Here is a 72089-nt window from a genome sequence, read left to right on the forward strand (position 1 = left end):
TTTGACCCGCTACCCGAGTCCTTTGGTTAAAAACGTGATCTAGGTACCATTAATAGGTTAAGGTGAAAAACCAATAAAAAGGAAAGGGTACATTTTGTTAAGTAAATAAACTGCTCATGAGCCTTTTAAAATGTTTACAAGTAGTTCAAGTTACAAAAGAGTTGCTACAGTTTCAAATATACAAACTCCGCCGGCCTAAGCGGCAAAAATAGGGTAAACCCCTAGTCCCTCTGAGAACTCCTTGACCGTGGCGGTCAAGCGGCCCTGTATGTACATTACATCGCCCAAGCTCTCCACTCAAGGTTGGCAAAGCTTTTCCTTTCCTTCACCTGCACCACATAGCACCCATGAGCCGAGGCCCAGCAAGAAAACACAATATAGCATGATATAATATCAACAATAATCACAGTTATTCCTTCCGGACTATCAGTCCAACGAATAGGTGACAATAGCCAAAAGTCACAATAATGAGCATCACTCCCTCTAGCCACGTGACGATAGGGTCACCAGGGCTTAATCGATAAGTGTTTCATTTATAAGTTTGTTTAGGACAGGTGCAAGGTGATTAGTCACCAACATAACCTTCCTCACGACTCTAGAGTCGAAACTATGGACAACGTCCCTTAGCCTTGTGACAAACGGTCACCGGGGTCATATACCTTGGCTATAATCATCTGGTCGTAGACCAGGCAAGCGCTTATAAGTTTCTCGACCCTAGGGTCGGTCAGACATTAATGCTATAGAGCCATTCAATGCATGATTCTCGACTTTAGAGTCGGTCCCTGACTAGTCAGTGTCTTAAGCAGATAATCAGCGTTCACTAGCACTTAATATGCAATCCATGTCCACATATATCAACCAGCATGCCTCAAATATCAAACCATGCATGCCATATATCTATTCAGGGTGCAACTGTACTAAAACACCGTTTTCTTACCTCTGGTTCGAGTGAGTATTATAATATGAACGACCCCTGAGAACGATCAACCTTTAAATTCCTCGACGGTCACCTGGTCATAACCAAAATATAAGATTCATCAATAAAAATGATAACCAAGGGTTCCCAAACCAAATCCCAGCCCCCGAGACATCAAATACTACCCAACCGGGTACTAGGTCCAACCCCGAGGCCTATGGTTTGAATCCCCAAGCTAAAAACCTTATTTTAGCAAAATTGGCTCAAAGGGCCGCGGCCCTCCCTGCTTTTGCGCCGCGGCGCGCCTTCAGACAGAGAGGCTCCCTGCCTGCCAAACGCCAAGGGCCGCGGCGCACCCCTGCTGCGCCGCGGCGCCCAGCCCAGACCAGCAAGTCGGCCACACACGAACCAGAATTTAACCCTGCGTTTTTCCCTTCAAACCAGTCCCTTGAATCATCTTAAAACCTTCTCCAAACATGTAATTGAACCCCCAAACCTTACCTATAACACCTCCTCACCAAAACCCAATCATCTAACACCAAGAACTCCCTTTAATCCTCACTTCCCACATCAAAAACCATGAACTAAATACCAAAGATAAAACAGAGCACCAGCTGTGATATATAGTAAAAGCTCACCTTGGAACTAGCTTTAAACCTCCCACACCAGCTAAAACAAGTGCTCCAACCTTGCCTTTCAATTTCCTTAGCTTGATCCCACTCCTAGAGCTCAAAACCTCAAAGGAGTAATGAAGAGGGTGATGTACGGGAAAGGAGGAGGCAAAACTCTGTTTTTACACTGTTTTATTCCACAGCCTTCAGCCACTAAACCTTATATATATCCTCCTTAAAAAGACCAAAATGCCCCTCATGTCATCTTAAGCCTTTCAAACTACTCTAGGGGTAAAATTGGTACTTCTAGCTTAACCCGTTAATTATAATTAACGCTTCCCAATTCCCGCTAATCTCAATATCCTCAAACACCAATATTTCATAACCCGTTACCCTAAAATCCCCGGTAACGCTATAACCTTTAATATCACCCCGAGACTCACCCCGAGCCCCGAGCTCAAACCTGTTATGACCAAACCGATAATCACATTTAACGATCGTCTCATGTCGGAATACTCGAACCAATCCACATTATAATGTGGTCTCACAATATATCATTATCGCACATACAAATATACAATTATACCCTCAACGGGCCAAATTACCATAATACCCCTGTAAACAAATGTGGACTCACAAGCATGCATTTAACATCATATAATAATATAATTCTCATAAACATGCATAAACACATTTAATGGCGTAATTAAACAGTTATGGCCCTCCCGGCCTACTAAACCAGCCATTAACCATAATAGGGAATCCGGGGCATTACAGATAAAAATGGTAAGAATGGGAGTTTGGATTTTGGTAGAATATTTAAGAGAACCGGATAACATTGTCATATATTATTTGTAAAGGGTCAAAAAGCATTATTTTGGTAAATGATAGAAAACGGTAAACTTTCGTAAGAGGACAAAAAGTTGGTATTTGTCTAAATTTATGAGTGGAGTAAAACTCCTTTTCCTAAAACAAAAAAACAAGTTATCTGATAAGTGAGTTCTCTAGTTAAAGAATATTAATATGCGTGGCACGGAGAGCGTGTTGCAGTGAGGCCAATTTTCTCATGTTATTGTAAAGACTGAAATTAAATCCGACCTTATACACTGTAAGGTGTATAAGAGGCTATAGTATAGAGTCTCTAAGAGAACTTTATTGCGTTTAGCTATCGTAGAATATTAGCTATAAGAGTATTCCATAGTTTAATCCGAGTACACTGTATTAATTATAGTAACCGCGAAAGCAAAAACGAATAGCAATGTTAAAGATCCAGCTTGGAGCTAAGGACTCCAAGTAAGTTAGTCTTTCTCTTTCTTGGCTACAACATGAATATACTAGTGTGTGCTTGTAGTAGTAGATTACACTAGTTTTGTTTGGATCATTAAGACCAGGGTATGCTTAATACCTACTCTTGCAATGTTTTTGCATTATGCGGCTAAATGGTAAGTAGGTTCAGGTTGAAGCCAGAATTTTAGCATAATATAGTACGAGTTGGAGCTAGGGCACGGTAAGAATATATAGTTCGGATTGGAGCCAGGACATGGTGAATATATAGTCCAGGTTGGAGCTAGAACACATTAAGAATATATGGTCTGGGTAGAAGCCTGAACATGGTGAATTTATAGTCTGGGTTGGAGCTAGGACAATGGTAATAAAGTCTGGGTTGGAGCGAGGACATTAATGGTGGAACTGGGTTGAGGCTCGGATCCTTGGTTGATGATTTAATTACTTAGTCATGATGTGTGTTAAATATATCTTGAATATTTTGAGAATCTTCTGAGTCCAGGTTATTGTGTTATGTGTGAATTTAGTTGTTAGAAATAACTAAAGTTATTGTTCGGATATCGTTATCTATATTGAATGTTCTGAGAATTTTCTGAGTGCAGGTGGTTATGTTATGTATAAAAATTGGTTGTTGGGTGCAACCAACGTGCTTAATTTTTTGTTATGGCTATTATTAAGAATTGTATGATAGGATTGGAATTTCTCCTATGCCCTAGTGATCGGTAGTGATAACTACCTTAGATCAACCCATTACTGGAGTTAGTATTTTTGTGTGCAAGGCTATTCTTACTAAGGGTTTTCACCTACCTAGTTGTTTCATGTTGTAGGTAAGTGTAAAAGCAAAGTGGAGCAATGAGCACCGGAGTCTGCATGTGGATATGTACACGTGTCCCGACCTTGGGAGGTTTTGATGAAACACCATTTTGAAAAGAAACGCTGGGAGCTTGTTATTTCTTTTATGACATTTATATTGCTTTAACTCTGTAAAAGAGTAGTTGTAAGTCTGTTTGCTAAACTAAAAGTGTGCGCACACAATCTTTTAAAAAAAATTATATGGATTTTCGGTACAATGAGTTAAATGTAAAAAGTTTAAATTTCTGCATGATTTAGTTTTGTATATTTTGACGGTCGTTAGAGTTTGCACCTTGTGCATTGAAATTCAAATGCAAAATGTGGGGAAAATATAGCATTGACACATATTTTGGGCCAAATTTGGCACAAAATATACATCATCTATTGGAGATGGTCTTAGAGTTGACTATGGTTTAAGGTAAAAAAAAAATGAGTTTACAGTATATTAGTTTAATTATGTGATATATTTTTTTTTTTGCACTGTAACATGTTAGAGTTAGATTGGGTACCCCAATGTCTAAAACTACTATAAAAAAAAAAATTAAAATATAAACCAAAATTTTACAATAGCTTAAAGTGAAAAAAATATTTTTTTGGTAAATAAGTTTAGCAACATGGTATAGTTTGTTATAGCTTTGGGTGAAAAAGAGGAAAATTTATAGTATATAAGTTTAACTACATGGTATATCTATTTTTTGTACTATGTTATATCAGAGTTGGCTATAACTTAAGGTAAAAAGAAGAAATAAGTATTTATGGTATATAAGTTTAACAACATGGCATATATATTCTTTATACTATAGTATATGACAATTGACGATAATTTAGAGTGAAAAAATAATTAGTTTATGGTATGTAATTTAGTAACATCAGTAATTTGCTCTTTATACGATGGTATATAAAAGTTGGTTGTAGTTTAGGGTAAAATATAAAGGTATATAAGTTTGACAACATAATATTGACAACATGGTATAAGAGTTGAAAGCCTTGAATGTGTTTTTATAAAGCTATTTCAATATCGCTTCATAGCTTTTATTAATTTTTCTTTAGACCAAAACATGTACATCATAGACCAAAATAGATATACCAAAGGTATATACAAAGTAGAGTACCAAAAAAATATACCATATGACCTTGGATATATACTATACACTAAAATAGATATACCATAAATTAAATATATCATATATACTATACACTAATATAAAGACACTATATATATATACTAAAATAGACAAAAAGATGTATGTTATAAGTCAAAATCGATATACCGTAAAATAAACTAAAATATACATACTATATACTTATGATAAAGTACCAAAGAGATATACGTTATATTGAAATATATATATAAAAAAAACAAAATAGATATACCATAATCTATATATTTATATATATATAATGTATACAATGGTATATTACTTTGGGTTTATACTTTTTTTGACTCTGTGTTTTGTCCAATTACTTGTTTGGATCTTGTGTTTTGACAAATTATTTTTTGGACCCTATGTTTTGTAAAATTGTTCAAATAGAACCCTAAACTCAATTTTGGTCAAATTTTTCTCAACTGAAATCACAAATAATTCACCAAACTAACAATTCAGAACAAAAGTAAATTCATTATGCTTAAAAACTATATTGTTATATTCAATTTTTTTCTTCATCAAAATTGAGTTTAGGGGTCTATTTGAACCATTTTATAAAATATAGGGTCCAAAAATGAATATTTTTAAAACACAAGGTCCAAACAAGTAATCAGAAAAAATACACGGTCCAAAAAAGTATAAACCCTATTACTTTTTGATGTGGGTTAGTGTCTTTTAAAGAAAGAAAAACAATATTGTAGCAATATGGCATTGGTATATTTGTTCTTCGCACTATGGTATATTAGAGTTTATTATAGCTTAGGATGAAAAAAAATTACTATGGTATAGAAGTTTATCATTCGACTATTCTTTGAATCGTGGTATATAAGAATTAACAATAGCTTAGGGTGAAAAAAATTATATTTATGGTATGTATGTTGAAGTTGGCTATAGCTTAGAGTTAAAAGAAATATTTATGGTATATAAGTTTGACAACATGTGTTTACTGAGTTTTTCGGAAACTATAAATATATTGAGAAATAAAAGCAATAAAGAAAGGCAAAGAAATGAACAAGATCATAGTTTTTACGTGGTTGGGGCATTAATGAGCCTTAGTCCACAAGTCACTAGTATTGAGCTTTAGAGAGTATAACAATGGAGGTTTTCTGCAAGTTTAACAATGTTTTTCTTGCAAGAAAAAATCGGGGATCCTCGCTACAGTACACAAATGACCCTATTTATAGGCAGTCATGTGACTTGGGTCGGATTAATCCAAGCCCAATGAGGATATAATGAGAAATGCTCTCTAACGGAGCTATAATATAAGAATATAACATGATTACAAGCTATTAATCTAGGCCCATTGGGCCGACTCAAGTGTAGTAGAGCCTTATAGCTGCCCTTTGTACGTTGGCACAGACTGATCAGCGTGGGCTGCCAGGGGGATCCTAGGGACATGATCTGTCATAGTAGTTGCAGTATGGTTTCCTAGGAACATTGTATATTCCATGCGTACCCCCATTCTGCAGGTTAGATAAGGAGACTAACTGCCGCATTTCTCAGGGACACGTTAATTGTAGGAAGGACTGGGCTTGTTTTATCTGGACATATGGTCCGGGTTCGTTTATCGATGTCCAAGTTCATTTACCAAGGCCGATATCAGCTAGCAATGATAAATCAAAGGACATCCTGATGGCGAATTAGAATGTTGGGGATGGACCTGGAGACTTCATATGGATCCTACTCGATGGGATCTGCTTCATGGAATGGATTGTGCGCCACCATAATTTGAATCTCGGAGGATAGAGATTGGGTGCGCTTAGGAAGGTAGTTTAGGCCTACATCCCACTTCTGGCCCCTTACTATACTCGTACTACTCACTAATTATTGGGCTCGGCATGGTCCGGGCCGATAGGGTTTGGTTGCTTGTTGTTCGCTGGGCCCTGGTTGGGCCCGGGCCTTTCCTGAGAGCCCATAAAACCTGTTTGGCCATCCCAAGTGTCCAAGGTGAAAAATATGGATAACATTTACCCACTAAGTCTTCGTCCGCATTCGCGCGATGGAGACTTGCCTTCTTCATCTCTGATCGATCACCTATTTCCCAGTTTGTTTACCTAAATTTTGGTACATTTACCAAGACCCAGGTTCATTTACCTAAGTCTAGATTCATTTACTTGAGGGCCAACTGGTTAATCCTCAACCTTTCGAATTCCCACTGTCCTAGACACGTGTCTCTAGGTAAATGGTACGTCTGTGCCACTCGCACCCAAATAATTTGGGGAAAATCCTTTGATGTCCTAGGTGAATGGTGGATGTTAGCGCATTTCTTGAAGCATCATGTTTATACAAAAAAGGTGCTTTGAGCACTCGAGTGGGTTGTTTAATGCTTATGCAATGTCCGGAGCCGTCGGATGGGGATTATCTTGGGCTTACAAATGTGGCCCGTTGGATGAGAGAGGCGCAGATCATGGATTGATGAATCCATGATTTACCACTTGTTTGGGCTAGTTAATGCGCATGTGCCACCCAGAACCGTCGGATGAGGATTGTCTTGGGATTTTCACTATGGACCGTTGGATTGAACAAGAGTTTTTCTTCCTATAAATACCTCAGTAAGCTCCCTTCCACACTTTTACTGATCCCAAATTCTCAAACTAGAGAGCAAAGAGTAACAACAATGAATGTCTCAATCTCAGACGAGCTTTTCCTAGGGTTGTTGCATTTTCGAGCCCACCTATTTTCGGCGAAGCCTTCTTTCGTTTATCAAGAAGATAACTTCGTCCCGGCCAACCCTTCTGAGAACATCGATGAACTGTTGTACCGCCTTCTCAAGTTCAAAGCTACATTTCTGCCGGCGTTGTCGCTCGTACATCAACAAATCCCATATCTACATTTATTCAGTAAGTTTTCTGGTCAATTTGTTATTTTCCTTCACTATTTTTTATACCACGTTGTTTCTGCGACCATATAGTCGTTAGGTCCGCAACCATCGTGTAGGGTGGTTCTAGGTAGTGGTAGTGGTGAACCATAGGGAACTTTCTAGGTGACTTCAGTCCGTAGATAAATTGATCGATGGAACGGGCTGGACCGCTCTGAATCATCGAACTTGGATGCCTCAAAACCGCCTGGGTGAACTAGTTTCCATTTGCTATGATACTTAGCCTTTTTGTTCCCGACTCATGCTCTGGGGACCTTAATTGTTCCCGGATTTGTGTCTGGAGGGGACCTCTCCAAGTAGTTTAGAAGAATCCCCGGACCTTAACCAAATTTTCAATTTTGGTGCTGACTGCTTGGTTCTTGCTTTTCTTGTCGCTTCTAGGTCTTTGATCATGGGTCGTGGAGTCACTCTCTACCTGTAATATGTAGTAAATGTGGGCCCCGTCGTCTTGAAGGGGAAAAAGCTTCCCACTAGCAACACGTGGGAAATGGATGCAGAAGTAAACGAGTTCTAGAACTACCAGATGTTGAACGAACTGGAGAAGTCCTTCGGGATAGAATCAACTCCAGGGATTTTCTTCAACAAACTAGCCCAGAAGGAAGAGAAGGCCCACACTGGAGTGGGCGTATTTGGGGCCTAGAGCATAGACCATGTTAGTGCGGGAGCCATTCTCCCGCTTCATGACTATTTCGCGTGATTCCTTAAGTTTGTGGGGATCGCATTGTTCCAGCTCATACCCCAGGCATACAAGTTGTTGGTGGGGTGGCGTGTATTTGTCGCCTAGAAGGAGATCCTGAAGCCCACCCCCGTGGAGGTGTTGTATTACTACTAGTTGGAGCCGTAGTTGAACTCCAAGGATAAAATGTGGGATGGATTTTATCGGTTGAAGAGTCGTAGCATCAGTCCGGCTCCATATAGCTCCTAGAAACATCCCCCAGGTGTCATGCACTACTGGTTTATGACATCTGGGTTTCTTCTGGAGAAGAACCCCACTTTGGTGCTTGACTTTAAGTGCGTGGGTAAGTTATCATTCCCCATTCTTCGTCTCTTCTTTTGTTTTATTTATCAGATACTCAAGCTCCTATGAACAGGTCCTTATGTTAAAACCCAGCTAACGAAGTTCATCTTGGACCGGAAGAAGGTGTACGCCACCACCAGTGCTGAAGATCTTGATGTGAGGGGGTTCGTGACCACAGAGAATCTTCGACTGACCAGAATGATTGTTTCACATCAGTTGATAGATGCCCCCAACCTTCGGGGTTTGCAAGGCGAAAGGGACCCTACCGAGAGGGAAGAGCTGCCCTTATTCACATTGAGGTGGTGGAGGCCACGGTCAAGGAGAACACGGAGAGGTTGAAGAAGGAGCGTGCACGCCTTGCAAAGTGGGCTGAGTTTGAGGAGCTGGATGCATGGCTCGAGGGGAGGCAACCCGATAGTGGAGCTCTTGGGGCCAGCATATCGAGGCAAGGTAAAACGCCTCTGATTTTAACTTATGCCCCTCATACTGAAGGCTTTGTTAAGAATAGGCAATGGTACCAGGATTATTTGACCAGGACCGTTAGCAACGTGGGGCTTCCTTGCCCTATTGTCGTGGACACGCTGACCTTCATGCATTTACCCTGGTTCCTTCAACATGGTAGCTTTTTGGACTCAGATGACATGGGGGATCTAATTCATGCTTTTTCCCTAGGAGAGTTAAGTCAGGCCCATCCCATAGATAAGGGTCTGTCTTGGAGGACTTAGACTTGCATGTTTCTTATGTATTTGTTTGTCTTTTCCGTTTTGTTACTAATCCACATTTTATTCTTATTTCAGGTGAGTTGGACATGTATGATCCTGTGGCCAAAATGAAGGAAATGATCGAGGCCAAGGCATCAACAAAGAAGGTCGCCAATGGGCTGACCAAGATGAAGATCATTGATATGATACTCGGGGACTCATAACTAGCCACGGGGGCTTCAGAGGGAGTTCAACCTGCCGCCTCGGCCCCTATGGCGCCTGTTGAGCAGCATATATCCCATCCTACTCCTCTCCAAATAATAAACTTAGAGCAGGAGCCTTCAAAATGAGTTGGGGCACATAAAAGAAAGACAGACTCTGCTGCCACGGTGTCTGCACTTCACAATGACCGAGGAACATTCGTCTGGTGAAAGTCTTATCGTTACGTCAGAGCTCCCCGATGTTCCTGATCTTCCCATCAACCCGGCCCTTCCTAGGGAAGGGGAGTCAATCGTCCTGAAAGAGAGGATAAAGATGGTATCCCAGGCCCTGATCATTCGACGGAAAGTGGAATTCACAGGATGTCTAGAGGCTTTTAACGCCCCCAACAGATCGTGGATCGGTTGGGAGCCAAGATTAGATTTCGGCCTAAGTTAGGACAGGGCGCATCCCTGTTTGCTGCAGACTTATTGGCCCAGGTGGGGACGTCCATGTCCCCTATTCAGCTCAAACGCTACACCACATTGGCTAGCAATGATGCCCTCTTCATCTCCCAGGCCATCCATCATCAAGCCATAGCGGTAAGCCACTTGTTCATCTCGTTTCTTTACTACTGTTGTCTTTTATGCTGTTTGTAACTTTGTTTTGTTCTAGGATATCTTGCTGGCTCATATAAATGCGGACCTGGTGGTCGAGATGGCCATGAAGTTGGAGACAACTCAGATGGAGCTGGAGGGGGCCATCAACCAAAGAGAAGCTTCCAAGGAGGCCCTCGCTTAGGAGACTGCCCGAGTCCAAGCTCAACACGAGGAAGTTTTGTCCAGGAAGGACATTGACCACAAGAAAGTGGTGGACACCCTAGAGGCGGAACTGTCCTGTGCCCGTTGCTCAGAAGCCTCAACAAAGGCACTCTTTGAGGCAGCTGAGGCCCAACTCCGTCAAGCGTGGGAGAAGGTGGAATCTCTCAGGGCCCAAATCCAAGCTTTGGAGGTCCAGGCCTAGCTGAAGTCGAAACGAAGCGAGGAGGCTTGCAAGGAGAAGAAGCAGGCTAACGAGTTGCTGGCGGCCACTTTTGACGAAGCCATTTATATGGCCTGGCTCCAGGACAAGAATATGAATCTCTTCATCTACCTGGATCCCGCTGTAAAAAGGGTCGAGTTTGAGGCCAAGGAGAAAGAGGACGCAAAGCTCCTTGGTGAGGATCAATAGGATGAAAATGCTCCAGACGTCCCGGATCAGAACGAAGTCCAGGCCTAAGCCTTTGTACTTTTATAAGGGGCTTCCTCTCTTATTTTTTTTTTTTGTGAACATATTTTTTGTGGGTACATATGCGCTTAAGACAATTGTTTATCTTATCTTGTTATTATATTGGTTTTTATCCTTACACATCTTTGTTGCCCGCTTTATACTCATATATTTCTTTAAAAAATCACTAAGTGTTTATCACTATGCATGAATTTTTAGATGTGGAGTCCTAGTTCCAACCATTAGGGGAAATATTGTGGAAGTTGATTAACTTATCCTGAAAACAAAGTTAAGGTTTTAGCGCCCTCGACCGTTTTGGACTTACCAAATATAATTTAGCTAATTTGTCCTGAATTTATGGTTCAGGTTCCAACGGCCTGGACCGTTATGGAATTTTCAGATATGACTTAGTTTTAATGGCATAGACCATTAAAGATATGACAGGTCGAACCCAAGGTTCAAGTTCCAACGACCTGGACCGTTTACAAGACTAAATTTAATCAATTTAAACCTAAGATTGAAGCTCCAATGGTCCTGGACCGTTATGGGGAAACAAAAAATAAAGGTTAGACTATCCTAGACCATGTTAGGTCTGGGCCAATTTTTTGGGAGTTGGGTTTTGAACCCCTTAGACCATACTAATCCGGATTTGGACTGGGCTTTGCGCCTTGCATCTCTTTTTTATTTTAATCTCTAACTGTATAGATGGTCCTACCCCCCAAGTGACCAAAAAGTGTAGTCTTAGGTCACTTGTTCGTGTAAAAATTAAAGACGGACATGAACTTTTTCTTTCCTTAAAACATTCCTCGTGGTGTTTTGTTCACACCATTTTCATTAAATATGAAATGGTCGTGGGGTGTACATTACTTGAAAGTAAAAATGTTAAAAAGAGCAGGGCTAAATCCTCCCGACTACTGATAATACCGACGGAGGTGTTCAGCGTTCCATCTGGTCGTTTTAGGCAATATGTCCTGGACATACCTTGTTTTGGATCTCATATGGTCCTTCCCAGTTAGGTCCTAGAATCCCCACTCCCAGATCTTGAGATGCAGGGAAGACTCTCCTCGTGACTAGATTGTCGGTTCTGAACCTTCAGCTCTTAACTTTCGAGTTAAAGTGTCTTGCGATCTTTCCCTGATACATCTTCAGGTGCACTTGTGATTCTTCTTGGATCCCTTCGAAGAGATCCATGGATTCCTGGAGTAAGGCATGATTATAGATGGGATCATACGTGTCTCGTCTATGGGATGGGATCATAGTTTCTACTGGGTTGACTGCTTCGTATCCGTAAACCATTGAGGAGGGAGTATGTCCGGTCGAAGTTCTTTCCGTGGTCCGGTATGCCCATAGGATGCGGGGCAACTCTTTGGGCCACTTGCTCTTGCAAGCTTGTAGATTTTTCTTTAGTGTCCCCTTCAAAATCTTGTTCACGACCTCTATTTGCCTGTTTTCTTGAGGCCTTGCAACAATAAAGACGATTTTAATGATTCCATGTCTTTCATAGAAGTCAGTGAAGTGGATGCTATCAAATTACTTCCCGTTGTCGGACACGATTTTATGAGGAAGGCTGTAACGGCACACAATATTGTTAATGACGGAGTCCAGGACCTTTTTGGAGGTGATGGTGCTCATTGGTTCCACTTCGACCCACTTGGTGTAATAGTCGATGACTATAATGGCATATTTCAATCTGCCCTTCCCGGTCAGGACGGATCCTATCAAATCAATTCTCCAAACTGCAAAAGGCCAGGGACTAGTCATCATGGTTATCTCTGTGGGAGGAGCTCGCGGGATCTTCGCATACCTTTGGCATTTCTCACACTTGCGGATGTAATCCACATAGTCCTTGCCTTAGGATCTTCTTGGATAGGCTGAGTCCGACTGTGTGATCTCCGCAAAAGCCTTTGTGCACTTCGTGCATGATTACGCTCATTTCGGTCCCTGATACGCATTGAAGATACGACATGGATAACCCCCTACGATAGAGCTTTTCATCCATCATTACGTAACTGGGGGCCTGGTATTGAAGCTTCCTGGCTGCGACCCTGTATGTGGGAAATTCTCCAGTGGTTAGATATTGGATGAGAGACCCCATCCAGGACATTGTGTAATCGATGGCATTTATGAGTGCGAGGGCTTGATTACTGGGCACGGGTAGATGGTCAATTGGGACTACCCCGGAGAGTTCCGCTTCAATATATGTGGCCAACTTTGCTAGTGTGTCCGGGAACACATTCTATTCCCTGGGGATCTGGCTGATGACGTATCTTTTGAAAGATTGGAGTAACTCCCGGGTTCCCATTAGGCTCTGAACATCTTTGCGTTTCCATGGCGATGGCATGTCGATAAGTGCTCTGATCTTATCCGGGTTAGCTTCTATCCCTCTTGAGCTTACTATGAAGCCCAAAAACTTCCGGGAAGCCACGTCATAAGTGCACTTTTTGGGATTTAGCTTCATCCCATACTTTCAGATAATGACGAATGCTTCCACCAGGTCATCTGTGTGTTTGGCCAACATCTTGGACTTGACCAATATTTCATCTATGTAGACTTCCATGTTCTTCTCGAGTTGGTTTCAGAACATTCTGTTGACAAGTCTTTGATAGGTGGCTCCGACATTCTTGAGCCCAAAGAGCATGACAATGTAGCAGTATACACCCTTGTCCATCTAGAAGCTGGTGTGTTCCTGGCTGCTACATACATCAAAATCTGGTTGTAGCTGGAGTAAGCATCCATGAAGCTTAGCAACTCGTACCCAGACGTGGAATCCACCATCTGATCTTTCTGGGGTAGAGGGAAGCAGTCCTTTGAGCATGCCTTGTTAAGTTCCGTGAAGTTGATGCAAGTCCTCCACTTCCCGTTTGGTTGTGGCGCCAACACCGGGTTGGCCAACCAAACATGGTATAGTGCTCCCCAGATGAAGTTGATTGAGGATAACTTCTCAATTTCTAATTTGAGGGCCTCTGCCCGTTTCATGCCCAATGGTCTTCGCTTTTGCCAGACTGGAGTTGCATTCTCATCGATGTCCAGGGCATGACATATGATGTTGCGGTCAATCCTGGTCATATCCGAGTGGGACCAGGCCAGGACGTCCTAATTTTCTTTTACTCAGGCAATTATGGCAGCCCTGACCTCGGGATTCAAATTTCTTCATACCTGGATTACTCTGGTCAGATCGATGTGACTGATGCACACCTCCTCAATCTCTTCCATAGGCTATAATGCCCTGTCTACCTCTATTCGAGGATCCAACTCGTCGTCTTCCTGGATCACTCTCCGTGTTGGCTGTGGTGGTGGGATTGGATCGGTGTTCTCCTCTTCGAGAGGTTCTTCACGAACCATGAAGATTGGTTGGGCGGAGGCATGATAACACTTCTGAGCACTCTTTTGATCTCCCCGTACTGTCCCCACTCTGCCATTATCACACTAGAACTTCAAGCATAGATGGCAGATGGAGGTAATGGCACCAAATTCGACTAGAGCGGGGCACCCGAAAATCACATTATATGTAGTGGGACAATCCACCACTACGAATGTGCAGTATTTGAACGAGTTTTGAACACCGTTCCCCAACGTGACAGGGAGTTGTATCTTGCCCATCGTAAGCAATGAATCCCCATTGAAGTCATAGATCTATGTTGGACACAATGCTAGGTCTGCCTTTGTTAGGTCGGTCACTGTGAAGGCCGACTTAAACAGAACATTGACAGAACTCCCATTGTCCACCCACACTCGGGATACTCTTTTGCTGGCGATGTGGGAGTCAATGACCAAGGGATTGTGAAGTGGGAAGTGGACATTCCGGGCATCTTCCTCTATGAACGTTATTGGTAGATTCATCAGTTTTCGCCGCTGAGCCGAAGTCTGGACCAACTCACACACCTCATGGTCATGGTCGAGTTCACTAAGGTACCTCTTTTGGTCATTCTGGGATGGTCCTCCAAGGTGCGGGCCTCCTGAGGGGCCTGTGCTCTCGATCCTGGAGCGTACCCTCCCTGAGGAGTTCTATATGGTACTTATGCTCCCTGGGCCAAAGGTTGTCTGGGAATTGTGGATAATCCTGGAACTCCAGTTGGCATCTTGACCCATTGGTGGAGGTGCCCTAGCTTGATCAAATTCTCAATCTCATCCTTCAGCTGACGACATTCCTCAGTTGTATGGCCTATGTCCTTGTGGTAGGCACATCTTTTGCTCGCGTCCCTCGGGTTCTTTCCCCCTTTAAACATGGGGCTTGGTTTTCTGTAGTGGACTACGTTGCCCGTTGCAAGGTAGATATTTTCTCGGGTATCCACCAAGTTCGTGTATTTTGTGTACTGGGGCTCGTACCCCCCTTTCCCTTCTTTGTGGGCTTAGTCCGGCTCTGATTTTTTCTGGATCATTTTCCTCGGGAAAGGTTTATGCTTGCCACGACCGCTTCAGTCTGGGATGGTTGAACAACTTCAAGAACGACGATGTACCTGGTTGGTGCCACTCCGTACCCAGAGAAAGGGGTCGAATAAGTTGGAGCATAGCCTAAAGAAATGGGCGCATAGACGACCGGGGTCATGAACTGCATTCCGAGAGTTCCAACGGATCCGGACACCGCTGGAGGTGCCAGATAGAGAGTTGTCGGGTACTGCGCTCCGTACCCAGGAAGGGTTTGTGTTGTTGATTATGGTTTCGACTGCCATCCAAAAGCTTGGATTCGAGCCTCTTCCCAGTTAATGAAGCCTTGAGCCCTCCTTATAAATTATTCAAGGGCGAGCGCCTTGTTGTGTTGCATGTCATTCCAGAGAAGGGATCCAACTCTAATTCTAGACTGGAGGGATACTAGGCACTGTCCTTCATCCACCTTATTTTTTTAAGCTTCTTCCGTGAACCGTTGGATGTAAGCCATAAAGGTTTCAATGGGATGTTACTTAATTTTGGCCAGCGCACTGGCCTCCATGTCCAGTTTCTGGACAGCTACAAATTGCTTACTGAAAGCTGACTGCAATCCGGACCAGGATTGGATCGATCTTTTCTTAAGCCTTTTCCACCACTCTTCAGCGGGTCCGGCCAAGGTGATAAAAAACACACAGGCATTTTCCATTGTCGCAGACATGGGCTACAGTCACCAGGCGATTGTAGCGGGATAGATGGTCTCTAGGGTCGATGTTTTCGGTGTAGGCGGGTATATCCGACATCTTGAACCCCTTCGGTAACACGACATCCAGAATGTGTTTTGCACACAGTTCATTTTCTTCATCTTCAGAATCGAAACCTCCGCTTTCTTATTTCTAGACCAAGTGGTCCATGACCTTTTTGAGATTGGCCAGCTACTCCATGAACTTCCTGGCCATTCCATCATCAAGGGGAACTCTTTTGTTCCTCCTACCGTTGAGGTTATTCCTCAAATCGCCTCCTCGAGGGCGAATCTTTTCTTTTTGGGCTTGCTCCTTTCGAGCATTGAGGCCATCTCGCAAATCGACACGGGATGTGTCATCTCCCGAACTAACAGCTTCTGACTCCTCTCCGCGTCTATGCCCTCCGTGATTCTTGTTCACAGACGTGCTGGGATAAAAACGTCTTCCCTGGTCATCCTCTCTCGGGACATTCTGAGGCTTATTACCCTACGGGCGTTTCCCATGTGAATTGTTCGGGTGATTTCGTTCTGGGATGGGATTCACCCATTCTTTCCTAGGGAAATGCCCTGGGTCCACCCTAGTTTTTGGAGCGGGAGGAGTCTTCTTTTGGGGGTTTGCTTTTTCAATGGAATCAGCTGCTTTGGCTTTCTCTTTTTCTTGAGCTGGGTTTGAAGGATTGGCTTCGGGATTAGGGGATCGTCCCAAAGGAGGAGTAGGGGTTGTAGCGTTGTTGGGTGCGCCAGTCCCTGTAGGTGGGACAAGCAACTGAGTTTCTGGGGGAGGAACAACTGAGGGATTGACTGTAAATCCCTGAGCAGCAATAAAAGCTTGAAGATCCAGGAGAGACTCTTGCATCTGGCGAGTGGTCTCTTGTTGTTCTGCCATCCTTACTTCTTGGTCGAGGACCTGTTGTCTCAGACGGACCACTTCCAGGTCCTCCTGTTCAAGTTCCACCTCATTCTCGCTGGGATCGATAGGATTCTCGGCCTCATGGTCTTCATACCCCTCTCCGTCTTCCTCATAATAATCTTCATCGTATTCACCCCCTTCTCCAAAGTTCTGGGAGTCATCAGGCAGGGGCCCATGATAAGGCACATCCTCTGGTTGATCTTGAGGAATTTGCTGGTTTTGCAATGGTTCTCCATTGTCTTGTTGCTGCTGTTGTTGAGCGGGATCAAACATGGTATATCTGGTGTTCACCATCTTTGTAGATGACAAGGACTGGTTCAAGCTTTCTTCAGCTCTCAATGAAAGTACCAAAATGTTTATCGAGTTTTTCGACAACTATAAATATATTGAGAAATAAGAGCTAGAAAGAAAGGCAAAGTAATGAACAAGATCATAGTTTTTACGTGGTTGGGACGTTAATGAGCCTTAGTCCACGAGTCACTAGTATTGAGCTTTAGAGAGTTTAACAATGGAGGTTTTCTGCAAGTTCAGCAGCGTTTTGCTTACAAGAGAAAATTGGGGATCCTCGCTATAGTGCACAAATGACATTATTTATAGGTAGTCATGTGACTTGGGCCGGACTAATACGGGCCCAATAAGGATATAATGATAAATGCTCTCTAACGGAGCTATAATACAAGAATATAACATGATTACAAGTTGTTAATCTAGGCCCATTGAGCCGACTTAAGTGTAGTAGAGCCTTACAGTTGCCCTTTGTACGTTGGCACAGACTGATCTGCGTGGGCTGCCAGGGGGATCCTGGGGACAAGATCTGTCTGAGTAGTGGCAATACGATTTCCTAGGAACATTGTACGTTCCGTGCGTACCCCATTCTGCAGGTTAGTTAGGGAGACCAACTACTGCATTTCTTGGGGACACGTCAGATGTAGGAAGGACTGGGCTTGTTTTATCCGGACATATGGTCGAGTTCGTTTACTGATGTCCAGGTTCATTTACGAAGAACCCGGGTTCATTTACCAGGGCAGATATTAGCTAGCGATGATAGATCGAAGGACATCTTGATGGCGAATTAGAATGCTGGGGATGGACCCGGAGACTTCATATGGATCCTACTCGATGGGATCTGCTTCCTGGAATGGATTGTCTGTCACCATAATCTGAATCCCGGAGGATAGAGATTGGGTTCACCTGGGGGAGGTAGTTCGGGCCTACATCCCATTTCCGGCCCTTACTATGCTCGTGCTACTCACTAGTTATTGGGCTCGGCATGGTCTGGGCCGATAGGGTTTGGTTGCTCGTTGTTTGCTGGGCCCTGGTTGGGCCCAGACCTCTCCCGAGAGCCCATAAAACCCGTTTGGTCGTGGCACATGTCCAAGGTGGAAAATATGGATAGCAACATGGTATATTCATTTTTTGTACTATATTATATTAGAGTTCGCTATAACTTACGGTGAAAGAATTTTTTTTATGGTGTATTAGTTTAACGACGTGGTATATCCGTTAATAGTACTATGGTATATATGAATTGACTGTAACTTAGGGTGAAAGAATATGATATATATGTTTAACATCAATGTATACATATCTACACGTTTTTGTACTATGGTATAAAAAAGTTGGCAATAGCTTAAGATGGAAAAAAATTAATAAGTTTATGGAATTAAAGTTTAACAAGATAGTATATCCATTCTTTATACTTTGGCATATCATGGTTGGCCAAAATTTTTTTATGTATATAAGTTTATCAATAAGGTACATCTGTTCTTTGGACATGACATACAAAATATCAAAATAGATATTTTAAAGACCATAAAAGATATACCAAATTCAAAAAATAAATATACTAAGAGGTACTATGGTATAACATCAATGTCTACATATCTACACGTTTTTGTACTATGGTATAAAAAAGTTGGCAATAGCTTAAGATGGAAAAAAATAATAAGTTTATGGAATTAAAGTTTAACAACATAGTATATCCATTCTTTATACTTTGGTATATCATGGTTGGCAAAAAAAATTTATGTATATAAGTTTAACAATAAGGTACATCTGTTCTTTGTACATGATATACAAAATATCAAAATAGATATTTTAAAGACCATAAAAGATATACCAAATTCAAAAAATAAATATATTAAGAGGTACAGTGATATTTATATAATAAAATTGTACTTAATTTCAAATATATATACTAAATTCCATTGAAGATATATCAATTTCAAAAATAGATATACAACAAGCAAAAATAATAGAAAATTTTACTTCGCTAAAAAATTACATTTTTAAGGTTTGACAATTTTTTTTTCAATTTTATGATTTTAAGAAATTTTTTTACATTTTTACGGTTTTGTCTATTTTTCATCTTTTGTGTTATTTTTTTAGTTGTTTTTGTGTTGTTTAGGTTTATGTATAGTTATTTTCATGTTATTTTTTAGTTGTTTTAGTTTATATATAGCTGTTCTGTTGTTGTGTTAATGTCTAATTATTGTTTAGTTATTTTCAGATATATTATGATTTTTTTTTCTAAAATAACGTATTAATATGCAATCTGTTGACTTCTAGTTAATGTCTAATTGTTGTTTTTTAATGTGCTAGTATGCAGTATGCTAATGTTTAGTTGTTGTTCAATTATTGTTTTTTAGTTGTTTTTTTTGACACCGTATTTTTGTAAATAAAAAACTTTAAAAATTGTATTTTTGAAAACTTAAGATAGTATTTTTGAAAAAAAATAAAGGACTGTTAAAAAGTAAAATAATTTTTATATTTTTGAAAAAACTCCAAAATAATATATCATATTCTAAAAAAAAAATCAAAGTATATATAAATATTTTAAATAAAATATATATGGAATAACATAAAAAGATATCTTAAATTTAACATATATAAAATAGAATAAAATATATTATAACTAGGGCAATTCTTTAGTCCCCCACTTGCTTTGGAGGGACTAAATCCATCATAGATTTTTAACCATTATATTTAACTATAAAGATTGTCAGCCATCAAATCAATTTATTTTGTAAAAATTTGTTAAAATACCACACTACCTTTAAAAACCTGTAACTGGTTAGAATTTTTTTTTGGTGGGGTCTATTACTCTTTATCAATCAATTGCTTAAAAAAAAAAAACAATCCTTCGTCTTTCTTCTTCCCTCACGTCCATCATCTGTGCATGCATTTCCTTCTCACTTCAAAAGACCATATTTGTCTTCCCATCTCAATCCTTGTCGGCATGGCTGCTGTAACCTCAAGAATGCAACTCTAACTTAGTGGACCCAGTCGATTTTCTACTCCACCCAACTGCCAAGTCGACTCTAACTCCGAATCTCCCTTTCCTATTATATCTATTATTTGTTTGTGTATTTTTGGTTGGGCATTAGATATATGTTGATTCTTCTTTTGGATATACTCCATGAATCAGTCATTTCTACTGGTTGTAAAATATCTCCATCTCTTTCATTCTTCTGGGTTGGCGGCGACAAGGCGTAGAGCACAGGCACGAGGCTAGAAACAGTGGCTCAACTTCTCCATTATGGTGGGTCGAGTTCTTCGCTAACGGTGGCTAACAGAGCTCTTCGCACGTGATGGTGGCCTTGGGTTAGTTCAAAATAAGGTTTTGTGTGTATTTTTTTAATTTGTTTTTATGAATGATGTTTAAATTTTTCGCTATGTTGTTGAAAATGATATATGTATATATATATATTTATGATTGATGGGGGGAGAGTTAGGATTGTTGGGGAATAAATGAAACATCTCCAGGAAAAATCTTATAAAACAGCTACAAAATATATATCAGTTTTACTTACGTGGTTATTGTTGCGTCTTACTCAACATAACATATAAATCACTTGGCGGAAGCACAATGCTTACGTTACCAAAATCGTAAATATCTCTCAAATTCATATTAAGTTTACGATCAAGTCCTCAACTAAACATATTTTTGGACAGGGAATTACTTTTTTGCCCCTACTTTTTATACTCACATCACCAGCAACTTTCCAACCGGTTCACACAACCGGTCATTGCAAGTCAAAAGAAAATATGAAAAAAAGACAAACTCCTATAAAAATTTGGCACTCGGCAAAAAAATGGACCCCAAACTGAAGGACTCAGTCCTGTGAGGGACTAAACAATTCGCCTTATAACTATATATAATATGTTTGTAAAAAAAAATCCAAATATAATAGAGTTTATATTTTTTTTTTACCTGTATTTTGACAAATGATTTTTTGGACTATGTGTTTTATAAAATGGTTCAAATAGAACTCTAAACTCGATTTTGATTAAAATTTTCTAAGCTAAAATTACAAATAATTCACTAAACTAAAAATTTAAAACAAAATCAAAATCATTTTGCCTAACAACTGTATTGTTATATTCAATTTTTTCTTTATCAAAATTGAGTTTAAAAACCTATTTGAACTATTTTACAAAATCCTCTCAATCCACATAATACAAATAAGTAAAGAGATCAAATACATAGTAAAAAAAATATATAAACCCTGTATAATATGACAAGACGTTGAAAAAAAGTAAACTGCAAAATAAATAATTTATTGTACTAAGTCCAATGCAGAAAGCTTAATAAGGGAAGGGTAATCTTATATATTTATTATATTAAAAATAATGATAGGCCATTTGGCTTCAATTTAAAAACACAGACATTCTGTTATTTCAAAAGAGAATTTGGGCATTCTCCTCCAAACCCCAATATTCAAAGTTAGGGATATAGGATTATGTTTCTTATATAGTTTTGATGGGACTTTATTTCTAAATTTTGAAATGTTTTTTTAAATTCAATTTATTAATCATATGGGCTTTAATTTATTAATAGTATTTTTTTCCTAAAAAATATTAGGAGTCGAGAATTTCAACTTCTATATGTTGTTGTTTGATACGTCTAACATACATACAGGGTCGGATCTAAAATATACATTGACCGATCCAAGATTATGATGTTACAATTATACTTCGCCAGTGACAATAATACTAGATATTATATAAATTAATTCAAAATAATTCAAAAACAAATTTTAAATTATTCTCTAAAACAAATAACTTAATATATGCAATATTGTTAGATATTATATTTAGGGTAAATAATAAAATAAAGATAATCTCTAATTATCTGTTTATTTAATTAAACAATATCCCAATCACAGTCTAAATTCATACTGATCACCTAAGCGGGTCAGGGCGATATCCATTGGTCATTATGATGTACCCAAAAATGAACAGTGTTTTTGGGAGGCGAAAGGAAAACGATCTGCGCATGATGCTGAATGCTCCGAAGAAAAATTCAACAAATACACAGAGCAAAGATGTAACTGTTGTTAGCCCTGATAAACAAGCGCAAATGACAACCCCTAAACGAAAATCACCTACTCAGGGATCAGTTTCTCGAAAGGTAAATTGCATGAATTGTAGTTGAGTGGATTGATTCCATGTCTTCGTCTTCTTCTTCTTCTTCTTCAGAATGATGCAAAGGGACATGTGAATTGGAACTTTCAGTTATTTTTTTTAATTGCATTTTTGGCAGGCGAGAAGAAGAGGATCCGCAAATAGTACTCCAAAGATAAATTCAACAAATACACAGACGGAAGATGTAGCTGTTGTTATGCCTGATTTGCGGTTAGAGGCAAGGTTGACAGCCCAGGTTAGTCAATGTGATCTCTTGCCTTAAGGAATGTTCACTGTGTAACAAGTCTCTTTTCAATTGCTTCTTTTGTAACCTCCAACAAAATAAAGTTGTTCTGAACTCAATCAATTATAGGCATTATAGTCCCTCAGCGTTCTTTTTTTCTTTAGTGTTGTTCCTTAATCTAGCTTCTCAAAATCTAGTCAATTACAGTGATGTTGGTTTGATGATGGCAAGATTTTAACTCGAGTTATTAGCTTTGATTTTCACATTACCTATTGATGTGGTGCTAAGTTTCCTTCGTTCACTTTCAACAGGAAAATTCACGGATGCTTGCAGGAAAAAAACTTCATCCCTTTTTTTCATCTTGGAAGGAAGACAAGAAAAATCGAGGGGTAATTGATGCAGAGGGTAAAAAGTTAGCAGTTGGTAGGCAAAATAAAGAGAAGACTTGTGCCCCAATTCATGTATTTGAAAGAAGCCAGGTAAGCTTATCTCAGGCTAGCTCTTACTGCTATTATGGTAATTTTCGGGTTGCAGAAACTGAGACTGCAGTTATTGTTCTGAGTTCTGTTTAAACTTTCTGCTACAGGACACTGACATGCCCCTTGACTGGGGCACCTGGAAATTTTCTGAGGAGATCTTTAGGAGAAATATTTGTGACCTAGAAAGCACATGCCAATCTATTGTTGAAGGCTCCATTGAGTGCTTAAGTTTTCAAAAGTTTCCCCTCATTTTACACCCCGACAATGCATCAAGTTTTCAGGATAATGTTTTTTCAGAATGTGTTATTCAAGAAGATTGTATTTATGAAACATTTCCAACTGATGATGAAACAGAGGTATGTTAGGATGCAGGTGCTTCAGTAAAAATTTGTTTCTTTTTTGTAATTGTCATCCTGTGATTCTCATTACAAATTAATTATTGTGCAGGATAGTGAGATAAATAAAGTTGATTCCTTTGATGGACCTACGAGTGTGGTAAGAAAGCCAAACACTAGGAAGGGAAGTAGATCGCTTGAGGACAGTTCAAATGATCAGGCATGTGGAAGATTTCCGGAGGACAGCTCAAATAGTCAGGCATGTGGTTTGCTCCCACAAGGTTTGAGGTTCGAGTCCCTCCTGAATACCTACATAACAATTATTATAGTTTCTTGTTAAAAATAATAAAATTTTCTGTAGCTGTTAATTTTTACATTGGCTTTTTTAGTAGAGTCAATATTAAATATGTTTCATTTAATTGCTTTCACCCATTTGTTTCTTTAATCATATGATCTCTTATGTGTGTACTTTTTATCTTATTAGCTCCAATAGTGTTGAATTGATTATCATAACGTGTTTGAATAGTTAAGCATTATTCTTAGTTTTAATTGTTTAGTCTATCTAGAGATTTTATTAAGCTTATAGCTGCATTTTATTGCAGAATGAAGTCATACTATTTTGGTTGTGGTAATCAACCAAGGAATAGCTTATGGACTTACAGTTACAAGCCAAAAACTGCCATGGAGGTTAGATTTCTTGGACTATTTCTTCTTTGACTAGTACATTTAGAAGTTTCTTCAGTCTCTTAAACTGGAGAAAAAAAACATTTTCCTGCAGGTCTGTGGTAATGGTGAATCTGTGAAGTTTTTGAGTGGGTGGCTACAACAATGGCGTGGAAGAAAGTTTCAAATATGCAAGGATCTTATTGATTGCGATACAAGTGATAGGGAAAAAGATGATTATATCTATTCTGAAAGTGACTCTGATTCAGGAAGCCAATATGAGGAGGATAGGCTGAAAAACGTCCTCTTAGTTACAGGACCAGTTGGGGTAACTACAAAGACTGCATTATCTTGTTACAACTATGATGAGTGATGGTACTTGGTTTGGAGGGAATTTGCTTTACATAAACTTCTATGTATGCGTGTTCAAGGTTCTGAAATGAAAAAATATTTAGAATTTTTCAAAATAGATTTATTGGAGATGCTGATAGTGAGAATGAAAACTATACATGTTACATGTCGTTTACTTGTTTTTATCTTGACTTAAGTGGGGTACTGGAAATATCAAGTGCCTAGAACTTGGGAAAAATAAAGCTTACAGTTAGAGGTGGCTCTTTTACAGCCTTATGTTGAGAAGGTTTTTGTCTCTTTTTATGCATTTATATTGCTGAAAAAAGTTTAAGCTTAATTGTATGTATGCTGAAATAATGTTTCTATTATATTTGAAGTTTTTTCTTATTTTACATACTAAAAAATGCACGCTTATGTGTATATATAACTATACTATATGTAATTATTTGAGTACACTTATATTTTAAGTTCTTTTTTGTTTTACACACGTATATATGTGTGTATGTATATTCATTTGCTTTTACTATCATACAATTTACAAACCTATTAAAGTGGAAGTATCTGAGTGTCATCAATTTACATAGCTCTAACTTTCTTATAAATCTTTATATTTAGTGGATGGGGAAGTTTTTCAGTGGTTTGCAATGTCAATAGTTTTCCATGAAAATACAAGACTCTTAGATGGTTTGCAATTTTTTAGATGGTTTACAATTTCCTATATTAAGATCTATTACTCACAGTCTCACGCATCTTGCAGAGTGGAAAATCTGCTGCTATTTATGCTTGTGCACAAGAGCAAGGATTTGAGGTTTTGGAGGTACTAAAATAATGATATTAATGTTGGCATCTTCAAAGTTAAATTTAAATTTTATTGTCTGAATCTAAATAAATGTGTATGAGATTGATCTTAGATATATCTGGCTGACTTGAAAATGGAATGTAGGTATGTAAGTAAATCAAAAGAACATTCAACACCAGTTAAATTTGTACTGTGGTGTGCCTGTGTGTATCTGGGTACTATTTCTACATGTATATAAAATAATGAGGACTAGATCGGATTGACTTTTCAAGATTTTGTTTCAATAAATTGAAAATAGAAGTTTGTTTTGGCTCTCAGTTTTCATAAATGGAAAGCATTCTTGGCAAAACTTTTTTCATTATTTATCTATATTTTTTAGATTATGTGTTTTATAAAAATGTGTATACACATGGACACACACGTATAGTAAGATATATATATATATATATATATTTTGTTTTTCAGAATGAGAAAAAGAAAACAAAAGATATTAGAAATTTTTGGATACTACTTTTCTTGAACGTTTTGGTAACAATTTCTAAAAACAAAAACAAACTTCCAATTATTTGTTTTTTTTTAATAAAAAAAACAGAACAAAAGTGAATTGCGGATACAGTGGTGTAGGGAAGGGGGCCTGTGGCCACCCTAAGAAGTTTTTTTTAATTTATTTTTATTTGACATAAAATTGTTGTTATTTTCTCTTCAGTCCTCACAAAAAGATTATTTTTCAACAACCATTTTATTATTATTCTCATTTTTACCCTCTAAAAGTTTTACTCACGTCCCCACTACAAATTTTTGCTAGCTCCAGTACTACTGAATCCAAGCAACGCATGAATTTTTTATAGACTGATGTTAACAAAAGTCATTGACATGTTTGCTACAAGTAATGGCCAGACACATCTTTTATAAATAACTGAAAGTTGATACTTGGTTAAATCATCCTTTCGTTTACCTTATGGCTACTTAATTTTACTGACTTTTTTGCTTTGGATTTAAATAGAAAATGCTTAGAAGTGACGTTATATTTTTTTGGTTTACAATTGAATGTCTTTTCAGGTCAATGCATCCGAATGTCGAAATGGAGCTCTTGTGAGGCAGAAGTTTGGTGAGGCTCTTCAATCGCGCCGAGTTATAAGGTTCTTTTCATTTATATATATTTTAGAAATGGTGGTTCATTGTAATTCTTGTACATTTTTAAGCTGTGTGATCTTGTGGCTTTTCATACTTGATAGTTACTAAGTGCACTCTTTTCTTACATAATAACTTTCTGAAATACATTTCTTATTTCCTCCAAATTTCAATGTCTTAACTTTCAAGGAAGTTTGTCTCTTAGCAGAGTAAACATGGGGGACATAAAGAGAAAATTACACTAGATGATAATCATCATTTGTTTGCGTAAAGAAAGAAAACTAGACAAAATTATGGCCGATTCCAGTCACTTAACTTAGTAAGTTGGTGAAAGGAAGGTTTGTAAAGTCGTTGGTTTTGTAAATCCATAAAGATATCTAATACAGATTTCTTCTCTATCGAAAACAAATTTCTATAGTAAAATTGACGACTCTCTTTATTTCTGTGAACATACACAAAATACAATAAGGTTCCATGCTTTCGGCTCTCCCAAATTTACAAAACAATTAGATAACCACTTAAGGCCTTAGGAAGTCTATATATTCTCTATTGTTACAGCTGTACATGCTAACTAACAGCCCCAAAATTACCCTTCTTCCTAGAGTAAGTACCACAAAGGCTCCGTCTTTCATTCGCTGTCCTGAAAGATGCAGCTGTTCCTTTTCTTTCCTAGTTTCCAACATATAGCTAGGATAGCAACATTCCAAACCTTATTCAACTGAGATGAGTCCTCTTCCTTCCTCGCCCAACATAATCTTTTTGTGACAGTGACGTGGCCACACCCACATCACTCCAATTGATGTTTTACAAGTACTTACAGCTGAAGGAAAGGCTAAATTAATTACTTTGTTATTTGATGAAATAATCGACAAGACTATCTCCAATGCAAGTGCCAATGCCAAATTTGGAACAAAAAGTCAATAAAATGTTAAGTTTATTACACTATTTAGCATTATGTTCTAATGCACAAATGCTATATGTAATGTTATTTGGAAGTAAAAGTTTTACAAGTTATTCAATAAATGCATCATAAATTTGATTGCTCAAATTGAATAAATATTTATTAAGTGTATAGCATTTATTGTAATGTCAATTTTGGCACAACTTTAAGCATTGTATTGGATGATTTTTTCTTATGTGTTGAAATATAGTATTGTCACAAAGATTCGGCATTTCAATTGGAGAAGCTTTACAGTAAAGTATAGGTGTATGCTTCTATGTCGTGGTTTCAATTCAGGCAAGAAACAGTAATGGTTCTAGAAAAAAAATGGTGAACTTTTAAAAGTTCATGTAACATACTTGGTTTTGCATTATCTGGTAGAGGCGCTAATTGTAAAGAATGTCAAATGTTTTTATCCTTTCCTCCCACTATTTATGATTATGTCATAGAGCTTAATCTTACATTAGAAATCGACTAGTTGCATCTTAGTAATTTAAGTTAAATGAAATAGAAAATACCATTTATACTGATCTACTTTACGGAGATCATATTAATTAGCACATTTGTACAAAATCTTGTTAGTTTACATGACCTTCCACATATCCAAACTAAATATTTTGATTTGGCACAAAAGGTATCTTTTGTTTTTAAAATTAAAATTATGTGATTGATAAATGGTAAATTTTTAGAAAAGGCAATAACATTCTTTTATACCTTTATGTATTTGATGGAGTTCACAGAGGATCTAATGGTTGATAATTTCTTTTATCATTTTATAATTTTTTTATTTGATCAATTATATAGTCTTGGCAATAGTAGTATCTAAATATGGGGCAAAGTCATGTATCAAACCTTGTTAAGCTTCGGTCAAAATGTACTGTCGTTGAAAATATGGTTATAGCCCTATTGGCGAATAATTAGAGGGACACTTTTGACTTGAATATTATTCTGATTTGATCTATATGACTTGAGGGAATATGTGACAAATTGTGGGTAACTGTAGTAATAAAACTGTGATGGGCAATGGTGGCAATTTGTTTGTTCCAATCGCTTCTTCTGTCTGCTCCTTATGTTAATATATGTAACCATTGCAATTATATCAATGCATTCTTTGCAACAACAGAAATAAATATATTTTCCACTCCCATCATGTGATCCTTTTAATATTTGTACAGGTCACTAAAAAATGCTGCTGATTCTTCAAATAAGCATGTTCTGAAATCCTCTGCAGCTCTGGCCAATGGTTTTGCAAGTCAAGAATATGATGTTGGCATTGCTGAAGTGATAGCATTATCAGATGAAGATTGTCATAATGAAACTGGAGTATCTGGAATTTTTTATCACGAGGAGGCTGAAAGTTGCTCTGATAAGAGTGAAGTTAAACCTTTAATTCTTTTTGAGGATGTGGATATCACTTTTTCTGAAGATCGAGGTTTTATTGCTGCAGTGCAACAGATTGCTGATACTGCCAAAGGACCCATAATATTGACTAGCAATAGTAAGAAAATTTCATTTATAAGTTGTTTTGCTCTTTCTTGAAATTTTGGGTCAGTAGTTTCTTTGAATTAATTATCATGTGTGGAAACTTCTAGGTCACAAACCTCTCCTGCCAGATAATTTAAACAGATTAGAGATCTGTTTTACACCACCATCACCAGAGATGCTGCTTTGCCATGCATATAGCGTATGTGTTTGCGGTTCTTTTTCCCTGTTCAAATTGTCATTTTAGTGTAGGTAATTGAATATCTTTTTCAAATTCAACCTACTACTGCATTGCAGGTTTGTGCTGCGGAGAGAGCCAACGTCCAACCTCATGTCATAGAGCAAGTAGTTGATTTTTGTCAAGGAGATATACGTAAAATGATTATGCATCTGCAGTTCTGGTGCCAGGGTAATAGCTCTAAGAAAGGTTAGTAGCATTTTGTGTACTCTGATTGCTATTGGATTAACAAGTTTCAATTTTTTTAAGAGACAGTTATATGGATTCAATGGACAGACATGCAACTTCTGTTAAACTATAATCATTGACCTGTGCAAATGCATTTGCTAGGTTCTTTTTCTAATATTCTGAAATTAATGCTTGTAGAGCACATAGCTTGAACATAATTGAGGTTACATTGTTTAATTTGTTATAGATGGAAACAGGAGATAATGATTTAGAAGTTCAGATTTCTACCAAAAATGAAAATGCTATGCCAATAAAAGCTACTCTTACAATCTATGCTTTTTAATCAAGATCTGGATGTTTAGGGGTACTCTGCAGGGGCCAATTTATTATATGCAATTACTCAGGGATTTCTTCTAATTTAATGTCTCATGATGAGTCTATATAAACTATATAAATATATATATGTATATATATATAGTACACATATTGATCATGTTGGAGAATGTCTTTTTTTTTTTTCATTCTTCATAATTTGTTGTATTGCAGGAAGAGTGTTTGATGACTTTATTAAAGGATTTTCTTTATTTTTCACCTTTAAATTGGCAAGAGTGTCATTTTACTCTAAACTTTAAAGCAGTAGCAATATTTTAGTTTCTGATATTGATAAAAAGTTCATTAAGTCATTAGCAATCTATTCCCTACATTTATGGGAATTTTCTACAAGTCAGTTACTGTACTTCTTTCCGTTAACTTTAACTTTGACTGAAGTCTCGTTTTCTTAATTTTTTGTTATAGATTTAATGTGAAATGTTAAAGAGGCTGCATGGGATTCTTTTATCAAATTAAGAGACTACTGCTCATAATTTTAAAGTTTAGGATTATAGCAAAACATTTGTATTAATTTAGTGACCAGTTATACAGAACTAATCCTTCCATTGATAACATAAATTTAGTAATTTTGGTGACTTCACCTAAACCTTTATTTCGTTCTGGGGTTTTAGGATATGCAGAACTGAGTAAAAGGGTTTTGTTTACAGTATTCGAACCACTGCCAGAGCGTATTAATTTGCTTGCTTGGTCCATAACATTTCCCAAGAGCATTTACTGAATATAGCTGGCTTGCATGTGCTCTTTCATCAGTTTACTACCACTCTACTGGAGAATTTTTTTTTTAAATTTCTGTTTATTTGACTATACAGGTAAGAAAAATCGAAGGGCATATAGATCACTGCTATTTAACCTGGAGGCTGGCCATCAGATACTTCCAAAATTAATACCCTGGGACTTGTGCTCTGAGTTATCAGAGCTAGTTGAGAAAGAGATTGCCGGGTCATTTTCCATGGAAGAAAATTCTAAATTAATGTATATAATTGAGGACAAGCAGGGAATACCATTCAGTTTTGTGAATAATAATATTGAAACAGAAACTATAGAGGCAAAGAAGGAAGCAATGTTTAACCGCAATTGCTCCTATGGTGAGTTTAGAGCTCAGCTTGATACTCATGAGATTTCTGATAGTTTAGACACCCCATTTTCATGTGTGCGGCAGAATGTTCGAAAAAAGCATGACATAGTGTCTTCTGATTCTGAAGATGAATTAGTGGATAATAGATGTCCTGTGTTTTTGGATGAAGACACTTGCAATGAACCACTATTTGGAAGGAGCCCATTGTTTAAGGAGCAACCTGGTCCAATTGCAGCAGATATAGATGAAAGACTTAATCGCCATGCAGACTCTGCTGGCTGTATCCCCTTAAATGATGAATGCAAGTCAGTTGATGTGTCATGCGTGCCAGAGTCATCATTTGTTCCAGAAACTGAAATTAAGGATGACAGTGAGCAAGATGTTACAGTATCCTGTGGTTTTGTTGGGGATACGTTGGAAGTTTCAATGAGCAACAGGTTACCAGTTGAAGATGAACATGTTGATATAACAAAACCAGAAATAAAAAGAGAATCAGATACCTTGTTAAGTAATCACAATGTAATTGCCAAACTTTTCCAACAAGAGGAGGTGGAAGATTCTCAAAATGAGCATGCAGAGGCTGCTGCAATAGGGTATCAGAACAATCATATTTTGGATGAGTGTAGCCAAGTGGACTGTGGCAGAACTTTAAAATGTGTAGAGAAGCCTAAATCCTTGTTGGTGCCTGATTTAGTACAACATTCATGGAACGAACTTCGTAGGCGCCATGCAGATTTATCACAGTATGTGAGCTCAGAAGAGCAACATGCTCTCCAAGTTGTACAGCTCACTCATAAAATGACTAATCTAATCTCAGACACAGATGTTTTGCTACCCGACCATCAACCACTAACAAGTGTAAGTGTCATTGAACTTTAAAGCTGAAAATTAAAAGGACTCCTTTCTATTCAAATTATACAGTGTAATTGATGATGAAATTTTATACCACTTCAGGATTCTTTGGAACCATCACTGATAACATCTGAGGAGTCAGATGCATACAGATTTTTTAATAAAAGTCGGTTCGCTTCCTCAACTGCACAGCATGGATTTTGCTTGTTTGCAAAAGACATTGCTGCTGTTGGATCAAGGATGGGTTCTGTCTGCACTGTTGATTTCTCCTCCATGTTGGGTTGTGCAACTGGTCCGCTGGCTTTGGCTACACTAGCTGAACAGGGTACGTCATCAAGAAGAACTACATGGACTGGAAGAAATTCAGAATTGAACCTCCCAGATACTGATGTTTCTTTTGAAAGGTATCAAACTGACCTTCCTTCTTGGCACATTAATTATCTAGTTACCTGTAGACTTGCACAATCTTTTTCCAAGTCTTCTAAAACTCTACATTTACGCTTACTAACCAGTATATAATAAGCATTATTAATAGAAAATAAATTAAAAAACATTAAATATGTGTGACCTACTAAAATATTTGATTGATTTATTATTTTTAAGAGTAATAAAAAAAATATCATTAAAATTAAAAGTGATTCATTATTATTTTTTTTTCTTTTAAAGAACAACTAACCAGTTAAAATTTTAAAAACACGTCAATTTAGTTTTGTAAATATAAAATTGAGAACTAATATTTAAAAGTTATTGTTTTCAGAATAAAAACCAATCAACTCCTACTAAGAGAAGCGTTTTTTTCCCCCTCCCATCCATTCATATATCTATTTATGACTTAGAGAAGTATTATTGTTGGCTCCACATACATAGTGAAATTAGTAAAGGAAAACAGTATCCTTGACTTTTTTTAATCCTAATCATTTTCAAAACATTTCATAGTATGTCTTTTTTTCCATTGCGAATTATTAATTGTGCCTTTTTAAGTCTGGTGTGTAATGAATGTCTCATTTGTTTTTTTGCAAACTGTGAAAAATTAGACAAATATGTTATTCATTTACAAGGATAGCTATCAAACTTCTACCTGCTGTTGGACTTTTTCAAATATGATATGCATAAAACCTAGCTGTTTTATTTGTTTTTTTATTATGAAAGAACAGAAATCCTCTTTAAGTTATCGAGAATATTTACATGTTTATAATCTGACAACTGTTAACACTGGATATCTGCAATGCACAGTGAAAACAAATCACGTCTTGTTGATGTAGTTCAATCCATTGTTCCTTCGAAATCTCTAATGACACTGAAAGGTGCAGCATGTTATGAGTATCTTTCTTCACTGCGTTGCATTTCGAAATCAGAAGCTTCTCGTTTATCAAAAGACACCGTGAAACCAAGGAAACGCAGGTGTGTACTTGTGATGTGACATTGTTTTTGTTTTTCCTCTAGTCTTTCTAATAAATATACCGGAACTAAAACCCTGTGCAATAGTTGATGTCATTGCATGATGTGTTAAAACAGGAGGTGGGTTGATCGACACTACTTGAGTACTGGTAAGCTGATGTTGAGTCCTGAAAAAATATCGGCACTTGGTCAAATTAACATGCCTAAAGAAAATTCTTCTCAATGCTCGGATGTTGTTTAGAATTTTGATTTCAAAGCAAGGAAAACTAACAAAGCCACTGCGGTAACTCTGCCTCAGTGATTGGCTCTGCACAGGGGGGGCAGAGAATTGCTTATTTAATTTAAATTGATTACTTAGTGATTTGGTCTGTGTCACTGGCCGATTAAAGGTTCCTTAGATAGGACAATAAGAGGCTATGAATGTGATTAGCAAGTTGAGATATGGTTAGTTTAGCAAGTTGAGATATGGTTAGTTCCCATTTCTCCCAAGTGTACACTTTATAGTGCTTTTAGTTTTAGCGAAAGTGATTATTTGTACTACTAACTAGTAGTCGTAAATGCGAGCGTAGATAACAATTAACAATAAAAATTATATAACATAGGTGGTTTTTTCTGGCATTCTTGAGTGGAGCTTGTAAAGTTAGCATAGAGGCGTGCCCGACCAGGAAAAAAATATATATAAAAAAAACCCTGAAATAATTGGACTAATCTTGTCTCATTAAATGTAATAAAGAAAAATATTATTATGGAAAAAAAAAGTTGTGATCTTTGATGTAATGAAAAAAGAAATTAAGGTAAGCACCACGTAAAATAAAATTATATTTTAAAAAATTAGTCATAAAATACTATATATATATCCGAAGTTGGTGTTTGCCTTCTTAACTAAAAAATTATTTTTTATTTTTAAAATTTAAAAATTATTTTTTGAAAACAAATATATGGTGTTTGGCATTGCTTTTAGAAAACAATTTTTAAAAACAATGTTACAAAAAGTTGAAAATTTTAAAACCATAAAAAATAATTTTTAGTTATTCTCAGATAATATTTTTAATTATTATTATCTCACATTATTTTCAATCTCATTAATTTATCTTTCCCCACTTTCTCTCTCCTCACTTTTGATCTCTTCATTTTCTCTCTCATTACTTATTATCTCATTATTTTCTCTCTCATCACTTCTTATATCCTTATTTTTTATCTCGTCATTTTCTCTCTCATTACTTTCTCTCATTTTTTTTCTCTTGCATCAATTACTCTATTTTCAATTTTTCTTCCTCAAAATTTCTCTCCTTACTTTATCTCTCCTTATTTTTCATCTTTTTTTCTTTCACATTACTTTATATCATTATTTATTACAAACTTTTAAAAAAAATTCTTTTTGTAAATATATTTATTAATTTTTTATTTAAGATTTAAAAAAAATTAAAACTAAAAAATTATTTTTAGAAAACATTAAACAAACACCTGTTGTTTTTTGAAAATTACACAAATGATTTTCTATTCTCATGTCTAAAAACACAATTTTGAAAATAAAAAAAATAGAAAACAATGCCAAACAAGCCTAGCAATGCCAAAATTTTCTGTTTTCTGTCATGTTTAAGAATGCCTTCTTATCATTATCAATATATATATATATATATATATATATACACATATGCCTTCTTATCTAAGTATCTCTTCTATATAAAAACTATAAAATATAGTCACGCTTTGCGCAGTTTTTTGTAATGATTAAAAAAAAAATATTTTTAAATATTTCTTTGGAGATAGTGTGTAAGGGATTCTTTTTCATCATACTCGTACAACATGCTCCTTATATGGATACATAAGGGCGTCTTGACTGTAATTTTTTTTCATGATAATATTCATTATATAGCAAGCCTCCTGCAAGTTTTCGAGAAATTTTGAATAACTAAAGTGCCAAAAATAAAATTCAAACTATTGTTGTACATGTGCTTTTATTTAATATTATTATTATTTTATACGCTTTGCGTTGTTTTTTTGTTTATTATATAAATTTTTTAAGATTTTTATATTTTTAAAGTAGAAAATTTATAAATTATGACCTTTTGCACAATCATTCATTTTTTAAAAATAAATATTTTTATTAAATTAATTAATAATGTTCTTAATCAAATTAATGTCACGATTATACATGATATTTTTAATTGTTAAGATATTTTGGTTTTAAATTTGAAATATCAAAACAATAAATCTTGAAGATAAATGTCAATTTATATACGATTAATTTATTATTATAATTATTAAAAAATTAGTTATTCCTAAATATTTTATTTAAATATAAATAAAAATATTTTTATTTTAAATTTGATATGTTAAAACAATAAAAAGATAAATACAGATGGAAATTTTAAAATAAATGTCAATTATAAATGATTATTTATTATTATAATTATTAAAAAAAATAGTTATTTATAAATAAATTAAGATATTTTGAATTTTGAATTTGAAATGTGAAACAATAAAAAGATTATCATGAATTGGAAAATCTTCGAGATAAATGTGAATTTATATATGGTTAATTTATTATAATAATGATTAGAAAATTAGTTATTAATAAATATTAAAAAAAAGGAGTTACGGAAGACGTATTGCTGTTATAGATGATTTTAGATATTTTTTAAATGATTTAATAATCATAAATTAAATAAAATAGAATAAAAAATGTAGAAAAATTAGAAATAGATTAGAGATTTTGACTTGAATTCTCTTTTTGTTTAAAAAAACGTGTGACATTTTCCGATTTTGACATTATCATTTAAAATATATCTGACGACGAATTTTATAGATATTATTTATGTTTTTGCCAAATAAAATTTCTTCAATTGACTTATCACATTACTATCAAGGCAATGACAGTATCCCAGATTTTGATTTCTTGATTATTTGAGCTTAAGAACAAATGGATCTTGAGTAGCTTAATTCAATAAAGCCAAGTTTTTAGGATTTTTTGCTTCCTCTTATTAACTTCATTTATGCATAGAGACCGTTTACTTCATTTAGATTTGATGAATTAGATTTTTGGACATGATTATTGTTTACCTTGTATGGTAACGTCCTAAATGTGCGAATATATTATTGATCAGTGGCATTATTCATACATGTTAGTTTTAGAAGTTGGCATGTGTGATAAGGAGAAGGATCCAGAGTTGGGATGGTAAACTTCTATCACGTGCAGGGAAGGAGGTTCTATTCAAAACAGTGGTACAATCACTACTGAATTATGCTATGAATGAGTTTCTTCTTCCATTATCATTGTGCAATGATGTGGAACGAATGACGAGTTGATTTTGGTGGAATACTTCTGAAAATAGGAGGAAAGGCATTAATTGGATGAGTTGGGATCTGTTAAGCACTCACAAGTCATGTGGTGGGATGGGATTCAGAAACTTGAGGGATTTCAATCTTGCTTTATTGGGGAAACAGGGTTGGTGGTTGCTAGCTAATAAGGGTGGGTTGGTTGGTAAGGTTTTCAAGGCACATTATTACCCCCGTGGGACATTCTTGACGGGTACGTTGGGTAATAATCCTAGTTTCATATGGCGTAGTATTTGGGAGGCACAAGATTTAGTTAAAAAAAGGGTTAGATGGTGTATTGGGTCGGGTTTGGAGGTGAATATTCATAATGATCCTTGGATGCAAAATGATGAGAATCCTTATGTTGTTTCGACTCACCAAGGATTGGAGAATCAGAAGATTGCTAGTCTTTTTGTCCTAGGTACACGAGAATGGGATTTTGATGTGGTTAATGATCTTTTTGAAGACAAGGATAAGATGTTGATTTTGGGCATTCCTCTGAGTGATTCAACTTCAACAAATCAATGGCAATGGATAAAGGAGAGCTTAGGTAACTACATAGTTAAGAGTGCCTATAAACTTTTACAGGAAATCAATGGGCGGTGGAGTGTGAATGTTAATGCCACTTTCTGGCATAAACTTTGGCAGTTGAAGGTTCCTCCTAAGGTGCGCAATCTTCTCTGGTGAGCGTCTACCACGTGTGTTCAACTAAGAACAAAGAGGATTGAGCTAGATGAGTTGTGCCCGGTGTGTCATGGTTTCCATGAGACGATATTACATGTCCTGGCTGAGTGTTCCTTTGCAAGAAGTTGTTGGGACAGTTTGGGGGTCAGGAATCTTTATGGTGGCAGTGTTGAGTTTGTAAACTGGCTTCAGAAGATCTTTGAAGTTAATTCAAAAGAGATGTGGAGTATAGTTGGTATGGTTTGTTAGTCGATTTGGAAGGGTCGAAATGATTTGGTGTGGAATCAGAAGTCTCTGTCTATCAACGAAAATGGGTCGCAGCTCAAGAGAAGTGTTTACAGCCAACCCCTGCAACCCTAGGATGGTCTGGAGCATTGGACCAAACAACCTAGAAACAAGATCAAGATCAATGTTGATGCAACTTTGTTTGAGTCAGATGGGCATTATGGCTTCAGTTGTGTGGCTAGGAATGATGAGGGCAGTGACAGTCAAAATCCCATGATCCGCAGGGGGAAAGACCAAGTAAAAAGCTGTGCAACCCCACATCGTCTGGGGAAGGTCAAGTGTGATGATTCTAAGATTGTGTAGGTATGAGTCTACACAGTTGAATAGGGCTTAAATGGATTGATGGGCACTACCTATGCCAACAAGATGCATCTTCTTTTCGGTAACCCATCACTTGAGAATTTTAAAGTTAAGCGTGCTTGACTTGGAGTAGTCTCATGATGGGTGACCTCCTGGGAAGTTTTTCCAGGAAGTGTGCGAGTGAGGACAAAGCATGCTGGAAAGACTCGTGTTGGTTTGCAGGGCTAGTCGTCATTCCAGGAAGCAACCATAGTGATATGGGGCGTTACACATGGTATCAGAGCCTTGACCTAGCCAGAAGTGTGGCCGACTGGGACGTCGGACCCCTAAAGGGGGTGATTGTGACAGTCAAAATCCCGTGATCTGCAGGGGGAAAGTCTGGGTAAAAAGCTGTGCAATCCCACATCGCTTGGAGAAGGTCAAGTGTGATGATTCTAAGACTGTGTAGGTATGGGACTACACAGTTGAAGATGGCTTAAATGGATTGATGGGTACTACCAATGCCAACAAGATGCATCTTCTTTTTGGTACCTCATCACTTGAGAACACCAAAGTTAAGTGTGCTTGACCTGGAGTAGTCTCATGATGGGAGACCTCCTGGGAAGTTTTTCCAAGAAGCGTGCGAGTGAGGACAAAGCACGTTGGAAAGACTCGTGTTGGTTTGCAGGACCAGTCGTCATTCCTGGAAGCAACCATAATGATGTGGAGCGTTACAAGGGCCTTCTGATTGAGGCTAGAGTGTTTGGCAAGCAAGGTAAGGTGAAGCCAGAGATAGCCGAGGCTTTAGGGATTAAGGAGGCGCTTAGTTGGATCAAGCAACAAGCTTGGGCTAATGTCATTATAGAATCCGATTGCCTGGTTGTGGTTCAAGCCATTAGAAGTAACACTTGTATGTTTTCTACTTTTGGTTTGTTAATCCAAGATTGTAAGGATCTATTGTCTAGTTGCTCAAAAGTTTCTTTGGTGTTTGTAAAGCAGTCTGCAAACAAGGTTGTTCACTATCTAGCGAGAAATTATTGTTTCCAAGTTGATCATGTTATTAGTGGGTTAGATGTGCCCACTGAAATTTTCTCCACGTTGTTGGAGATGATTTATCTTAATGAAGTTTGCATTTTTATTAAAAAAAAAAGATATTACAATACATATACATATATTACATTTTCTATGTAGCAACATATTTTGATGGAATGGTAAATTTAACAATTTTCATTCTATTTACTCGTATCTCTTTCAAAAAAAGGGAAGGATTATTGAGAGATATTATAGGCTTTTTGTTGACGACGTTTTTCGTCAACTTAATTACGAAGAACACTAAATAATATTTCATAAAAAATAGAAGAACACGAGCTTTTTACGTGGTTCAGCAGTTAAAATCTGCCTAATCCACAAGTCAATATTATTGATCTTGATACTCTCTCAAAGCTTTTTTAGAAAGCAATTTGGCAGAGTATTCTCAGTACAATTTTGTGCGTCCATACAAATGAAATACTCCAGGCTATTTATAGACCTGGTTGTGAGAATATCTTCCTCTGATTCAGGGAAGTTACAATCAATCAAATAAATTTGAAATAAATATTATAAATGCGTTAATTACATAATATCCCACGAAAATAGGGATTTAATATATGATAATAATGAATCCCTATTAAATAGGGATTTCCTAACAGTATTTCCGCGTGCCAAACGCATCACTGAGCTCGATCGTTATGTTGATGCGCTTTCGAGATTGTCCAATCTTCGAGCTCATTGTTCTAGTTATAACCTCCTCATCCAATAATGTTGGTCGAGTATGTTCCTTGGAGAAGGTTGGTGTCTTCGAGCCTACAACTCAGGCTTGAACAATGCGACTCATGCTCGAGTGCTAATAACAAATCTGGAACCACTTTACAATTCATATAAGTGTACTGCTAACATTTGTAGATACGAGTTTAACTTCTTCGAGCCTACATTTTGAGGCTATTTATTTTATTCTCGAAATTTGGGTGTAACATTTTCCCCCTCAAAAGTGTTGGTTCGAATCCTCTAAGAAAGAAACTTTTGAACTCCACTTTTGGAAAGCGTGCCTACCCATCACACTCGAGTGCGGACAAGTGTCATTGGGGGATTGCCTATCGAGAGTACTCGAGTACCCAGCTACCTGTGCACGTCCTTTCACATGACCTTGCCGCCAATTTTTTGAGAATCAAACCTGGTCCATCGAATTTTCTTTTAACTCAAACCAAAGGCCCAGATATTTTCGACCCTTGACATCCCCATTGGGGTATATATATATGCATCCATCCTTCTCCGTTCCCTTCACCTTCATTTTGGCTTTCAGAAAATCACGCACCAGAGAAAACCAGAGCATAAATTTATTTTCCTTTGCATGTTCTCTAAACCGAAGAAGCAACGCAATCTCACTACATTCGGCCCCGTGGGATCATTTCTACTTCTCCTTCTTCAGTCGATTTCAACTTTCCCAAGATCATCTTTGTGTAAGTCTCTTGATCTCTGCTTCATTATTTATCATTTTCTTATACTTTTCTTCTGTTTATAACAATGTTTTTTCTGGTTTCTACTATATTTTTAAGGCTTCTTTTCGCATTAGGCCAATTTTTTATTTGGGTAGATTTGGAATGATCATAAACACGGTTTAGGCCAAATTGTTTTGGTAAAAACATGTAAAAATGGAGCTTTTTCAAAAAATGGGGTATTTAGGTTACGCGTTTCGTGTAGCTTAAGGAATAGGGTTTTGGATTAGGGTTTTAGTGCATACATCCCGAAAATATCACCTTTTTGGGTAATTGCCCACTCTTTCCCTAGAAATTTAGAATTATTTTAAACTGGTAATAACCGCCCCACTCTCGCGTGGGTGCACTCTCGATGCCCCAAACTTTAGAATAGTTCGGGATAGGCATCCGAGTTAACCTCGCCTTTTCAAGCCTTCAGGCTCGATTAGGGCAATCTCGTTACCTCGAGCTTATGAGCTCGAGTTATCAAGATCTTAACCCCTTCCTATTCTCCTTATCTTTTTTTTTTTTATATAATGAGCCCTCATCTTTTTCTTTCTTGTTAGATGTCGCAGTCTTCTGAGAATCGGTGGGGCTCCAAGCTTGCCATCCCTTACCATCAATCAACTCCCGGATTTGAATCGCCTTTTACACTAAATCAGCGATTGATTTGCGAGCACAAGGAACAGTGTGAGCAAGAAGATATACGAGACTATTTCCAATGTCAGATCGACGAGGTCGAAGAGAGGAAAAGAGAGAAGCTCTAAGTTGCGACCTATCCTGACCCGGATCCTGAGACTCGACCTATTCCGTTAGACCCCAAACTCAAAGTCACCATAGCCTATTCTCCTGGTGAACTCGCATTCAGCCTCATGGAGGGTCCATCCAACCAGCTATCCAAAGCTCCCAAGTCCCTTTCCATCTCGGTCTCGGAGAGTTCTTTCTTCGAGACTGAACACTACCAAAGCTTCATAACCTCGACCCGATAGATTTCTGAGCTCTTCTCGTGTCATAGGTTAAAGCTCTCTGACTAGTTAGTTTGCTGCCCCACAAGCTATGACGAGAGGAGCTGTTTTGCTCCTGGTGATTGCGATCTAGATAGAAAGGTTAAGCTCGCAGCCTGGAGTCGTGAGCACTTGCAAGCCGGGGCTATACTGCCGCTGAAGATTACTTCCGGAGCTATCTTGACTATGCCGTTATAGCCCCATTCCAACTTCAGACGAACTCGTACAGGGTCCTGTCCGTGCTAAGATCATTGTACAAGGAGATAAAGTGGGAGGAGCCCACGACACATGAGATCCTATACCTCTTTTTCCTCAAAAGCAACCCCTCCCGAGCTCACGGCGGGATGGGTTCTATTACCTTTTGAGCTATCCAAAGGAGAAATGACTATTCAAGGATATCCCCAACCATCCTCCTAATTTAATGACCGCCTTCTTCTGGACGGATGGTCTCGCTCCCTCTCGCTTCTACTCCTTCTAGCGAATTTGTAAGTATCTTGCTATAGTCTTTTCTGATTAGATTTTCTTTTTCATTTGCGAGCTCGATTAAATCACTCAAATCTTCTATAGATTCAACTATCATCGCCCCTAGCCCACATACGCCTTGAGGGAACATAGGGAAGCTATCCTCAAGCTTCCCTACGGTCGGCGATCCTTCTCATATCTTCTCCACGAGGACAAGCTTCGGCTTTGCAACCTTCTGGAAGAGGGTGAGACTACTGACGACTTGGGAGATCGCAAATATGTGAGATGGGAATATGTTCCCGTGCCCACCACCAAGCTCCCCGTGAGAGGCAAATACGCGGGCCTGAGCTCTCATTTCCATAGATCTCGCCCTTTCGAACCCTCGGGCTTGGGAAATGAGGCATAGGACGAGGCCTTAGCGAGCTCGTCAAGAGGAGGTAAAGTTGTGCTCGACCCATCTATGTGGTCTCTCTCTTTACTTAAGTATGAACCCGATGTAATGGTTCTTTTTAAGAACCCGATGTAATGGTTCTTTTTAAGAACCCTAGGAATAACTTCCTAGCATGGTCAAGGGTAGACCTTAGAGTCCATAGGTTTGATAGTTGGCTAGGGAAATACCACACCATGTATAGTTTAAATGAGGTCTAGGATGGGGTAGCCATGCAATATGGCACAAACGATTATAGGGAACTTTCGAGGATGTCCCCCACCTTCAGGGAGGGGACTCCAGTGGCCTCGTCAGAAGACAGGGGAATTTTCTGGTCCCCGATTCCGAGCTCTAATGAGTCCTCCAGTTAGGTTCCTGATACTTAGTCTTTTTTAATATTGAAATGTGTATGATTTTTCCTTTCTCAGCTTAACTGATCTTTCTTTGTTCTTTTCAAGTGACATGGAGTCAGATTTGGAAAACCTCCTGGGGAAACCTCCTAAGGCCTGGGGGACCAAGCGAGGACGCGCCACCTTGAAAAAGGGTGCTCCTTCGAAGTCAGCGAAGGTTGCAGAGGGTTCCTCTCCCTCAAAGCCTACCTCCAACGAGCCCAAGCTCCAGACTTCGGACTCTACCAACGTGGTCGGTGGTCCTACAACTTCGATGGCCATCACCACCAAGCCCCCAGTTACCATGCCACCTCCTGGTGTGAAGTTTCCTCCTCCTCCTTGCCTGGTCCCTACTGAAGAAAAAGGCAAAAAGGTTGCGTCTCCTTCGGCTCCTCAACCTGTGGGAACCTCGACCATAACTCAGTAGTTTGTGGCCTTGTCTCACATGCGAGAATACCCTTTGGAAAGTGTGGCTAGGACCCTAGGGGTTGATCTCTGCTCATAATTTTTGTCTCGAGCCAGCCAATCGTGTAGAACTCTCGATGCCGAGGTGTGGCGGTTCCTGAGGGGGGACAATCCCACTCGCCTCGCTGACTAGACCATGGAGCTCGGGGTTTCGGTAAGCCTATTTCACGTGATCTTTACTTTCCTGGTCACTTTGTTAATTTTCTAACCATGGTAATCTTGTGTTTTTAGACCCTCCTTGGTATCCTTCGCCAAATCTCGCTCTTCTCCTCAAGAATGGCCACGGCCAAGACCCTGGTTTATGACACAAACCAGACTCGAATCTGTGTCGAGGATTATCTAAAGGAGGCCAAGCTTGAGGACGCTCTCAAAATCTCTCAGGTCAAACTCCCCTCTTCCAAGACTGTCGTCGACAACCTAAAGGCGGAGCTTGACACCAAGACGGTTGATTTCAACGCTGCTAAGGCCGAGATCAATCTCCTGAAGGCGAAGACTAGTGCTGCCAAGGCGGAGGTCGAACGTCTGAGGGAGGAGGAGAACTCTGCTTTTGAGATTCTCGAGGATGAAAAGAAACGCATGCTCGAGGAATTCAAGGCCAAGAAGGACTGGGAAATCGATCGTGCCATGTACCTGATGTGGTCCCTGAACCCCGAGATGGACACCTTGTTTCTTGAGGATAAAGAAGAAGAATTCATATCCAAGTGGAAGGCTCGGTTGGCCGAGAAGGAGGTTGCGGCTACCACACTGGATGGTGGAGCTGAAGAGGAGACGGGGGAGGAGGTCGAGTCCACACCTGCTGGTCAAGACTAAATTTTACTAAGAAGGGCTGCGTCCCTTATCATTTTTTTTGTAATTATTTTTATGCCCTTCAGGAAAAGACAATTCGAAACATTTACTTATATTTCTTACTTATATGTTAATGGTAGTTTTTATTTTTATGCTTATGTTCCTTGCTCGCAACATTTACGCATATTGTCTACGTTGGATGCTTTTTACTTCATCATATGCTTATATTTCTTGCTCAAAACATTTATGCATATTGTGCCTAAAGTGTTATATTTTTTTATCTATACAAATACTTGTTGGGTTTAAGCTCGAATTTCGACACATTCATGCATAGTTTACTCGAAATGCCCACATTCTACTTCGTTATTGTCAAGGTTGAATTTTACTTTTACCATGTATTTTTATAAAAAAAATACTTAGTGGCGTGTAACATCGTTAATCTAGTTATATTTTGTTTTTCCATAGTAACTTTTCCTTGTCCTTAAGTATGATCTCAAGGTTGGGAGGTCGAAACTTATTTGCAAAAATTTCCAGCCCTTGTCTCGACTTATGATTTTTGTTGGTTTATCTAGAATTCCAACTTTTGATTGTGTCGATTAGGTTTTGCTGGTTTGTTTCAGACTTGTTTAGTTCGTGTTGGTTAATGGTCCATACACTGTTATTGTTTACTTCATGTTAGGTCAACAATCCATACACTACAATTAGAGTTTATTTTTATTGATGTTATATTGTTTCGAGCTCATGGTATGATTGTATATCACACATGCCCCATTAATATTCTATGATTGTGATCTTAGGTTATTGAATTTTGAGGGCTTGCAAAAAAGTATAACAATAAAAATACAAAATTTGAATGAAATTCAGTGCTTTATTGATGAAAAGCAAAAATTAAATACAAGCTGGGTTAAAATGAATAAACATCATTCCTATATTACTGATAATAAGGTCGTAGATGTTCACCATTCCAAGCTCGCGGGACCAAACCTCCATTCAACCTCGCTAGTTTATAAACTCCAAGTCGGATGATGGACTCGATTTGGTAAGGTCCTTCCCAATTAGGCCTGAGCACCCCAGCAGATGGGTCTCGTGTGGCTAGAAACACGTGTCTGAGCACCCACTCTCCCAATCCAAATTTCTTATCTCGGACCCTTTTGTTGAAATATCTTGTAGCCCTCTACTGGTATGCACCATTTCTTAGCTAGGCTTCGCCTCATCTTTCTTCAATCAGGTCTAGACTCTCTTCGAGTTGGGATTGGTTCGAGGTTTGGTCGTATGCCTCACGCCTTATAGTTAGGATTTCGACTTCAATAGGCAACATAGCCTCACATCCATAAGCCAGCAAGAAAGGGCTATGCCCTGTTGAGGTCCGTGCTGTCGTTCTGTATGCCCATAGGACTTGTGGTAGTTCCTTTGGCCATCTTCCTTTAGTCTCTTCTAGCCTTTTCTTCATAGAAATCTTTAGGGTCTTATTTACTGCTTCGACCTAGCCATTTGACTGTGAATGGGCCACAGAGGAGAAGTTTTCAATTATCCCATTCTTTTCACATAAATGTGTGAACATGTCGCTGTCAAATTGGGTCCCATTATCCGATACGATCTTCTTGGGCATCCTGTACCTACAGATTATACTCTTCACCAAAAAATCCAGAACTTTTTTCGAGGTGACAATAGCTAGAGGTTCAGCTTCGGTCCACTTTGTGAAATAATCAATAGCGACTACCGCATATTTTACTCCTCCTTTCCCTATTGGCAAGGAGCCTATGAGGTCGATTCCCCATACCGCGAATGACCACGGAGAGCTCAGCATGGTAAGATCGACGTGTGGGGCTCGCGGTATTGAAGCGAACCGCTGACACTTGTCACGCCGCTTAACATATTCAAATGAGTTTGCTTTAACTGTAGGCCATAAGTATATTTGCCTAATCACCTTTTTTGACATACTATGCCCCCCAGTGTGGTCTCCACAAAATCCCTCATGGATTTCTTCTAAAATCTTCCTTGCCTCAGGCGGAGTTACACACCTAAGTAGTGGCATGGAATACCCTCTTTTATAAAATCTTCCCTCCAAGATGTGTATCTTGGTATTTTGTACATAAGTTTCCTAGCCTCGTTCCGGTCTGCTGGGAGACTTCTAGTTTTGAGGTAGTCAATTATGGGGGTCATCCACGTAGGTTGCAAGTCAATCATGTCGACATCTTCTTCTTCAGACTTGGTTATACTTGGGACCAGTAAGAATTCGACTGACACCACATTAAGTGTGTCAGCTTCTTTGGTCCTGGAGAGCCTTGCCAAGGCGTCCACATTTGAGTTTTTTTCTCGCGAAACTTGTTCTATGGCGTAGAACTCAAACTCCCCGAATGCTACCTTAACTTTCTCTAGATAGGCTTCCATTTTAATGCCACGAGCCTGATATTCATCTAGGACCTGGTTAATGACTAATTGGGAATTACTATAGTAGTGGATGGCCTTTGCCTTGAGCTCGGAGGCTATCCGGAGGCCTGCTAATAGTGCTTTGCACTCAGCCTCGTTATTTGACGCTTCAAAGAAAATCGTAACGCTGAATGAAAGTGATTTCCCGTCGGGGTGATCAAAATGACTCCTACCTCGACCCGTTCTCCTTGGAAGACCCATCGACGTAAAGTCTCCACAGCTCGCGGGCTGGGGTTACGACTTCCTCGTTGGAGATTCCCGTACATTCAACAATGAAATCTGCTAAGGCCTGCCCTTTGATCGTCGTTCTTGGATGATAGGTGTGTTAGATTAGCTTACACAAGATCTTTATTTATTTTCATGTATATCTAATATTAAACAAATTAATATGAGATAGCCTAAAACATGTTTCTAAAATTGAATTCAAAGAGAAACAAAGAATAGAATACTTATAATATACGCAGCGGAATGAAACAGTCCTTCCTTCAGTTTCTCTAACTCTTGTATTCTCTCTGTCGCAGAGTATTATCAAGAAACTGAACCGATCTTCTATTTTCTTCACAATCTTCCAATGTATCCTCCTATCCACTTGCACCCAATGGCCCTAAAGTCACTAGGTGCTTCCACAAGATCCCATACTGAATTTGAGTACATGGACTCCATTTCCTGTTTCATGGCTTCGAGTCATAGTTCCTTTTCAGGGCTAGCCATTGCCTGTTTGAAAGACAATGGATCATCATCACTAGTGTCACCAACAACTATATTGGTTTCACCATCCAAACCATAGCAAACTGGGTTCCTAGAAACCCTCCCACTACGACGAGGCTCCGTGACTGTTTGCTCAAGAACAGTGGTACTTTCTTCATTTAAATCGACTTGCGTCGGTTGGATGTGAAGAGTGGGAATTTCATCATCAACTCGCATTGATGAAGATGGAACATTGGTTGGAGTCAATTCTTTAACCATCTCCTCTAAAACTACTTTGCTGCGAGGTTTAAAGTTTTGGACATAGACATTTTCCAGAAAAGTAGCATTTGTAGAAGTAAACACTTTCTTTTCTGAATGACAATAGAAAATTCCACCCCGAGTACCTTTAGGATAGCCAACAAACATGCAAACTTCAGTTCGTGGTTCTAGCTTTCCCTCCTTTTTCCTCAGGACGTGAGCGATACACCCCTAGATTCTATAATGGCGTTAACTAGGTTCACGACCATTCCAGTGTTCTAAAGGTGTTTTGGGGATTGATTTAGACGGCAAGACATTGAGAATGTCATTCGCGGTTTCAATTTCATGTCCCCAGAACGAAGTTGGTAGAGTTGAGTAACTAAGCATGCATCTAATCATTTCCAATAAAGTTCTGTTTCGGCGTCCCGCTATACCATTTTGTTGCGGAGTACTTGGGGCAGTAAGTTGTGATAAAATCCCAAGTTTAGTTAAATGATCTTGGAACTGCATATCCAAATATTCTCCACCCCTATCAGATCGCAAGATCTTTAATGTTTTACCTAATTGGTTCTGAGCCATTGCTAGGAATTCCTGAAACTTTGAAAATGTTTCTGATTTCCTATGCATTAGGTAAAGACATGAGTATCTAGAGTAATCGTCAATGAAAGTGACAAAATACTCAAAACCACCCCTGGCTTGTACATTCAAAGGTCCACAAACATCTGAATGCACAAGACCAAGTGGTTCTTTGGCCCTATCTCCCTTTGCAAAGAATGGACGCTTGGTCAGTTTGCCTTCTAGACAAGATTCACAGACAGGTAATTCACCTAAGGTGAGTTCCCTCAAAGGTCCGTCCTTTGTAAGTCTTTGAATCCTATCATAGCCAATGTGACCTAGTCTCAAGTGCCATAAATACATCATATTATTGTTATCGGTCTTTTGACGTTTATTGGTCCTAGGTTTAGCTACGTTGAATAAATCATTATTAAGAGCAAGGGGTTCGTTAGGTCGCAGAATATAAAGCCCGTTTTCCAAACATGCAATACACAATTGTGATCCATTGAAAGAAATAGATATATCAAAACTTGTGAAAGTCATAAAAAATCGTTCTAATTGCAACATGGAAACTGAAAATAAATTTCTACTAAAATCCGAAATAAAAAATACATCTTTTAAAATTAAAAATTTATTTCCGAACTTCAGACGAGCTCTTCCTCTAACTTGGAGCGCAACGAACGCTCCGTTCCCAACTTTAAGCTTTAAGCCGCCTTCGTTCACTTCCTCCCACGATTCAAGAAGCTATAAATAATTACAAACATGGTTAGTAGATCCAGAATCAATAATCCAAATGGATTTATCATTCTCTAAAACACATGTTTCTAAGATAAATGAACTATAATCATTACCTTTGTTTTTCGCTGCGAGAAACTTGGAGCAATCTCGTTTCTAATGCCCCTTATCTTTGCAGTGAAAACATTTATCTTTACCTTTCTTGTTTTTCATGTTCTTCCCCTTAGGTGTCTGTGCACGTGGTTGTGCACTCGTCTTTGCAGCTTTTGCAGGCTTGGGGTTGTTGTTTTGTCCACCTTTCCTCTTATTTCTAGCTTTCAAAGACGAAGCTGGGTTAACTTCAGCCTTAGCTGGATCAGCAGCAACAACAGTAGTCTTATTTTCACCTCCTTTACTAGGTCCACCCATGATAGACTCAAAATTTCGAAGCTCGTTAATGAGCTGCGTCAGACCATTGTTGAGTTGATCACGAACGTGCAAACACGGTGCCATCCGAGAATTCATGGTGCCATCACGTACGTGTGGAGACGGTGTTATCCGAGCATTTACAGTACCATCATGAGAATTTACAGTGCCATCACTAACGTGAGGACACGGTGCTTGTTCTGGGGATTCCTCAATCATGACGAATTCAGAGTTGTCACCAACCAACTCTATGTTGATATTCTGCTTCCAATTAAGGAAGTTTTCTCCAGTGAGTTTTTCCATCGAAAGTTGAGAAAGGATGGGAGTAGACACAGAAACCACTTAGCTTAAAACTACAAATTATCAATAAAATAGAAATCAATCACATTTTCTCAATAAAACTTCTATTCACACAAATTTCAAGAAACAGCACAACATATACCAAAAATATGTCAGATATGAGAAAAAATACCAAAAACAATCATATCTCTATTTCTTTAGATTTTTAATTAATTTATGATATCCTTGTCCATTAGTTAAATAGAGTTGCAAACTCATTTAATAATGGACACCACTATTAACAACTTACTATTCGATCAAAATAAGAAAACAAAATCTCTTATTTTATGAGCTAGACCCACGGTTTCAATAATCATAGATTTAGTCCTAGTGGTCACCGTAGGGGTGAGTCTAGTAGAATTTGACCTATAATTATCTATCTTTCGAAATCTAACCTTGTCAAAATAACTAATGAACACCTTCTGTAGGGGGACGAATCAAAGCGCCTCGAGGCCCCATTAAGCTATTGACTATGTTAAACCAACGGTGATGAACGAATAAAATCCTTAAAATAAGCTCATTATAAAATTAAAATTAGTATTTTTATTATTTATTTTTAGAAAATTAATGACTATGATTTTCCAAAAAAAAAAATTAAATAGATTAAATTTTTTAAAACCAAAGTCCTATAATTTCCTATTAATTCTAAAGTGTCACATTGAAACAAGTTCAATTAATTTGTTGCTAATCAATATTTAGGTTTAACTAATATAATGATCCTATACAATTAAGTCCAACTCAAGTAAATGTGCCTTAACAATTGGGCTTGTATGGAGGAGGGTTGGGTCCAGTATGTCGTTCCCACTACAAAGGCCCCCTATCTTCCATACAAGGTCCAAAAGACAGGAATTTAAAATTTTATTAATTGTTATTAATTGATTAGGCCCACTATAGTCATGCAAAGAAAATTGACCTTCACAAGTGGAATCAACCACAAGAGAGGAATTTAAACTTTACATTTTCTAATGGGCCCAAATAAAACCTATCATTTTATGAATATTTTATTTGGGAAAATACCATATATCCAACAAACATATGAGCCACTATATGCATCTAAGCCCAACTGCAAAAATACCACATATAGTGCAAACAGACATGTTATAATTGGATGGGCCTAATCATGTTAATATATGAGCAATTCTATGAATTTATGCAAAAATACCACAATTTATTTCATTTGCAAAAATACCACAATTAATTATCTAGAATTTATCAAAACAAATTCAAATTAATTAAATTTTTACAAAAAATAAGTCAATTTTAATGAAATTTATCAACAATTAACAATAGTTAATTTAAATTTCATTTATCAACAATCAACTTAGTTTTAGGTTAATTTGAAGAAAAAAATATTAATTTAATTTAAATAGGATTTATCAACAATTAACCAAAGTTAATTTAAATCCCATTTATTAAAAAAAATATTTTATGAATTGGCTGAAAAAATATGATATTTTTCAAAATTTAACAAATTTTAAATTTTAAAATCAATATCTTAACTATTTTCAAAAAATATCTTGTGTTGTTATAACTATTAGCTAATATTTTAACCATTTAAAAAAATAAAATATAAATAGTTATAACAACCCTAAAATATCTCAAAACAGTTAATCAAATTCAAATATCCATAAAAATATCTAACTAACAATATTCAAATTTCAAATAATTTAAATATTAAAAACTATAGAATAAAAAGATATTTATATTTTCAAATAAAGATTTGATAAAAATATCAAGAATTTAAAATAAAATATCTTAAATATCTCATATCTTAATTCTAATATTTTAATATATTAAAATATTTAAAATTAAGTTGTTAGTCTATTTTTAAATTTGAATTTGAATCTTTGTAGAAAATATCTAATAATTTATATCTCAACTAACAAAAATATCTTATTTTTCAGGGTAGGTAACTATTTGGTACCCTGTGTTTTTGCAAAGTATCATTTTGGTACCCTCTGTTTTCAATAATGCTCATATGGTACTCTGTATTTTAAAATCGTACATATTTGGTACCCTAAACTCAAATTTAATTAATAAAATTTTACCAATTTAATCAAACTACTGTCTATTGTGTAAGTTCTAAATTTAAATTTAAATTTAATTACTTAATTACATATAATTGATGACAGTTTGATCATATTGACAAAATTTTATTTATCAAATCTGAGTCTAGGGTATCAAATATGTATAATTTTAAAATACAGGGTACCATATGAACATTATTGAAAACATAGGGTACCAAATGAGTAAATTCCCTATTTTTTAAAAAACAATTTTAAATGATAAAACAAAAAAGATATTTTTGGTTTTGATTATAAATAATAAATTTCAACAATTTTAATTTTCTTTAATTTAAAAAAAAATGGATGAATAGTACCCGCACTACTGTTCACCGGTTACTGTTCATCGCGTGCATGCGCGCGGGCGTGCGCGCACGTGCATGGTCGCCAGGCAAAAAATTTCGAAAATATTTTTTTTATGCAATTTTTCAAACCAAACACAATTTTCTAATTAATTTTTAACATGTTTTACACAAAATAAATCATATATAAAAATTAATAGCATAGAAAACACAACGAAATAACCTAAAAATTACTAAAATTCACATAAAATCAATATGCTTCATAAAAACATGAAAACCATCCAATTATTCAAACATATCAAATAATCCAATTTTAAACATGTTCATGCATGAAAATAAAGATTACCAAAGGCTCTGAGGCCAGTTGTTAGGAAAACTTATACAGGATCTTTATTTATTTTCATGTATATCTAATATTAAACAAATTAATACAAGATAGCCTAAAACATGTTTCTAAAATTGAATTCAAAGAGAAACAAAGAATAGAATACTTACAGTATACGCAGCGGAATGAAACAATCATTCTTTCAGTTTCTCTAACTCTTGTATCCTCTCTGTTGCAGAGTGTTATCAAGAAACTGAACCGATCTTCTATTTTCTTCACAATCTTCCAATGTATCCTTAGAACCACCTAGACCAGTGTGGGAAATTCTCAACACATGAGATAGATATAGAGAGAAGAAGAGAAAATAACAAAGAGGCTTAGAAAAGGACTTGTGTTTAGAGAGAATCTAAAACTATCAGAAAATCTGACTTGTGACTTATATTTTGACTTCTCTCTAAGCACTCCTTTTATAGACTCAATTAGGCCATTTAATTTAATTAAAAAAATCAATAAAATAAAGCTATTTTGAAGCCCTAGGTCGAAATTATCATGGGCTATAGGCTCGTGAAATTTCTCATTTGATTATAAGCCCATTGGACTTAAAATCAAGGCTTGTATTATTTTCTATTGATTTAATTAATTAAATAATTATTTAAATCCTTTATCAAATTAATTATTTATAATTTGAACTTTGATTTAAACTTATTTATTAATTTTGATACCAATTTATCTTAATTAATAAATCTGCCATAATTTCTCTTTTCTTCTCAAAATTACACAACTCTCTGAAACTATCCAAAATTGACCTGGTCAACTTTGATAATTCTAATTGATGATTAAATCAATTAATTGAGACTATCTAGATAATTTTATCCAAGGTATAATGGGGACCATGGGCCTATGAAATTAAGCTCCAATAAGTTATCATAAATCTAACAAATAAATTTACTAACTTATTAATTCCTCGTGACTCCACTATAGACTTGGAATTGTACTCTTGAATTCATAGAACGCTCTATAAAAAATATAGATATGCTATTAATTATCCATTGTTACAACCATAATTGTCACTCAATCCTCTATGGACGGTCTACAATGAGATAGGACTAAAATACCGTTTTACCCCTCATTGTATTTTATCTTTAAAACATTTAGTTCCTTGTAATTGATATTTCAGTAAACTAATTTAATTACTGAAATGAGATCTCTATCATTTAACACCTTGAACCAAACTAAAAGGAAACCATCGTTTCACTTCTTCATCAGAAGCTATAGATGTTCATATCTATGATTAACACTCCCATTCAATTATACTACCGAGTTCCCAAGATGTAAGTATGGGCTAGTCCGTAGGGTAAGCTGGTAACGAACAAGTCAAAGAAATCAAATAATACAACCAGTTAGAATATTAACCACTCAGAATTGAGATTGAATTGACCTATGGTCAACTATATGATATGACTAGAATAGATAATAACGATATGCTTACTTATCTTATCAACTGTCAATATCAGTCCAGTCTGATGTAACAAATACATCAGATCTTATCTACTTTGCTAATGTTCTGGAAAGAACATAACATTGTAATGTGTAAGTAGATCATATCGTAGATTGGCAAGTTAGTGTAAATCCTGTGCACTGACTAATCTTAGGACTAACTTATTTTGAACATATAATCATATTTATATTCCACTGTGATTACGTCACTATAAATAAGATTAGCTATATGCTCGGGATTTAATAGAAGTTATATTAAACAAATAATCATGAAAATAAAACATGTGAGCAAACTGATTGACCAAGTCAAAAAATGATTTCTATTCTTTTATTGATAATAAAATGAGATTACAAAGAATTTGAGTTTTAATTAGGGCATAAAACCCCAACAAGGTGATCTTGAACTGTCAGAGTTCGATGACCCATTTTAACAATCTCCTGGAGGCTTCAGGCTTGGATAATACTTGGCTTAGCGGATGATCAGTTAATACATGTATATGATGCTCTTGGAAATAGGTTCGAAGCTTTTGAGATGCATGTATTAAGCACAAAGCCAGCTTTTCTATCAACAGATATCTCGACTCTGCCCCCAGTAACCTTTTGCTGACATAGTACACTAGCTTTTGTACTTTCTTATTCTCTTGAACAAGTACTACGCTGATGGCATGCTCAGTTGTGGCGAGGTATAAGTAAATTGTTGTAGAGTCCAAGAACTTTACTTAGCTAGTTAGATAGTAGTAGTAGTAGTAGTAGTAGTAGTAGTAGTAGTAGTAGTAGTAGTAGCAGCTAGTAATAGTTGTAGTGTAATGACCCACTACTCTAGACTTTTGGACCATTAATGAAACTATACATACAAACCTTAATAAGACTCCCATTTTGCGAAAATACCATAAAATTATTAGAAACTTGTAGAAACAAAAGTTACTTTCATAAAATAAGTAGGATATGGGTACCCATTGTCTTTACAACAAAACATAACTTAAAGTAAAAAGGGGTTACATAGAAAGTGCGGAAAAATACAAGTAAAACCATAAAAAGGTAAAACAAGACTACATCCTCGAAAGATCGAACTCTCGACTCCTTGAATCCATTCACCATCGATACACAATCTCCAAGCATCCACGAACCTTACCGCCACTAATAGCTATTTTCCTGCACATAAAACAAAAAGGAATGAGCCTAATGCCCAGCAAGGAAAATCTAGCACATACATCATGTACATAAATTTCATAATAATCATAAAGACATAACATAACACTTAATACATACACATACTATAATGGCCATTATTACTTGGGGTCCCATAGACTAAACAAGTCATATGCCCATGAGATTAGTGGGGTCCTACTAGCTAAGTAGGTCATATGCCCATAATTTATTTGGGGTCTTGTTGGTCAAATGGGTCATATGCCCAAGCCTACAAACATACATATCATAACACTTATCATAACATATTTCATAACACAATACATAAGATAACATAAGCATAAAACATATAGATTCTATCCTATTTTCCTTACCAAAGTTACCGGGATATGTGGACAGCGTTGGGACTTTGGAACACTCCTAATAACCATTATGAGAAAGAGTGAGTCTAATGAAGAAAAAGAGATGAAATGAAAGGGATGGAAAGACTAAACCATTGAAAAACATGCTTACCGAAACTTATGTGCTCAAGAACTTAGTTTTCCTAACCAAAATAAAGATTAAGGTTAGAGGCTGAGTAGAAGACTATGAGAACTTAAAAGAACAAATACAGAATTGAACTAGAGTTTTGGGTTACCTTGAAGATTTGTAAGACCAATCTACACCTCAAACCGAAATACTCTAAAACCTTACTTCCCAAAGTGTTTGATAAGCTTATGATGTTTAAGCTTATGATTTCCCCAACCAAGTGTTTAACTCTCACACTCTCCTAGCACTTGCAGCTTCTGAACTTAGAGTAAAAGGTGAATAATGGCTGGGTACTAGGTCCTGTTTATAGAGTTTAGGAAGGAAAGGATCTTGATTTTACTTGAATAAAAATAATAGCTTTTTAGGTGAAAATAATTTGAATAATTGTTCAGCAGAGGCTGAAGACTCGTTCAAAAGATGCTGGATTTATGAAGAAGTTGAATGGCTGAAAGGAAAAAGAATTCAAAAACATTTGAATTATGCTGAAGGAGGCGATATATCGCCCCATGTAGGCGATATATCGCCTGGGCCAGTATGCCCGAGGCGACCGTGCATCGTTTCGTGTTTTCCGTATCTACGTGTTGCGACATATCGCCCCCTATAGCTGCGATATATCGGCACACGCTGAATATTTAAACACGAAATTACACATTTTTAGCTAAGTTTGAATGGAGTAAACATCCTTGACTAAGCCCTCAACGTATTCAAAGCTGCTGACTGACCTTAAAGCATTCAAACTTTACTCCTTATTAAATTAAATCCTCAAAATACTTAATTCTTAATCATCCACTCATAACATGTGCTTAAAATCCTATTGGTCCTCATCTAAACCTTATAGTATAACAAATATTATCCTTAATATCAGTCATATAATCAAACCTTAGGTTAAACTTAATATTCTTAAACTATAGGTTAAACTTAGAAAATCTACAAGTACTACTATGAGTGTCCAAATAATTCCCGGTCTGAACCAAAAATCCACAGTTACAAAGATAATGCTATAAATACTATAATACTACTATCTATCTTAGCTAAGTAAAGTTCTTGGACTCTACATGTAGTATGTTTATTGCTTTGGATTTTGGTTCAAGCCGGGATTTAGTTGGACACTCGTTGTAACAACTTGTAGATTTTATAAGTTTTACCTATAGTTTAAGAATATTAATTATAACCTAAGGTTTGATTAATATGACTGGTTAGGAAGATGATAATTATTATACTATAAGGTTTAGATAGACCCAATAAGGAAATGACACTTGTCATGTGTATGTTTAATGAATAATTAAGTATTTTTGAGGAATAGTTTATTAAGAGCAATATTTGAAAATCCCAGAGTCTGCCAGCCGCCTTGAAATCATTAAAGGACTTAGTCAAGGCTGTTTACTCAATTCAAATTAGGCTGAAAAAGTGTAATTACGTGTATAATATTTCAGCGTATGCCGATATATTGCAGCTATAGGGGTGATATATCGCCATACAGGGATACGAAAAACACGTAGCTTTGTACGACAACCTCGATGAGCCTCAGGAGCATCAGTCCAGGCGATATATCACCTAGTATGGGTGATTTATCGGCTGTGGTGCATGGTTTTTGAATGATTTTGAAACCGAGCTCATTTTAATCCTTAACCTCTTGATAAGTTTAGAATCTTTCTGACCGAGTCTTCAGCCTCTGCTGAACGATTATTCAAATGTTTTTCAATTAAAAAGCCATTATTTTATTCAAGCTAAATGAAGATCTTTTCATTCTTGAACTCTATAAATAGGACCTAGTACCCAGCCATTTCTTCATTCATCAAGCTGATTTCAGAGCCTACAAGTTGCTAGGATTACTTTAGAGTGTTAAACACTTGGGTTGGGGTTATAAGCTTGATCATTATAAGCTTATCAAACACTTGGGAAGTAAGGATAATAGTGTATTTCGGTTTCGAGGTATAGTTTGGTCATAATACATTAAAGGTATTCCTATGCTTAAGTTCCTTTCTGTATTGTTTCATTAGTTTTTATAGTTTATCTCTACTCAAATCCTAACTCAGTACTCTTTCTTCTTGGTTAGGCATCTAAGTTCTTTGAACTTGAGGTTCTTGTTGGTAAGTATCTTTCTCAAATGGTTTAGTTCATTCTCTTCTTCTTCTTCTTCTTTTAGAAATACTCACCTTCTCATTATGGTATTTAGGAGTGTTCCAAAATCCCGACTTTGTTCTCATCATCCCGGTATATTGGTAAGGAAAATAGGATAGTTTTATATGCTTATATGTTATGTTGATATGTTATGATAAGTTATGATATAATATGTTATGTTATGTTTTCTTATGTTTCATGGTTATGATTTACCCTACCTCAAATATTAGACAGGGGACGTAGATGGGTTATCATAAACCTACCATGTGATCTAACCTACCTCAGATATTAGAAAGGGGACGTAGGTGGTTTATCACATGTTTTAATGCCCATTAATAGTATATTCTTATATGATGTACGTCTTTATAGATATATGTTTATAGTTTATAGTTTATGTATGATTATGTTTCATGCTTGTAGTAGATTTTCCTTGCTAGGCATTAGGCTCATTCCTTTATGTTTTATATGTGCAGGCAAATAGTTTTGGCAGCAGGAAGGTTCTTGGCAGCTTGGGGATGTGTATTAAGGGAGAATGACATCGGTGGACTGTGTGAACGATTCGAGGATGAAGTTGCTTTTTAGTCTTTTAATTATGATTTCTATGTATTTCCGCATCTAATTTTGTAACCCATTTATTTATGTTATGTTATGTTTTATTTTCAAAACAATGGGATCCCATACCCTACTTTGAATTTTATGTAGTTTAACATTTGTTTTCAAGTTTTAATGAAGAAATGTTTATTTCATATGTAAGTTTTCTTAAAGATTAGTGTCTATGTATAGTAGTCATTAATGGTCCAAAGTCTAGAGTAGTTGGGTCGTTACAATTATTTCCCCTATAATTGGCTTGGATAAGACTGGCGGCTCGGCAATGTGCTTCTTAAGATTTTGAAACGCGAGTTCACACTCGTCCAACCATTCAAATTTCTTGCCCCCTCTCAAAAGGTTAAAGAATGGGAGGCAACGATTTGTAGATTTCGAGATGAACCTGCTTAGGGCTGCCATTCATCCAGATAGGCTCTGGACATCTTTATTTTTTTGAGGTAAGGGTGTATTGATTAACGCCTTAATCTTATTGGGGTTTACCTCTATGCCTCGAGCATACTTCGAATGAACATTTCTACGAGTTAAGTCTCATATTGTACTTTCGGAGCATAGCGAAGCATTTAGCGAGGTCATCCACATGGTTACAGTTATTCTTGGATTTGAATAGCGTATCGTCTACATAAACCTCCATGTTATTTCCCATTTGTTTAGCAAACATCCTATTCACCAATCTTTGGTATGCGGCTCCTGCGTTCTTGAGCCCGAAAGGCATTACATCATTGCAATACAAGCCTTTATCGGTCATGAAACTCGTATGTTCTTGGTCGGGTGCATGCATGAGCAGCTAGTTATATCCAGAGTACGCATCCATGAATGACATGATGTCGTGACCTGCAGTGGCATCTACGAGCTGATCGATTCGAGGCAAGGGAAATCAACCATTTGGACATGCCTTATTGTGGTCCGAATAATCAATGCAAGTTTGCCACTTGCCATTGGGATTCAGAACCAACACAGGATTGGCTATCCAATCAAGGTAGAAAGCATCCCAGATAAATTGATTCGACTTCAGTATTTTGACCTCTTCTTTCAGGGCTTTCTTCCTATCATCGTCCAGGAGCCTTCTTTTTTGTTGTTTCGAAGGGAAGCTTTTGTCTATGTTGAGTGCATGGCTTATAATGTTTGGGTTGTTCCCAACCATGTCCGAGTGTGACCATGCAAACACATCTTGATTTTCCCTCAGGAAGTGAATTAATTGTTATCTCGCATCCTTGGAGAGATTCTTCCCTATTTTCACCACTCTGGTGGTATCCTTTTCATCGAGCTCTACGTCCTCGAGCTCCTCCATTGGTCTGAGATCGGCCCTATCCTCTTCTACTCTAGGGTCAATTTCTTCTTCAATTTCGAAGACAGATCCACTCATTTCCCAGATAACAACAAGTGCCTGTGCACTTGTTTGGTTCTTCCCTCTCATGGAAATGCTATAGCATTCCTGTGCGACGAGCTGGTCTCCCTTTAGCGTCCCAATGCCACTAGACCTGTGCGACGTTAAGTCACCAATACAGTATCATCTTCCCATCACAACGTGGCCATGTGATCTACATGTCATCCTTATTCTTCTATATATGCAACAAACAATGGAACAGCATGGCACCAAAACCAATCAGCATAACTTAAAAATCAGAACTGAAAAACTGACCTGCCACCCCTGAGGAACTAGTCTCCGTCTCAGACTCTGACTGCCTCGGAATAAACACTCGAGCTGGAGTCGAGTTGTTCATCCCCTTTTGCTCATCCTTTCTTAACCTTGGACAATCCTTCTTGAAGTGCCCAACCACGTCACATAAGAAACATGCCCTTGCTCGGCATTCTCCTAAATGATGCCTCTTACACCGAGCGCATTCTGGGTAAGTCTTCCAACTTTTCTTCTTACTCACTCCAATAAGTGGATGTACCATTATCTGAGCTTTGTGCTCTCTAGCACTCTTCTTCTCATCTCTTATGATCTCCACAACAAGAGCCTTCTCTACCACCTGAGCATAGGTAGAGACTTCATGCACTGGGGCAGCTCTAATGCCCTGAGCCATTCCAGGATTCAATCCTTGAATAAACCTTTCCTTCCGAGCTACATTTGTGGGTACCAGGTCAAAAGCAAACTTGGCCAACCCATCAAATTTATTAACATACTCGGTTACTGTTGCCTTACCCTGAACGAGATTCAGAAACTCATTCATCTTAGCAGTCTTGGCTACATCACAGTAATACTTCTCATTAAACAGCTGCCTAAACTCTTTCCAGTCCATCACAGCTGTGTCTCGTGTCTGGGATACTACTCCCCACCACGTCCGGGCATCACCTCGCAATACATATGTAGCACAGATCACCCTATCGTGACCTACCAGCCCCATACTGTCAAGAATGGAACTGATCATGGCCATCCATTGCTCAGCTCTAAATGGATCTAGGCCTCCCTCGAAAACTGGAGGGTAATATTCCTGGAAACTTCCACAAAGAAATTCCCATTTGTTCTCAACCCTAGGCTGAGCTAAAGCTGGTGCCACTCCTGGCACAACAAAGGAAGAGGTGCTTCCCAACAGATTCCATTGTTGCTTCAAACTCCTGATCTCTTCCTCATGCCTCTGCAATCTCGATTGCAAATCTGTGACTATTGGCTGAAAATTCATAGGAGCAGATGAAGAACTGATACCCTGGCTGTAATTCCCAGCCTCTGTATAACCACCACCAGGCCTCATTATCTGCCTTGGCTATAAACACCTATTGATTGAATCTGCAGTCAATAACTTGACCCATTAATCATGATGAGCATATCAAGAGTTTTCCCCACAGGAACAATCTTACCACACCACAATCACAAACCACTTGTAATGCTATAAAAATGCCCACAACATTCATACATTAATCATGTTCCCTGCTCTGCCATCATTCATACCATGCCTCCAACTCCAGCATGCAAATATCACAATTATATATTCATGGAGCAGGTAATCATATGATCATATTCATATACATAATCACAGAGCATATAATCATATAGTCAAGATTTTAGCCTGGCTCTATCAAAATCTCATGCTCCCCAATACAATGTGCAGGTAATGCATTTACATTTTATTTAAGCAGTTAAGCACATAACTACAGAAATAGTTACCATTCCCTAAGTGAAGTCATCTTCAATGACGAGTGTACATGCCCAGCTTGTCTTCAGGAACCATAAACCTTGGTTCACTCTGATACCAAAATTGTAACGCCTCAACTCCAGGGACCGTTACGGTGCACATTGCAAACAGTGCTAAACTCGCTAATCGAGTCATTTGGCCATAAACGTGTAACTAAGTATGATTAGCGGTTTAGGGATTAAAAATTTCAGTTAAGATATAACGTTTCGCTAGAACGTTTACTGTATACATTGGGATCCCAAAAATATAATTTAAAGGTTTATTACAACAAAATATTTACAACCAGCCATTCTAAGCGGCAAAACAGGGTTTAGCCCTAGTTCCTCTCCTTCAAACCTCGACCGTGGTGGTCGAGCAGCTGCATATGTACACATCATCACCTAAGCTCTCCAACTCAAGGATGGTCCATCTTTCTTTTGCCTTTACCTGCACCACATAGCACCCGTGAGCCGAAGCCCAGCAAGAAAACTCAATATGCTCATGAACAGTCATATCATGATATCAAATCATATCTGGCATGCCTAGCAAACATAACTTTATTCAAGCATGCAATTGAATTCAGACATTGCTGGGGTATCCAAGATAAGAAATCCTTCCCTTCTGATTAGATGACTATCAAGTCAATCATAATCAGATGAGTGTTTTAACACTTGAGGTTCTGGTAAACCATACTGAGTGACCAACAAGCAAGTCACTACGGGGCTCAGCACCCAAAGCCGTGTAATGAAACCGTTACCTAGGCTTTCCTGCAATGGCTCTAACCAGATGAGTGACTGATGGGTAGTCACTAGCTTAAATAGATGTGTGAATGTTGGGTAAGTCACTAGCTTAAACAGATGAGTGACTGATGGGTAAGTCACACAAGCGCTTTTAGTTTTCATCGAACTTGAGGTCGGTCTGGCATTAATGCTCTTCTGAGTCATTTAATGCAGATGTCGATTAGATCTAATATTTGTTGGCTTGCGTTGAACACGCTAAGGCCATCCTGACTTATGAGTCAGCACTGTGTGACCAGTGCCCAGTACCACTGCCGAACCTGACTAATGAGTCACAGCTTCACAGTTGATATTGACACCTTTGCCAATTCTGACTAATGAGTCAGTACCATGCACAAGTAAGCAATGCTACCAAACATATGCCATATGTCGAATATTCAAATGTAGGGCATTCAGCATGCTTACTTAACAGTTGCTAGCACAATTATGATCATGCACAAACACAGAGACTCAAGCTCTGATCAATCTCACAGTCAATATTCATGGCATGTCCTAATCACATGTTTCTCGTGCATCACATGCATCACACTTAATCATCCAGCATGCCTCAATAATAATCAAATGAAAATGAGCAAGATTGCTAAGCATTCAATATGCTATTAATGTTTACATTTAAACATCCAACATGCATCAAGAATAACCATGCATGTCACATATGGGGTGCAGTTTTCTTACCTTTGGTCCAAGCACAGGTTACCAATTAATAAGCCACAAGCACGATCCTGATTCCAAGCCCCTAGTGATAACCTAGTCACAACCATAATATAAAATCTCATCAAAATGAGTAAATAAATACTTCCAAGCCCAACCCAAGCCTCCGGGACAACAAATCCCACTCAACTAGGTAGTAGGATCGATCCCAGGCCCTTAGAGTTAAGTTCCCATGCTCAAAACATTAATTTGGCCAAAAGTGGCACCAAGCGCCGTGACCCTTAGGCAAAACAGAACCTCCACCTGCTTCTTCAAGCCTGGGCCGCGGCGCCCAAGAACAGGGCCGCGACCCTACCTCGAACCAGCCATTTTTCCCCGTTTTCAACCTTTTAAAACCTCCCAAAAACATGTCCAAACATCTCCAAACTCAAAAATCAGAGTTCCCAAACATCCCCATCATCCAAAACCAACAAAACCCAAGTCTCAAATCACCCAAAAACTCATCAAAACACAAAGTCCAATTCAAGCTTAAAAACTTTAAAAACTTAGAACTTAAAACTTGAATTACCTCCAATTGAGTTGTTTCCAACTAAATCCTCCGGCTAATAAACTTCTAATCTTTCCTAGGATCGCTATGCCTCGATCCTCGCCTGATTCCGAGTCCTAGAACTCAAGTTATCTTCGAAAATACGATCGGGGGAACTTAGAGGGAGAGAGAACGTACAGAACGTTCTTTTATTCTTTTAAAAGGTTACTTCAAACTTAAGTAGCCTCAACCAAATCCTAACACTCAGGGTCCCGAAAACACCCTCGGGGACAAAATAGCAAAACCTCCAGAATTTCCCCCTGATCTTACTAACTCCTAATTTATCACCAAATATTAATTCCCATTACCCAATAACCCGGTAATGCTCTAAATACCCCTTGACTCACTCCGAGTCAAGAATAAATCCCGTTGTGACTTTCCCACTAGCTTACCTCCTAGGATCCTCTTGTGCTGAGTAACCTTGGCATAACCAAACAATAATAAAGCACCACACACATATATCACATATATGCCAAATATGCCCGAAATGACCAAAATATGAAAATCACCCAATTACTCAAAAATGAGTTTACATGCATATTTAATACACCTAAACATGCATATGATCATTTAATAACACAATAAATCAATTATGGCCCTCCCGACCTCCTAATCAAGGTCCTAAACCTTATTAGGAAATTTGGGGCATTACACCTATAAAGGATGTTAACTGAGCTCTCGTTATCTATCAGGACCCAGCGCACCCTTTTATTGGCGAGCTGGAGTGTGATGACCAGAGGGTCGTTGTGGGGGAAACTGAACATGTGATGCATCCTCCTCTGTAAAAGTAATGGGTTGAGTTTAAACCCTTTGTTGCTTTGGAGCTCGCGGTTTAGGTTCATAGGGTGATCCGTCCCCTATCTTGAGCTCGTTAATATATATTTTCTAGAAATTTCTACCCGACCTAGCAAGGTGTGGTCCTCCAGAAATGGTTACCACATCCTCCCCATCTATTGGGGGAGGTCGATCATCCTCCCTTGCTCATGAGGTTGTATTCTGCTGGGCAGGCTGCGTAGGAGCTACTCTCTGTCCAGCCGACGCTTGAGTCGAATTTCAGTTTCTTATATATTGTTCAAAATATCCTCTCAAAATCAGACCTTTGATCTCATCTTTTAGTTGTCGGCATTCATCAGTGGTGTGCCCAATGTCCCTATGGAATCTGCAGTACTTATTGGTGTCTCTTTTTTATTTTTTATTTTGCATTGGGTCAGTCGTCTAAATGGGACTTGGTTTTCATTTGCGATAAAAATGTTTTCTTGAGTTTCAGTAGGCTCGGTGTAAACCATGTAAATGGAGAAATACTTTTCTCCTTTTTTCTTTTTCCGCCCGTCCGCCTCTGAGTTATTCCCTTCATTTTTCTTTCTCTTTGAAGGGCTGGCTTCAGAAGGTCGCGATGTCGAGGGGGTAGCAGAGGTTGAGGCTGAGTTAACATTCATCGTTGTAGTTATAATAGGCTGAGGGGTCAGTTTTAATGCTGACCTCGCCTCCTCTACATTGACAAATCTCTGAGCCCTTTTGTTGAACTTGGTTATTGCTCTTATTGGTTTCTTTTGCATATCATCCCAAAGGGGACTTCCTAGCAATATCCCATCTCGTACTACCATAAGATGACCACTATCATCAACATTACGGGCTCGTGCCACCTCAATGTTAAACCTTGCCAAGTAGCTTTCTAGTGACTCTCCCGGCTGCTGTCTAACATTAGTCAAGGTCGAGGCGTCGAGTCTAACACCTACCATAGCCTTAAATTTTTTCTTGAACTATTTTGCTAATTTTTCCCAAGACAGGATCGAATGCCTTCGGAACTTATCGAACCATTTTTTTGCTGGTCCCGTCAATGTGGTCGGAAATAGCATGCACCTGAGCTCATAACCAACGTTATCGGAACACATAATTGTGTTAAACGTGCTCAGATGAATGTATGGGTCTGAGTTCCCGTCAAAAGGAGCTACATGGGGTATCTTGAATCCGTAAGCAAATAAAGTGTTCGATATGTGCGGAGCAAAAGGCTCGAGCTCCTCATCAGAGTTGTCTGCCTTGTCCTTATTCCTTTCATCTTGAAGGAGTCGGAATGCTCTTTCGAGCTGGTTAATTCTTTCCTGGACCAAGTCCACCGGAGGTTGTGCTTGCGCTTGAGGTAGCTGGTTATTGTTTGTGAAAAATCCAGCTCCCTATCCCAGTACAAGGTTATACTGATTCCCATATACTGGCTGCATGGGCTCTTTTTAGCTATTCAGATGTGTCTGTAAACTGGGGTTCGAGGGGTTAGCCTGCCCCCGTTTTTGATCCAGATGATCTTGAAGATCAGGATTATTCTCATAATTCTCAGTATTCCTGGGCTCGATATTATATACGCTTGTTATCCAAAAAATAGGCGTGATGACGTGGCAGACATTTTTAACACGTGGCTGACACCTGGCAAAGGTATTGTTCGAATATCAACCAGGGAGGTTCCCCTGACATAACATCTGGGTTTTATATACGACCAGCTTGGTCGTATAGTACGTATATTTTGAGAAGATCTTGTACATTTATAATCATATCCGAGATTATCTCCCATAATTCCTGAGTATCCGATTATTTAGAAAAGAATATCTGTAACAAATTTATGTAATCCTCCTTGAGCCTATAAATAGAGAGAAATAGCTCAAGGAAAGGACTTTTTGGCTGATTTAATTTTATACTTTACAAGAGAATTAGAGCTATTATCTTATGATTGTATTATTCATCTCTCTAAGGTCTGTGAAACTCAGAGAACCCTAGTTCTTTGATCACTCCTTTGAGAATTAATATCAATAATAGCTTAAGTGGACGTAGGTCATTACCAATTCGTGGGGCCGAACCACTATAATTTGTTGTGTCGTTTACTGTTCTTTCCATTAAATCTATTTCAACACCTTCCATCACATCAAGCATTTGACTCCGTGTCAGTTGACCAAAACAAGGGTCAACATTCTAGTGCTTTCATTGAGAGCTTGAGACGAGGTTGTTGAAGCACTAATGGCAAAAACAACAAAGAAGACTGGGCAGGCAGCTGGCGCTGCACCATCTCAACCTCCTCCTCCGAACATGGCTGAAAATGAGCCACACTTGGAATTTGATGAGGAGGAACTGGACTCCGAAACACTGAGAAAAACCCTGGGGGTATTTCAAGATGAATTGGCCAATCTGAGGGCCAGTCAAGAAAGTGCTGCGGAGACTATGACGCGGCAGCAGCAAGAAATAGAGCGCCAGCGCCAAGATCTGAGTGAAAGACAGGCGGAGATGGACTGTCGTCAGAGGGAGGCCATGGCAACCCTCGAAGCAGCCCTACAATTGGCTAGGAATCAGGCTGCACCTGCCTCACAGCCTGATCAACCCTCGAATGGGCCACCTCAAAGGGGTCCCAATCCTAGCCCTCCGATCCAGCCAACGAGCCCTCAAAGGCCGGAGAAGCCACCAATGCCTCAGGATGATGTCCCACCAAGGGATCCTGAAATGCAGCCTCCATCCCAGGCTGGTAGAGGCAATCCCCCCAGCCAAGGCAGAATAGGGCCGGGCAGCAGCCCCACAGTCCTAGACGCCAAGGGGATGAAGATCCGAACCCACCGAGCAAGGGGCAGCGTCCTTCTGGCAACAGAAGGAACTCGGAGATAAGCTCTGCGGTCAGGGGCTCCTCACGGCATGATAATGCACGGGGACCTACCGACCAGCGCAGGCCTCCCCCTAACGCTCGGGAAGTTCCAGCCCGAGGAAGCAACCGAGGGGACATTCGGTCCCATCATAGCCAATCGAGGTTTAGAGATGGCCATGGCTACAATGAGGCTAACTTAGGCAGAGGGAATGCTGGTCGGAGAAATGAAGAGAGAGGTGGAGGCAGAATCCCACCACCTAGAGAAGACCAACAAGCGAGACGTAACGCTGGGGGGCAGCCCAGACAAAACAATGTCTTTAACCAGCTCGGAGCAAGTGAGCAACGGCAAAGAGATGAAGACTTAAGGGATGTACTCAACGACCGCTGGGAACAACACGACGAGTACATTCCCCTGGCAGCAGAGGCCCCAGCGATTCCTGAAGCCGTGCAAGCCCAGATAGATGCCCTGAACCAGGTAGTGCAATAGCTGGTCGGGGGAAGAACGTCTCACATCGAGTACGACAGGAGAAGGGGCACTCCTTTCGTTCAGAGGATAGCTGTGGCAGAGACTCCCAGTAAGTTTAAGATGCCCACACTTCCGAACTTTGACGGGTATCTCATGTCAACAAGTTTGAGATACAAATGGACATTCAGAAGGTGTCCGAAGACGCTCGGTGTAGGATCTTCCCTGCAACACTTTCTGATGCTGCACAGGAGTGGTTTTTGAAATTCCCTCCTGTAAGTATTTTATCTTGGGAGATGTTCGTAAAGGAGTTTTACGGACAATTCTATGCGGGTCGTGTGCACCCAACTGAGGCAAACCAGCTGGTTGAGATACGCCAACAAGAAGGAGAACCACTGAAAGATTACGTCCAACGCTTTATCTAAGCAGCTGCTGGAGCCAAAATAGTGGGAGATGAAGGCAAAATGATGGCCCTAACTGCAGGAGTTAGGCATCGTACGCCTCTTTGGAGTAGCCTCAGGAAGCATGGGGTTAAGACTACCCAAGAATTCTTGGATCGAGCTGATCGATACATCAAGCTCGAGGATGCCATTGCCAGCGAGGGAAAGACCCCAAGCAAAGATAAGGGGACTGAAGACCTCGCCAAATCCATCAATGGGTCAAAACCCAACGGCAACGGTAAAGGCAACGAGAATGGCAACGGCAAAAATGGGGGGAAGAGACCCCATAACAAACCTTCTACCTCCGAGAATAAGCGCACTAAGGGCAACCGTTATGAGCCACAGTTCACTAACTACACTGCCCTTGTTGAGTCTCGAGCAGAGGTGTATCAGGCCACAAGTTCCAGTGTGCCTTACAAAAGACCCGCTGCCATTCGAAAGGATATTTCGAAAAGGGATACCACCAAGTTCTGTCGTTTTCATAACGACTACGGACACTATACGAACGAGTGCAACCAGCTGAAAGATGAGATCGAGTTCCTTATTAGACAAGGACACTTGAGGAGATACGTACGGGCCTCGGGGGATTTCCAACGAGAGGCTCCAGGTGGCAATGAGCAGGCACCTTCACGCCAACGCTCGCCACCTTTGCAGCCTGATCCCGTGGCTGGCACTTTACTCGCCATCTGCGGAGGCCCGCACCTTGTGGGAAACAATGGAAAGGCAAGGGAACGATATGCTTAGACCCTATGCCATAACCAGGACATCGAGATGATGACTGTGGAGGACCGGGCATCAAAGAAGGCTCGATCAGAGGACAGTGAAATAACCTTCTCTGATTGCGACGCCCAGCGTGTCTGGTTCCTGCATTCCGATCCGCTGGTCGTGGATGTTCAAATTGCCAACATGATGGTAAAGAGAGTGCTGGTCGATACAGGAAGTTCAGTTAACATCCTGTATAAATCTTCGCTGGAACGAATGAAATTGTCTGTCAAGGACTTGGAGCCCTGCAACCAAACAATTTACGGTTTCTCTGGTGAGGGACTTGCTCCAACAGGGTCAATCAGGCTTTCGGTAATAGCAGGTACAACGCCCGCTACCAGGACATTACTCACTACTTTCATAGTGGTCGATTGTCCTTCAGCTTACAACACTGTAATTGGAAGACCCATACTGGTTGACCTTCGGGCCGTCACCTCAATATGGCACCTGGGCATGAAATTCCCAACAGACGCAGGGGTAGGACGCGTGTTGGGAAATCAGAGGGAAGCAAGGGAGTGCTATAATTCCTCAATTACTAAAGCCAAGAAGGGAATATTGAGGAGCGCTCCCCCAGAAAGGTTGCAGATGGCCATTGATATACAAGCCCAATCAGGTGATGAAGTCACCAAATAGGGTGTTGCCCAAAGTGAGGATAGAGACTTAGATCCTCGCTTTGGGGATTTTGAGGAAGATGTTGGACCTGTCGAGGACCTTGAGGAGGTCCAGCTTGACGAAAAGTTTCCGACCAGAGTTGTAAAGGTCGGCAAAAATTTGGAAGCAACAACAAAGCACACACTGGTGGAATTTTTAAGGAAGAACCAGGAAGTTTTCGCCTGGTCACATAAAGACATGGCTGGGATAGATCCTGCAGTCATTAGCCATGTCCTGAATGTCGACAAAAGCTTTCCACCCGTGCAACAGAAAAGAAGGCTGCTCGATAAATAAAGATAGATCGAAAGCCTTAAAAGAAGAAGTTGAAAAATTAAAGGAGAATGGGTTCATCATGGTCGCATTTTATCCATCGTGGGTCTCTAATCCAGTACTGGTTCCCAAGCCTAACGACAAATGGCGAACCTGTGTGGATTTCACAGACCTTAATAAAGTCTGCCCTAAGGATTACTTCTCACTCCCAAGGATCGACCAGCTAGTCGATGCAACTGCAGGACATGAGATCCTCTCTTTCATGGATGCATACTCAGGATACAATCAGATCAATATGCATCCCCCTGACGAGGATCACACTAGCTTTCAGACCGATACAGGGTTATACTGTTATAAAGTAATGCCCTTCGGATTGAAAAACGCTGGTGCGACTTACCAGCGACTAGTTAACCACATGCTTAAGGAGTTGATCGGAGTAAACATGGAGGTATACGTAGATGACATGCTGGTAAAGTCAAAAAAGGCAGAAGGACATGTGATGGATTTACAAGAGTGTTTCAATGTTTTGAATAAGTATCAAAGGAAGCTAAATCCTCTCAAGTGTTCCTTCGGAGTAGGATCAGGGAAATTTTTGGGGTTCATTGTCAATTCGAGGGGAATCAAAGCCAATCCCGAAAAGATCAAAGCCCTGATCGATATGAAATCGCTGGTAAAAATCAAAGATGTGCAAATTTTGACTGGAAGGATTGCCGCACTCAGTAGATTTATTTTAAAATCGACAGACAAATGCGTCCCTTTCTTTAATCTACTTAGGGGCAACAAGAAGTTCGAGTGGACTGAAGACTGCGAACAGGCTTTCCAAGCCTTAAAAGCCCACATGGCACAGCCTCCTGTCTTATCAAAGCCTATAGATGGAGAAACTTTGTTCATTTACCTGGCGATCACCGAATATGCTGCTAGTGCGGTGCTAGTAAGAGAAGAAGAAGGCATACAAAAGGCAGTGTATTATGTAAGCAAGAGGTTAATCGGGGCCAAATTGAGGTATCCTCCCATTGAAAGATTAGCCTATTGCCTAATGTTGGCTTCGCGAAAGTTACGTCCTTACTTCCAAGCCCATCCAATCACAATCTTAACTGATCAGCCCCTTTGGCAAGTTCTACAAAAGCCAGAGGCTGCTGGTCGTTTGTTGAAATGGGCAGTCGAACTCGGGCAGTTCGATATAACATACTCATCGCGAGCAGCAGTAAAAGGACAAGTCTTGGCTGATTTCATTGCCGAATTTACTGAACTCCCAGACAGTGAGCAGAGCGAAAAGCCTAGTGCGCCTGAGCCTCAAGACGAAGCTCCTTCTTGGAAGCTTTTCACTGATGGATCGTCCAACGAATCTCACGCAGGAGCAAGAGTGATATTAATAACGCCAGAAAGGCATCAATTTCACTGCGCAATTAGGTTCGATTTTGCCGCTTCAAACAACGAAGTCGAGTATGAAGCCCTACTCGCTGGGTTAAGGTTGGCCAAGGACATGAGCATAAAAGTGCTGGATATATACAGTGATTCACAACTGGTAGTGAATCAGGTCTTAGGAAAGTATCAAGCACGAGGTCTGAAAATGGTGGCCTATCTGAACAAAACGAAAGATCTGTTGGCACAATTTTAGAAATATACCCTCCAGCAAATACCTCGAGATCAGAATTCAAACGCAGATGCCTTAGCCAAACTCGCGAGTGCAAAAGATGCTGACACTTTAAATATAGTGCCAGTTGAGCGGCTACACGAGCCGAGCATACGAGCAGATGAAACCAATATGGAGGTCCGGTTAGCAGATACATGGATGGCACCATACTGGGAGTATCTCACGAGTGGTGTACTACCAGCGGATAGAAACAAAGCCAGGACCCTTCAGAGACAGGTTGCTAGATACATACTGGTCGATGGTGTTCTATACCGAAGAGGATACAACATGCCACTGCTCAGGTGTGTTACACCAAAAAAGGCTAAAGAACTGATGAAGGAGGTACATGAAGGCTTCTGTGGAGATCACGCTGGGGGGCAGAGCTTATCAAAGAAGATTTTAAGGCAGGGTTATTTCTAGCCGACCATGAACGAAGACTTGATGGAGTTTGTACGAAAGTGTGATAAGTGTCAGAGGTTTTCCAAGATCCCATGTGCAGCTCCTAATGAGTTAAAGCAGATGCAAAGTCCGTGGCCTTTCGCAGTGTGGGGTATAGATTTAATCGGGTCCTTGCCAATAGGAAAAGGTTGAGTAAAATACGCAGTTGTAGCAGTCGACTACTTCACCAAATGGGCCGAAGCTGAGCCACTCGCTACCATAATGACAAAGAAAGTGCTTGACTTTGTCATCAAGAACATTGTTTGTCGATATGGATTGCCCCGAAAGATTGTCTCAGACAATGGCACCCAGTTTGATAGTGACCTATCACAAACTTCTGCGAAAGGCATGGGATCATCAAGAGCTTTTCTTCGGTTGCTCATCCACAAGCAAATGGGCAAGTCGAAGCAGTAAATAAGACATTGAAGGATACCCTGAAGAAAAGGCTCGAGGAAGCTAAAGGAGCATGGCCAGAACAGTTACCCAAAGTGCTCTGGTCGTATAGAACTTCTCATCGAACAGCAACAGGTCATACCCCATTTTCCTTAGCATACGGGTATGAAGCTATGTTGCCAGTCGAGTTAGATCCGCCCTCACATCGAAGAATCACATACGACCAAGACCAAAATAGCCAACTGTTGATGGAGTCCCTAGACTTGATTGAGGAGAAACGAGAGAAAGCCCAACTCCGAGTAGCTGCGCACCAGCAAAAAGTCGCTCGATATTTTAACTCCAAAGTAAAAGAGAGAAAATTCAACGTTGGAGATTTAGTACTTCGAAGAGTTTTCTTAAACACCCGCGACCTGGCTGCTGGAGTACTCAGACCAAACTGGGAAGGACCTTACCAGATTGAAGAAGTCCTTCATCTAGGCACATACAAACTTGCACGCTTAAATGGAGATCTCGTTCCGCGTTATTGGAATGGAGAACACCTGCGTAAGTATTATCAATAAACAGTCCTTTTTAAAGGACTGGGTTGTATTAATTTTTACTTTTTACAAGTTTTGAAAAAAGGTTGGTCATGTTATATGGCTAATCGCTTATAAGTGTAAGATCTTTCAAAGATCACTCGTAAAGACATGTTTAGTCCATTTAAATACGAGATTTATAAGGGACTGTGCGCAACCAATCATTCTTGCCAAACTTTGTAATTTTTTACAAGTATTTGTTCATTACGTGTGTTGTTTTCCTGTATTATAAGTTTTACATTTTATACCGAGCAGTAATGTTCG

General features: G+C 38.5%; 2 protein-coding genes across 2 annotated transcripts; one reads left to right on the forward strand and one right to left on the reverse strand.

The window, feature by feature from the left end:
- Window positions 1–16460: 16460 nt before the first annotated feature.
- Window positions 16461–17177, reverse strand: LOC133814532 (uncharacterized). Its single transcript, XM_062247479.1, has one exon. The coding sequence runs from the start codon at window positions 17175–17177 to the stop codon at window positions 16461–16463; it is 717 nt and encodes a 238-aa protein (XP_062103463.1).
- A 4891-nt stretch (window positions 17178–22068) lies between these two features.
- On the forward strand, window positions 22069–33452 carry LOC133818234 (uncharacterized). Its single transcript, XM_062250989.1, has 16 exons — window positions 22069–22296; window positions 22429–22545; window positions 22845–23012; window positions 23120–23368; window positions 23460–23635; window positions 23950–24034; window positions 24126–24338; window positions 25119–25178; window positions 26220–26299; window positions 28407–28729; window positions 28824–28915; window positions 29011–29140; window positions 30319–31442; window positions 31539–31840; window positions 32670–32837; window positions 32952–33452. The coding sequence occupies exons 1-16, from the start codon at window positions 22105–22107 to the stop codon at window positions 33073–33075; spliced, it is 3603 nt and encodes a 1200-aa protein (XP_062106973.1). The 5' UTR covers window positions 22069–22104; the 3' UTR covers window positions 33076–33452.
- Window positions 33453–72089: the final 38637 nt, after the last annotated feature.

The sequence above is a fragment of the Humulus lupulus genome, chromosome 2, assembly GCF_963169125.1.
Source record: "Humulus lupulus chromosome 2, drHumLupu1.1, whole genome shotgun sequence".
Lineage (NCBI taxonomy): Eukaryota > Viridiplantae > Streptophyta > Magnoliopsida > Rosales > Cannabaceae > Humulus > Humulus lupulus.

What these genes read in the sequence shown, in the direction of transcription:
- LOC133814532 (XM_062247479.1), bottom strand. Translation starts at nt 17,177, where the DNA reads ATGGTGAACACCAGATATACCATGTTTGATCCCGCTCAACAACAGCAG.
- LOC133818234 (XM_062250989.1), top strand. Translation starts at nt 22,105, where the DNA reads ATGATGTACCCAAAAATGAACAGTGTTTTTGGGAGGCGAAAGGAAAAC. An exon ending in TTGCTCCCACAAGGTTTGAG is followed by an intron (nt 23,636 to 23,949) that starts GTTCGAGTCCCT and finishes ATTTTATTGCAG; the next exon opens with AATGAAGTCATACTATTTTG. An exon ending in GTGAAACCAAGGAAACGCAG is followed by an intron (nt 32,838 to 32,951) that starts GTGTGTACTTGT and finishes GTGTTAAAACAG; the next exon opens with GAGGTGGGTTGATCGACACT.